We start from the raw sequence: 61154 nt of genomic DNA, 5'->3' as shown, positions 1-61154 counted from the left end.
CCAAATAAGTTTAGTTAGTTTAATATCCTCCTTTTTATACAAAGAGAGAACAAATTCTTTGAGAAGTCTCAGGGCTGACTGGAAATTCTCAAAGTTTTCTTTTTAATTCAAAAGAAAGACCTTAATTTTGGGGAAAGTACATCAAAAATACTAAAAAGTTTTAAAACATTTGGTCACATAGGAAACAATGCTTAGTTGTCCATTCAATCAAAGTGAAAACAGAAACAGTCAAAGAAAATGGAGAATTAAAACAGTCAAAAACCTTAATAGAGACACCTCAGTTTTTGAACATACGAAAATATTTTAACAAAACATAGACTTTCTGTATTTTAGGTAAACTTACTCAAAAAATAAAGAAAAACCTTTTATAACCACTTTATCAAGAGCAGACCAAAAGTTCAAGAGAATTATCTTCCTAAGAGAGAAAGCGAAATTACAATTTTTCACCAGCTTACCTTTGATATTGAAACTTACTTACTTAATTAAATACATTTCAATCTCATCCAACTTGACCATACACAAAACTCCTCAGGGTTTTACTCCCACAAATCTTCTGTCACATACTTTTTACATTCAGAATTTGACCCATGTCTTCTTTTCTTTTTTCTTTTCTAGTACTTTAGGATAAATTTATCTTTCTTAACAAAACAAACCAAAATGTCTCTAATTTTTATACTTTCTTTACTGAAAACATACATTTTAATTTCCTTGTTTACAGACTTTCTAGAAATATGTGCTTTCTTATAAAAATTTTTTCACTATGCACAAAACATGTTTATTAATAAACGGAAGCATCTTTTAGTTTCTCTAAGAAACCAAAGATAGACAAATTTATGCTCAACAAACAATTTCTAATATTTTATCTTGTGTGGAAATGACCTAGATACTCAACAAAGTTTTTCATTTAACTTAATTTAGCAAAACTCTAAAGTTTTAGGTTAACAAAAAAGATTTTGGAAGCTGTTTCTCAAGTGTATATACAATGAAACAAAATTATTGCACCCCAAACCTCTTACACATTTTTATCTAAATTATTTGTTCCCAATAATTATGTTTTGATTACTCACAAAAACTTCATGTGCCAGGGGCCATCCTGGTGGCATAGTGGTTAAGTTCACGCACTCTGCTTCAGTGGCCCTGGGTTCATGGGCTCAGATCCTGGGCATGGATCTAAACACTGCTCATCAAGCCATGCTGTGGTGGCAACCCATATACAAAAAATGGAGGAAGACTGGCACAGATGTTATCTCAGGGACAATCTTCCTCAAGCAAAAAGAGGAAGATTGGCAACAGATGTTAGTTCAGGGGCAATTTTCCTCATCAAAAAAAGAAACAAACAAAAAACTTGGTGTGACATTAAAGCAGTTATTGATCATCTTAAGTTGTTTTAAGCATATACAGCATAATATTATTGTTTAAAAGTTAACCCCCAAAACTTGTATTCTTTTCATATTTATTTAGTTTACTTGTTCCCAATAATTACATTTAGATTGCCTAGAAAACCCTCATGAGACATCAGACAAAATCAGCCATTATTCTAAGTTATTAGTTTTTGCTGAACAATTTTGTAAGAGATATGTTTGCATCATATCCAGTGTTGATAACTCTGAAAACATATTTATTTTTTACTTATTTAAAAATTTTATTGAGGTCATAAGAGTTTATAACATTGTGAACTTTACAGTTGTACATTATTGTTTGTCAGTCAACATATAAATGTGCCCCTTCACCACTTATGCTCACTCCCAACCCTCTTCCCCCTGGTAACCACTGAATTGTTCTATTTGTCCATGTGTTTGTTTATCTTTCATATATGAGTGAAATCATATGGTGTTTGTCTTTCTCTGTCTGGCTTATTTCACTTAACATAATACCCTCAAAGTCCATCCATGTTGTTGTGCATGGGACAATTTTGTCTTTTTTACAGCTGAGTAGTATTCCATTGTATATATATATATACATCACATCTTTTTATCCAGTCATTGGTTGATGGGCACTTAGGTTGCTTCCATGTCTTGCTATTGTGAATAAAGCTGCAATGAACATAGGGGTGAATAAGTCTTTTTGAATTGTTGATTTCAAGTTCTTTGGGTAAATACTCAGTAGTGGGATGGCTGAGTCATATGGTATTTCTATTTTTAATTTTTTGAGGAATCTCCATACTGTTTTCCATAGTGGCTGCACCAGTTTACATTCCCACCAACAGATTATGAGAGTTCCCTTTTCTCCACAACATGTCCAACATTTGTTATTTTTTGCCTTGGTGATTATAGCCATTCTAATGGGTGTAAGGTGATATCTTAGTGTAGGGGATTTTTTTTATTACTAAAGATTGGCACCTGAGCTAACAACTGTTGCCAATCCTCTTTTTTTTCCCCTGCTTTTCCTCCCCAAATCCCCCAAGTACATTATTATATATTTCAGTTGTGGATCCTTCTAGTTGTGGCATGTGGGATGTTGCCTCAACAGGGCCTTGTGAGCAGTGCCATGTCTGCACCAGGATCCAAACCAGCAAAACCCTGGGCAGCTGAAGCAGAGCACGTGAACTTAACCACTTGGCCAATGGGACCAGCCCCAGTGTAGTTTTGTTTTTCATTTCCCTGATGATTAGTGATGTTGATCATCTTTTCATGTGCCTGTTGGCCATCTGTATATCTTCTTTGAAAAATGTCTGATCATATCCTCTGCCCATTTTTTGATCAGGTTGTTTTTTTTTTTTTTTTGATATTGAGTTGTGTGAGTTCTTCATATATTATGGAGATTAATCCCTTGTTGGATATATGATTTGCAAATATTTTCTCCCAGTTAGTGGGTTGTCTTTTTGTTTTGGTCCTGCAGAGGCTCTTCAGTTTGATGAAGACCCACTTGCTTATTATTTCTTTTAGTTTCCCTTGTCCAAGTAGACGGTATTCAAAAAGATCCTTTCAAGCTTGATGTTAAAGGTTGTACTGCCTATGTTTTATTCTAGAAGTTTTATGGTTTCAGGTATTACCTTCAAGTCTTTAATCCATTTTGAGTTTATTTTTGTGTATGGCGAAAGGTAATGGCCTATTTTCATTCTTTAGCATGTGGCTGTCCAGTTTTCCCAACACCATTTATTGAAGAGACTTTCCTTTCTCCATTGTATGTTCTTAGCTCCTTTTTCAATGATTAGCTGTCCATAGATGTGTGGTTTTATTTCTGGGCTTTCAATTCTGTTCCATTGATCTGTGTCTGTTTTTGTAACAGTACCATGCTGTCTTTATTACTATAGTTTTGTAGTATATTTTGAAGTCTGGGATTGTGATGACTCCAGTTTTGTTCTTTTTTTCTCAGGATTTCTTTAGCCATTGGGGGTCTTTTGTTGCCCCATATGAATTTTAGGATTCTTTGTTCTATTTCCATAAAGAATATCATTGGGATTCTGATTGAGATTACATTGAATATGTAGATTGCTTTGGGTAGTATGGACATTTTAACTATGTTTATTCTTCCAATCCATGAGCATGGACTATCTTTCCATTTCTCTATGTCGTTATCGGTCTCTTTTAGTAATGTTTTATAGCTTTCATTGTATGGGTCTTTCACCTCCTTGGTTAAATTTATTCCTATATATTTCATTCTTTTTGTTGTGATTGTAAATTGTATTGTATTCCTGAGTTCTCTCTCTGTTAGTTCGTTATTAGAGTACAGAAGTGCAAATGATTTTTGTAAGTTGATTTTGTACCCTGAAACTTTGATGTAGTTGTTGATTATTTCTAATAGTTTTCTGATGTATTCTTTAGGGTTTTCTACATATAGAGTCATGTTGTCTGCAAACAGCAAGAGTTTCACTTCTTCACTGCCTATTTGGATTCCTTTTATTTCTTTTTCTTGCCTAATTGCTCCGGCCAAAACCTCAAACACCATGTTGAATAAGAGTGGTGAGAGTGGATACCCTTGTTTTGTTCCTGTTCTCAGATGGATGGCATTCAGTTTTTCCCCATTGAGTATGATCTTGGCTGTGGGTTTGTCATATATGGCCTTTATTATGCTGGGGTACTTTCCTTCTACACCCATTTTATTGAGAGTTTTTTAAATCATAAATGGCTGTTGGATCTTGCAAATGCTTTCTCTGTGTCTATTAAGATGATCATGTGGTTTTTATTCCTCATTTTGTTAATGTGGTGTTATCACAATGATTGATTTGCAGATGTTGAACCATCCCTATGTCTATGATATAAATCCTACTTGATCACGGTGTATGATATTTTTAATGTGTTGCTGTATTTTGTTGCCTATATTTTGTGGAGGATTTTTGCATCTGTGTTCATCAGCAATATTGGCCTGTGAGTTTCCTTCTTTGTGTTGTCCTTGTCTGGCTTTGGGATCAGGGTGATGTCAGTCTCGTGGACTGTGTTAAGAAGTGTTCCGTCTTCCTCAATTTTTTGGAATAGTTTGAGAAGGATAGGTATTAAATGTTTTTTGAATGTTTGGTACAATTCCCCAAAGAAGCCATCTGGGCTTGGACTTTTATTTTTGAGGAGGTTTTTGATTACTGCTTCAATCTCTTTACTTGTGATTAGTCTATTCAGATTCAATTTTTCTTCTTGATACAGTTTTGGGAGGTTGTATGAGTCTAACAGTTTATCCATTTCTTCTAGATTGTCCAATTTGTTGGCATATAGTTTTTCATAGTCTTCTCTTATAATCCTTTGTATTTCTGTGCTACCTATTGCAATTTTTCCTCTTTCATTTCTAATTTAAATTATTTGAGAGTTCTCTCTTTTTTCATTAGTGAGTCTGTCAGTTTTGTTTATTTTCTTGAAGAACCAGCTCTTTTTTTCATTGATCTTTTCTATTGCCTTTTTTGTTTCAAATTCATGTGTTTCAAGTTCATTTATTTCTGCTCTAATTTTTATTATTTTCCCCTTCTGCTGACTTTGGGCTTTGTTTGTTCTTCTTTTTCTAATTCTGTTAGGTGTAGTTTAAGATTGCTTATTTGAGATTTTTCTTGTTTATTAAGGTGGGCCTGTATTGCTATGAATTTTCCTCTTAGGATCACTTTTGCTGCGTCCCATATGAGATGGTATAGTGTATTTTCATTTTCATTTGTCTCCAAATATGTTTGTATTTCTCCATTAATTTCTTCAATGATCCATTGACCCATTGGTTGTGCAGTAGCATGTTGTTTAGTCTCCACATTTTTGTCACTTTCCCAGTTTTTCCCTTGTAGTTGATTTCTTGTTTCATAGTAGTATGGTTAGAAAAGATGCTGGATATGATTTCAATCTTCTTAAAATTTATTGAGGCTTTCCTTGTTTCCCAATATATGGTCTATCCTTGAGAATGGTCCATGTGCACTTGAGAAGAATGTATATTGTGCTGTTTTGGGATGGAGTGTTTATATATATATACATACATATATATATATATATAAATTATATAAAGTCCATCTGGTCTGGTTTTTCATTTAAATACACTATTTCCTTGTTGACCTTCTGTCTGGTTGATCTATCCATTGATGTAAGTGGGGTGTTAACATCTCCTACTATTATTGTATTGTTGTTAATATCTCCTTTTAGGTTTATTAATAGTTGCTTTATGTACTTTGATGCTCCTGTGTTGGATGTATACATATTTATGTGTTATGTCTTCTTGGTGGAGTGTCCCTTTTATCATTATATATTGCCCCTCTTTGTCTCTTATTACCTGTTTTATCTTGACATCTACTTTGTCTAATTATTCCAACACCTGCTTTCTTTTATTCACCATTAGCTTGGAGTATCATCTTCCATCCCTTCACTCTGAGCCTGTGTTTGTCTTTGGAGGTGAGATATGTTTCCTGGAGGCAGCATATTGTTAGGTGTTGTTCTTTAATCCATCCTGCCATTCTGTGTCTTTTGATTGGAGAATTCCGTCCATTTAGATTTAGGGTGATTATTGATATATGAGGGCTTAATGCTGTGATTTTATCACTTGTTTTCAAGTTCTGCTGCATTTCCTTTATTTCTCATCCTGTGTATTGTGGACTACCAATTCAGCTAGGTAGTTTTCTATGATGGTTTTCTTAGTCTTCTCTTTATTTATTATTTGTGTCTCTGTTCTGATCTTTTGCTTATTGATTACCATGAGGTTTATATAAAAAAATCTTGTAGATGAGATAGTCCATTTTCGGATAGCCTCTTATTTCCTTTGACTAAGCCAATTCCATCCCTTTCCTCTTCCCCTTCTAAGTTATTGTTGTCACAACTTGTTCCATCTCGTGTTGTGAGTTTGTGGTTAAAATGATGAGATTATATTTATTTTTGATGTTTTCCTTCCCTTTATCTTTAATGTTATAATTAATCGTTTGCTAACCTGTTCTGATAGAGAGGTGCAATTTTCTGATTTTGTCTACCTATTTATTTCCTTGCTCAAGACTTTGTAACCCCTTTCTCTTTTTCCAGGTATGAGGGCCTTCTTGAGCATTTCTTGTAGGGGGGTCTTGTGGTGATGAACTCCCTTAGCTTTTGTTCGTCTGGGAAAGTTTTTACTTCTCCATCATATCTGAGGGATATTTTTGCTGAATAGAGTATTCTTGGCTGAAAGTTTTTGTCTTTCAGAATTCTGAATATATCATTCCACTCTATCCTAGCCTTTAAGGTTTCTGCTGAGAAATTGCTGAAAGCCTGATAGGTGTTCCTTTGTAAGTTATTTTCTTCTGTGTTGCTGCCCTTATTCTTTTTTATTTGTCATTGAGTTTTGCCAACTTTACTACTATATGCCTTGGAGAAGATCTTTTTACATTTGTATAGCTAGTAGATCTATTACATTCTTTCACTTGTGTTTCCACTTCCTTGCCCAGGTTTAGGAAGTTCTTAGCTATTGTTTCATTGAACAAGCTTTCTACTCCATTTTCCTTCTCTTCTCCCTCTGGAATACCTATAATCCTTATGTTGTGTTTCCTAATTGAGTCTGATATTTCTTGGAGAATTTCTTCATTTCTTTTTAACATTATTTCTCTCTCCTCCTCCATCTGAAGTATTTCTATATTTCTGTCTTCCAGACTGCTGATTTGCTCCTCCATAATATCAACTCCATTATTCAGGGAGTCAGATTTTTCTTTGTCTCCTCCCTTGTGTTTTTCATCTCCAACATTTCTGATTGGTTCTTTATAGTTTCAATCTCTTTGTGAAGAAGTTCCTAATTTCATTGAATTGCCTTCTATATTTTCTTGTAACTTTTTAAGATTTTTTATGATAGCTATTTTGAATTCTCTGTCATTTAGATTATAAATTTCTGTGCCTTCAGGATTGATTTCTGGGTGCTTCTCATTTTCCTTCTGGTCTGGAGATTTAATACATTTTTTCACATTATTTGATGGTGTGGATTTGTGCCTCTGCTTAGTGATGGTATCTGGTTGCCGCTTCCACCTGCCGCCACTGGCTGTGAGTCAAGAACTCTGTATTCTGAGCCTGCCACAGTCCTCAGCTCACTTGCTCCAGCTGCTGCTTTTCTATCAGTGTGGGCACTCTGGCTGACCAGCTGAGTTGGAGTGCCAGAAGGGAGAGGGGCGCTTTCCTTCACCTGTGCAATCCCAAGAGTATTCTTGCTCTACCCTCACTATCTGCTCTCCTGTGGTGTAGCTTGATGAAGACACCCTGGCAATAGCTTAGTCACCTCTGTGTGGGGCTTTCCCTTGGGCTTTGAGGGAATTTGGAGAGTGAAGGTGTTCTCATGGAGGGCCATGCCACCTACCCAGAGCCACACTCTTAGGAGCTCAGGGTCACTCCCATTGGGGGAGACAGAGAAGGTTCCCCTTACATCCTTCCACTTCCTCAGGGGGCTCCATCACCTCCACCTTCAGGCATATGGCTGTGTCTTCAGGCATATGGCATATGTGTTCAGGCATACATCTTTTGTGTTGTGTGAATGTCCTCTGTTGGTATATGAATGTCATTTTCATTGTAAGTTAGGGGTAAGAGTCTAAGGGGAGAGCTCACTCCACCATGATGCTGCTGTCACTGTGAATTTATACTTATTTTAATCTAACCAACAAATTTAAATAAGCTTTTATTTACCAAAGATCATTTTATATCATGTTAAGTTGAAAGACATTTGTGTTAATTTCTATTACATTTAGAAACAATTTATGTAAGCACTTACTTTAAGCCAACTTGATAGAGATACTTTAGAAATTATATCATCTGGAGGCAGATAAATATATAGAGAGAGACCTACATACGGATAGACACAAACAGAAATCTTTAAAATTTTAGCCAAGTCTTAGGTACAAAACTCAGAAGAACAGTTGGATTCAAGTTGCTCCCCAGCAAATGGACCTGTTCAGATTGCCAAAGATTTTTACTAAAGATTCTTTTTTGTCATAAGCATTCTTTTTATTGCTGTTTTTGAAATCATTTTGTCTTTTAGAAGCTTCTGCACATTAATCAAGACTGCATCCCATTATGAGAGGTTTTGAATCCTTTCTTTTAAGGGTGACTCTTAAGGTGGACTTCAAACAGAGATTCTCCAGAATGGCTATTACAATTCCAAATTGTCTCAGAAGTTTACTTATTTCCACTTGCTCAATTTTAGATCAGGGATTTCAGGGGAGTTGAAGTGGGGAAGCTCAGCAAGAGTGGAGATTTGGTTTCTTTCACCAGCAAAATCTTATTGAAAGTTTTGTTGCAAAAAGCTGATAGAATATTAAGTTATAAATACTAATTAAAGGAAAATATTAGGCCATGACTTTACAGACACCCCTGTAATCTACTCTCTGAGTTAATGAGACTCAGATTTTCTGGGAAACTGCTACTTCAAAGATTACTGGAACTGCTCAATCCTGCCAGAGAGTTACTGTTTGTCCTGAAACCTGACAAGGTATTCAAAAGGATTTAGCAACTTAGGATCAGAAATTTGGCCAAACTGGAAGGTGATATTCAGAGCCCGACAGGAATTTTCTTTCCAGGCCTTCCCTAAGTTAAAATAAAACTAAGCACCCAGAGCAAAAACAGCAAATTAGGGTGATGCTGTTGGACAGGTAGAACAACTGTCTTCAATTTACAAGCCCTCGTAAGACTGGAAAAGTGGTTCCAGAGGCAGTTCAGATTCCATGCACTTCCTTTATCTCAAAAAAGATTATGGCCTTGCCTCTCTGAGAACTGTTATCTAGCTCATCACCAATTCCTAAAACTGAAGAAAAGAACAAGTGGAAAAGGCCAGAAAAAGGGCAATAAGAACAGCCTCACCCTAAATCTAGCATCTTGAGTGTCTTCTCCACAATATTAGTAAAAAAAAAAAAAAAAAAGCTTAAAACAAAATTTGGATTCATAACTAGGGAGCCTCATATTATGGTACTTGACTCATGGCAGTAATTTGAAGACAATAACTGTGGAGTCTCCATGTATGTGTGACTATATGTATGTTACATGTGTGTGATATTTTTACCTCCAGATGGCATAATTTCTAAAGAGCTCCATTCAATTGACTTAAAGTAACCACTTATAAAAATTTTTTCTAAATGCAGTTAATCCAAATGTCTTTCAAGTTAATGTAATATGAAATAATCTTTGGTAAATAAAAGCTTGTTTAAGTTTTTTGGTTTGATTAAAATACACTTGTCCTCAGAGTTATCTGCATTGGATGTGATACAGACATGCAGCCTTTAGTCTATGTTTTATTGTTCAAATAAGCTGATGTTATCTCTATTACAAAACCAGTTAACAAAAATAATAACTTAAAATTATGGCTACTCTTGTCTAATGTCTCATGAAGTCTTGTAGGCAATCTAAATAATTATTGGGAACAAGTAACTAAATAGATGTGAAAAAGGTGAGCGTTGAGTGAACTTTTAACAATAATTATGTGCTATTGTGTACATACTTAAAATAGCTTCCAAAATCTCTTTGGTAACTTGAAACTTTGAAGTTTTGCTAGGTTATTACCTGATAAAAACTCATTAAATATATAGATCATCCCTAAATAAGATAAAATATTAGACATCAATTACCAAATATAAGTTTATCTATGTTGGGCTTCTTATTACAGAATAACTAAAAGGTGTTTTGAGTCTATTGGTAAACATGTCTTGTGTTCTATTAAAAATTGTCCTATGAAGAAGCACACTTCTAGAAATTATTAAAAGTGTTTATAAACTTGCCAAGCCACAGACACTTTATAATTGCTTGCTTTTTAGTTTTCGCTAATGTCTGTAAGGGTTGAAAATTCTAATTAATATGTGTAGTTAAAGCTACTAAAAATTAATAAGAAAAATCTTTGTATTCAAGGAAAGTAAAATGTATGCTTTCAGTAAAGAAGGAATAAAGAATGGAACCATTTTTGTTTGTTTTGTTAAGAAAGATAAATTTGTCCTAAAGTACTAGAAGGGAAAAAAGAAAGCATGGGACAAATTCTGAATGTAAAAAAGAAAATGACAGAAGGTTGATGCAAGTAAAACCCTGAGGAGTTATGTACATGGTCAAGTTGGCTAAGATTGAAATGAATCTAATTAAGTAAATGAGTTTTAATATAAAAAGTAAGCTGGTACAAGAACTAGAACTTGGCTTTCTCTCTTAAAAGGGATAATTTTCTTAAAATCCAGTCTGCTCTTGATAAAGAGGTTATAAAAGGTTTTTCTTTATTTTTGAGTAAGTTTACCTAAAGGACAGAAGATTTGTGTTTGGTTAAAATTTCCTATGTTCAAAAAGACTGCGGTTTCTCTATCAAGATTTTTTTTTTTCCTGACTGTTTTAATGCTCTGTTTGCCCTTCACTGTTTTGGCTGTCACTTTGTTTGAATAGATACTTAAGCATGGTTTCACAGTGACAAGATCAGCAGACACTTGACCTTATTTGACCAAGTGTTTTTAAAGATTTTATTTTTTCTTCTTCTCCCCAAAGCCCCTGGTACATAGTTGTATATTTTCAGTTGTGAGTCCTTCTAGTTGTGGCATGTGGGATTCTGCCTCAGCATGGCTTGATGAGCAGTGCTAGGTCCATGCCCAGGGTCTGCATGGGAGAAACCCTGGACTGCCAAAGCAGAGCACGCGAACTTAACCACTCAGCCACAGGGGCATTCCTATGACCAAGTGTTTTAAAACCTTTTGATATTTTTGACAAGCTCCCCCAAATTCACATCCTAAATGAAGTCTTTATTTTGACCTTCTTTGAAAATTTTCAGAGGGCCCTTGGGACTTCTCAAAGAAATTTGTTCTCTCTTCTTATAAAAGTGGGAATACGAATTAGGCTTGTTTGGTATACTAAATTGCATGGGAAACATTGTCAAGTAAATGATGATAAACCTTAGATTATATTGCGTAGGTAAATATTATTCACTATTTTAACCCTGCTACCTTGCTCCCAACATCACAAGAGGAAAAGACATGACTGCATTCTATTATTTAATTGGTTTACAACTGGATCTTACTTAAACAATAAGCAAGGAAGTTATCAAGCTGGATATGCTGTCCAGCCTCAAGAATGCCCACTACCTTCTATTAACTCTGCTAACCAAGTGAAAGATTTCCTTCTACAGGCTCAAGAAATCACCACGGAAGAAGAGAAACCAATAAGGCAGTCAAAAGGGGGAATTTTTGACATGCCATCACAGGTGTGGTTCAGGCCCAATAAAAAACCCATAGTACCTATTGGAGCACAATTGCCGCTTTTCCAGCATATACACCAATTAACCCATTGGTCACCCAAAAAGATGATTTTATGGGGAAAACAATACTTTTGGAAACTTTCTCCCACAGTGGCTCACAAAGCCTATACTCGTTGTACTATATGCCCAAAATATAATCTAGGGAAACTATTTCAGGAATCACAAGGGCACTTTCCCTTCCCTAAGGGACCCTTTGAGGTACGGCAATTGGACTTTGTCCAAATGCCACCATCTCAAGGATAAATATATCTTTTAATGATCTGTATTTTCTCACATTAGGTTGAGACCTTTCCTTCAGAAGAGTGATGGCTTTAGCTAAATTATTATTGAAAAGGATAATTCCTGTTTGAGGAATTCCTTCTGAGTTACACAGTGACCAAAGAACTCATTTCACCAGACAAATAATTAAATCTATTCATAATATTTGGCCAATAACGCAGCATTTCCACTGCACTTACCACCCCCAGTCCTCAGGATTGGTGGAAAGAACTAACAACACAATCAAAACTCAATTGACAAAGCTTTCAGAAGCATTTACTCTCTCATGGCCAAAAGCTTTCCCACTAGTGCTCTTTAATCTCAGATCTACACCCTTTTGGTAAACACTGGCTGTTTCCTTTTGAAATAATAATATGATGACCTCTGTTATTAGATGAGGAAATATATGAACCAACTTTGCTTACAGGAGATATTACATTTTTTTCAGGGTCTCATTGAGATGTTTAACAGAAATGAAAGGTTGGTAGCTGATTCTTTTCACAGGAAGCTCCCAGACCTTAAATATTGTGGGCTATAACCTGGAGAATTTATTTATGCAAGAGGCATCAAATAAAAGACTCTTTGCAGCCCTGTTGAAAAGGACTGTACCAGGTGCTTTTAACTAATCCATGCACTGCAGAATCAAAAGGCATAGACTCTTGGATTCACATTTCTTGTTTAAAAAAAGGCCTCGCCACTTGAGTTGGTTTCAGTTCTTATTTGATACCCGACTTCAATATTCCAAAACAAATATCTCCAAACCAGAATGAGAAGAAGATGGCATCTGTTTTACACAGCTGTCCCAAGACTCTGGACCACGTCTGTATTTCCAAGCTTGTATCTGCTCATTTAAACCTTTGTGAGGCTTAAACTGTAAACTTATTTTATAATTGTTCCACTTGAGGTTTCAACATACTATCATAGTTAAAGAAAGTAACTGATTTGGAACAGACTGGTCTTGAAGGCCAGGTATTTGTTGGGTGGCTTCTAATGGAATTCAATAGTCATGTGGAACAAATCTCTGGCCTTGGGTACTGCCTATATGGCTAAAACACTGCACCCTGATTTTCCCTTGGATGCAGGGAAGGATTCAGACTGAACCAGCATCTGTTGCCATCTCCTTCTCTTTCAGGCCAGATGAGCTCATTCAGTGTTCCACTGGTATGCCCACAGAGCAACTAGCTATACTTTTTTCTTCTTTGGGGCTAGAGGATGTCATATCACGTACAGAAGCCCTTAACAGTAGTCAAGCAGGAATGGCCTTGTTAGATACTGAAATGTCTTTAGTGAGAAAGGATGTCCTTCAAAATACAATGGGCTTAGATATTCTTACAGCATCCCAATGTGGTATACATATATATATCATTCAAGCTGAATGCTGTGTTTTTATACCTTACACCTCCTCTAATGTATCATCTCTGCTAAAGCACATGAAAAAAGCAGGTGAATGCCTTAAGCGATCCTATACCTGGGCTTGATTTGTTTAGTTGGCTCCCTTCCGGTATTGGCTTCCATTTGTGACCAGGATTGCAATTCCTATTTCGATTATTCCTTGGAATTCTTGTATTAGTCCTAATATTCAAACCTAATTACTATTTTCTCAGTGTTGTAAGATTGGCACACAAGCTAGAGTAATGATTGCTCAGCAACTTGAGATGGTTGATCAATCATACAACCCTGGACAAATCCCCTTTTCTTATTAAGGCTATGCCTAAGAATTCATTTTTAAGCTAATCATTTCAAGTACTGGATTACTTGTTCTATAATTGTTATAAACAATGTAACTATAGGAAGTCATGTAAAAGCACAAGTGCAATGTTTGTGCAATAATTTTAAAATAACTGACAAATTGCATAACCTATGAAACACTTCACCTGTTAATATATACCTCTGTGCTTGTCCACTATATTTGACTATTTACCCTCAACATGGATACTGGACAAATCAATGAAATAAAGGCCTAGCACCAGGGGGCGTGATGGACCCAGGGCAGGCAGCAACCACCCTGGTACCAAGGGACAATTTTTTTTTTGAGGAAGATTAGCCCTGAGCTAACATCTGCCACCAATCCTCCTCTCTTTGCTGAGGAAGACTGGCCCTGAGCTAACATCCATGCCCATCTTCCTCTATTTTATGTGGGGTGCCTACCACAGCATGTCCTGACAAGTGGTGCCATGTCCGCACCTGGGATCTGAACCAGTGAACCCTGGGCTGCTGAAGCAGAATGTCCAAACTTAACCACTGTGCCAGTGGGCCAGCCCCTGAGGGACAATATTTTGACCAGAAATGCTTTCTATTGAAAGATTATTGATCAAAAGGGGAAATGACAAGAGATTTTCACATATTGAAGTATATGGGGTAACTATTCAGGTTCAAAACTGATTCAGCTTGAACTAAAAAGCCTGACTTACGGCCCATCAAACATACATTGTACATCTGCTTAAGCATTAAAGAATGCACTCTCTTAATATAAGAATGCATACTTCCCCTCCTACGCCCTATCGGTAATGCCTTATTGATAAGGCCTGGATTAGTCCCTTTCCTGATCAGGTCATTCTGACCTCCTAATTTGCAACTGAACACCTCTTTGAAATTTTGATGAAAATGTATCCTGGTTGTATTTAATGTATGTTCTTTATTCTAAAAAGATGTAAGACCATACTGAAAACCATGCTTCTCAAGAATGCTTTCTAAAGCCTTCCCGGGTTATAATCCTCACTCTGGCTCATGTAAACTCTTTTTTTCTCTCATCTATAGGATAGTTATTGGTTACTTTGCATCGACACTTTCATTAGGATTCCATTAAGTCTTGGTCTTATAATATTGTGTAGGGGAAGCATTCCCAGCCAGACATAACATCCATTTCCAAAAAAAAAAATCCAAAGTTGACATGACCTCTTCATATATTAGCTCAAACATTTTAATCTTTATAATATTATCAACCTTAGCAGTCTGTTGCCCCAAACAGTTGATGGTCAGGTTTCTCATTGTGATTTCCTGCCTTCTGGCTTAAAAAAAATTTTTTTTTCCAAACTGGGGTGAATAGAACGGGCCTATCTGAGGTCCCTTCATCTTGGGCGGCCAGTAGGGGGTCCTTTTAGCTCACCCAACCTTAGTCAGTGTTTTATTAAAACCTTTGTTTTAACTTCATTCATGTCCATTTTATTTATCCTATTTTTCTTTTTAATAACCAGCTAAAGATTTCCATCCTGCTGAGACGAGTCCTGTGACTCTTCCCTTTTCTGATTCGTCTTTGTTCTTCCCCCTTTTAATATTTGTCTTATTTACCCCACTGTCTTATTTACCTTTTTTTAAAAAAAACCTTTAAAAATTGTCACCTCGTTGAGAAGAGTCCCTTTATTTTTTTCTCAGCTGCTTTTTATTCTTTTGTTAACTTGTTTTCATTAACATCTGTAAGACCATGAGAGGAAGCTGAGACCCCAAATTTGATTGTTTTATCTCTTTATTTTTCATAGGTTTATAACTGAGTTATATCCCAGTTTTGCAATATGTAACCCAGAGGTCTGCCACTGAGAACCAAATCTGAGTTTCGCATTATGGCACCGCTCACACACACACATTAAAAACACTCACACATATCCACACAGGTATCAAAACACATGGAACCAAGAATTAGTCCTTTCAACAAATCAGGGTTCCACCTGAACAAACTCCAGTAACCTGGAATAAAACCCCTGAAACAGAGGCAAACATAGAAAGGAAAAACAGGACTTGTCAGTTTTAACAAGGAAACTCACCAAAAGGATGTCTGTTCCAAACCAGAAGCCAAAACAAACAAACAAACCTAGAGCCTGTTTCCTTGCCACAAGAAAAATGCACCTAGGGCCAGAGGTGCTGGGTCAGACAGACAGTACTGGGGACAGTCCCTAGGGCAAATCACCTAGGCAGCTGCTGGACTGCTTTCCAGGAAATCCCAGTCAGTCAGGGCTGCAGAGCCACAGGCAAAGAGCCTCCCGACTGACTCAACAGATTGTTGCCAAACCCAAACACAGGCTCCTTTACCCACCACACAGTAGGGTCAGTGAAGGAAAAACTGAAACACCAGGCTTGTGGCAGGGAAAGAGGTTTATTATCAAAAGGCAGCCAGACAAGGAGATGGGAGTTAGAACTCAGATCCACCTCCTTGAAGGGAAGAAGGTAAGGGGTTTCAGGTAGAGGAGGGAGAGCCTGTGCTGGGGTTTTAGGTAGGGGAGGGGGAGCATGTGGCCATGCTGCTTGGTGCCTTCCCACCAGCCTGCATTTTGACTTGAAGACTGAATTTCTTTTCCCTTGACTGTCTGGACTTTTCTGATTAGTTTTCATCTTCAGCCTGCGTTTGGCCTTGTGAGGCTGAATCTTCATGTCTGGACCTTGACTTCCTGGGAAAGACAGCTCACTCACATACTAAGGAGGGACAGAAAGACCTGGTTAGGCTTAAACAACAGTTGATTATGCTGAATATGCATGGCTGCAGTTAGCAAAGCTTATCTCAAATTTTTTTTCCTCTAAGGAAGATTTTTTAACTTCTTCATGCTCAGTTTCAGTGTTGTTATGAATATTCTTATACATGTCTTTTGATGTACATTTATGTGCATTTCTGTTGGCTATCTACCTAGAAAAGGGTCATAGAATAAGCATATGTTCAGCTTTATTAAATATTGCCACATATTTTTCTAAAGTAGTTGTACAAATTTATACTCCCACCAGCAATGTTAGAGGCTTTTAGTTTAGTTCAACTATCACCAATACTTGATATTAAGTTTTAGCTATTCTGGTGGGTGTAGTGGTGTCTCTGTGTGGTTGGTTTAATGCATTTTCCTGATGATTAGAGATGTTGAGCACGTTTTCATACATTTATTGGTCATTTAAATACTCTTTTTGGTAAAGGGTCTTGTGGCCCTTTTTCAATTGGGCTCTCTGTCTTTTTCCTATTGATTTTTAGGGGCCCTTTACATCTTCTGGATACAAGGCCCTTGCTAGATTTATATTACACATATCTTCTCCTAACCTGCTGCTCACGTTTTCATTCTTTTATGCATAGAAGGAAAACAACTCTAGGGAAATTGACTAAAATGTCAACAGGAGTTGTGTTTGGATGTTGAATTTTCCTTCTTTTTACTTCATATTTTCCAGTTAAGAAGCATGCAACGAAAAGAATAAAACACAATAAAAGGAACGAGTTGTTTAAGGAAAATGGCATATTTAAAACATGATGATGTAGGTGAAAAGTGACCCATTGGAAAAACCCAAGACAAGAACTTTGCCAGTTTGCCTTTAAGGTTACTTACATGGCTGCTCAAATCTGCTAGAGACACCTGGTGGAGAGTGTTGATAATTTTACAGTAAATGCTTGAATATGCTGAAATGTGCTTGAGGATGTAACAGCATAAAGAGCCAGCTTACTTCTTAGGTGAGAAATGTACACAAAGCACACTTTCGTTCTCTTATCATCTCAGTTCTCATATAACTTAGACCGTTCAATTCCCAGTTGGGGTAGACCTGGCTCACCAGTGGGTTGGGTTTGGGCTTGGGCAGCAAATACACAAAAATTCAGAAAGAACAAGTGAGCTCAGAGGTAGAAATGCGACCAGTTCAGGGCTGGCTATATAATTTGTGGGACCCAGGCAAAATGAAAATGTGGGGCTCCTTGCTCAGAAAGCAGGAGAAAAGCTTCTTTAAGATACTAAAGTAAAAAGATTTTTCCTTTCTTCCACCATTTCTCTCTCATTTTGTCATGGTACTATTTATTTGCTATTTAATGTCATTCTAGGTGAAGAAAAATTTAAAACTTAACTCATTTGCATGAATTTTCCACTCCTCTTTATATTGTGCAATGCCAGTTTTAAGGGTAGATATAAGGTGGACTATAGGTGGAATCACCAAAATTACACAATTCATTTTTCATAGCTCATTCACGAGTACATATTTTATTCTCACCAGAATTGTGGAAACAGTGTGTGAAACTAACTCAACTGTTTTTATTTCGCTTCTTGACATGAATACATTCTGCCAACCCTCTCTACCTTCAGCTTACTGGCAAGGAAGGACTGGAAAGAGAAGAAACTATGAGTGGCCCTATCTTTCCCTTTCCTTCCTGTCGTTTTCAGCCTACATGATTTGTTAATACAGGAAAATAACACAAATAAGAAAGGGTACGTTAAATTTCCTTGGTCGTCCATTGTCTTACAATGCCTTTGCTTTCTTTTTGCGTTGGAAGCAAGTTCTGGGCCTGCGGGCTGTCAGAGCCCCACTTCGTCATAAATGTAATAGACTTACTTGTTCTGGCTTTGAATCTCGTTGAACTCCATCCATCACGGGTCCAGCGGAATTCTGCGCTCGCTGGTCACGGTGACCGCCACGTGAATGGGGCTGCAGGGAAAGGGGGCGGACACACACTGTACGTCACGCCTCCGTTCATGCGCATGCTCCACTGTCCTTTCGACTTAATGGAGAAGTTCAAAGATAAAATTTTTAAGAATTTCAAGATGGCAAAAGCAGAAACAAGGACAGTGACCTTACGAATGAGGAGCCTCTGCAACTGTACAAGTCAGAAGCCCATGAAGCCAGCCCAGGAGTGGTTCTTTTTCTTTTCTTTTTTTTTTTTGTTAAAGATTTTATTTTTTCCTTTTTCTCCCCAAAGCCCCCCGGTACATAGTTGTATATTCTTCGTTGTGGGTTGTATATTCTTTGTTGTGGGTCCTTCTAGTTGTGGCATGTGGGACGCTGCCTCAGCGTGGTTTGATGAGCAGTGCCATGTCCGCGCCCAAGATTCGAACCCACGAAACACTGGGCCACTTGCAGTGGAGCACACGAACTTAACCACTCAGCCACGGGGCCAGCCCCCTTCTTTTCTTTTTTTAATGGGTAAAGGGAGAACGCTCTTAATCCTGCATGATCATGGCTCCTTTGAGATCAGGAGCATTGAAAATATAGCCTACAAAAGAAAAATCATATTTAAAATTATAGGCATTTTGTTACAGAGCCAGAATTTGTAGCCTGATTATCAGATAGAAATAATAAGCAAATGAAACTTTTTAAGAACAATGTCAGAGCTCAAAACAGCTACTTCCCCTGGAGCAGTTTCGAAGCTCTATTTGTGCACATACCAGGCTTAAGTGAGTTCCTGCCATTCTAAGGGGACATTGGCAGTTACGTAGGCTTGCTTTGTGAACATGTGTTTCAACCTAAGTACCAAGCCAGACACAATTAGAGGTGTCAACTACAGATGTGAAAGGTTACAACTTAGGGTTTCCGCTCTCTTTTTGAGTTTAGCACTTAGAGGAAAAAAATGAAAACAAAACTGGAGGAGAAGAAGGAAACTTTTGTTTGCTTTTTTTCCCCTTTGGGAAAGCAGCAGATGTGTGCATCTGTGTTTGACTTTTTCTGCCATGGAGTGGGCAGTGCTGTTTTGTGTGTAGCTGTGTTTAAGGCTGCTTACAGTAACATGCTCTGGGATAGGGATGCAGGACAAGGAGTTATGACCAGCTGCTGTGGACTGGGCTGAGCAGACGCCTAAGTGGAGGGGCCAGGCAAGGCCAGACTTCACACGAGCGTGTCTGCATGCTGAGCACTAACAGACAAAGGCAGAGGTGTGGTCTGATGAGAGCAGGCAGTAAGGCCTCTAGGTGAACGGGCAGAATCAAAAATCCCAGAGATTTTTCACAGGTCTCAGCAGAGGAGTAACTGTATTTATGTTTGTCTTATATTTTCGTCTGTGTTTTTGCTGTCAGGAAGTTCCCTTTCTTCATCATCTTGATGAATGTTTGTGTTTATGGCAGTTTTAATTCTTGGGAGGATGAGTGGATAAGTACATCATAAGTAGATAAGTGCCTGTGCTGGGGATTGGAGTAATTTGACTATAAAGGTCATGAGACCTTAGTAATAAGAGCAAGGAATATGTGATCAGAGGTCAGGCCCAGGCCAAAGCCTGGACAGCTCAGTTGGACCGAGGGTGATAGAGATTGCTAGTTGTCTTCCAGTACCTGTTTCCCATCTTCCAGGGGGATAAAATGCCTGATTTCTGGCTGAGTATATGGCTGCCCAAAATAGAGACTACATTTTCCAGCTTCCCTTATAAGTGTAGTCGAATGACTAGGTTCTGGTCAATGAGGTGAGAAATCACCTATCTGTTCATTTTTCTTTGTCTTTTCCTGTATCTTGCTGCCTGAAATGCAGATCCTATTGTCTTACACGGAGAAGAAGAGCCACAGTCTGGGGGTGGGGCAGCAGGGAGATGGAAGGAGCCTGAGTCCCTCAGGACTATAGGGTGGAGCTGCATTTCAGCTCTGGACCACTTACCAAATCACTTTTATCTTATTTAAGCCATTGTTATTTTGGCATTTCGCCACTCATGGTTAAACCTAATGCTTACTGATATAAAGTATTACTGTAGACTTATCTGGCTGGATTTCTTCCTGACAGAAGGGCTAGCTTAGGGACTTTACACAAAGGTGCAAAAGTCTGTTTTTTATACTCCTGTCATTATAACATAGTAGAGAGCCCTTTATAGAATACTCATGCATTGGCACTTGAAAAGCTCATATAGGGAGCCTATGACTAAGGGGTCAGAAGCCAGGGCAGAAGATTGGCAGCACACAAAGTGCATTAAAAGTGCATTGATCCTAAAGATCCTACTCAATGTGGGAGCCAATCCTTAAGAACAGTTGGGCTGAGTCGGAGGTGATGGCATAGAGAGCAACAGGTGAAGGGAATCTCTAGTAAATGTTTCACAAAGCAGATATTGAAAAGTTATTTTATTCATTAACCAATTTAGATTTTTTAAATGCAAGCCAAATATCTAGTCAGGAGGAAGAGACAATGTTATGCCATGGCAGCTGGGGATATACAAATTTTGCTCATTATTTTAAAGAAAATAATGCAAGTAAATGTCTAACACAGCACTTGGAGTGTAGTACTCAATATATGTTAGCTGGTTAATATAATATTGTATTACGTTATCATATTACAATAAAAGAATTAAGCCTATTAACAAATTGTCTGGATTACTAACTGAATAAAGTGAAGTCTCTCTTTTAACTTATTTTGTCATGTTTTTGCTTCCTGATAATTTTTATTTTGACTACATTATACATGGATAATAAAAGTATTAGCAGCTATGTTTTGTTGAGCATCTACCATGTCAGAGATGTTTTACACACATTACTTCATTTGCATCTTACAAAATTCCTGATAGATCACATAAATCATTTTACCAGATGAAGTAACTGGGATTCAAAAAGGTTTCGTGGCTCAACATCTAATTTAAGATCACATCACAGGTGCAGTGAATCCAGGTCTGTTTATTCCAAAATCCATGCTCTTTCCCTTACACCGTTCTTACTCTTTCCTTGGTAGCAAGCTATATGTCAAGTTTCATTTGTGGTTCACTGTGGACTATTGAACCAAAATGGGGGACAAAATTGTTCCCATTGTCATGTTGTTTTTAACAGATTTTTAAATCAGTGAAGATACAGTAGTATGTGCTTGCATGAAAGAAGGAATAAATCAGTAGTTATGAGAAATGTGAGAAACAAAACAACAAAATGTAAATGAGTAACTTACAGATGGGACCTGGGAAATAAAATGATTATTAAATATTACTAATTGCTTTTACTAGTGAACTTAGTGCCTTAGTGAACTATTACTTTGTTATAATATTCATAAAGTTGCAAGTTTAGGTATTTTATTCCAAAATTTAAAACTACTATCCCATTGCAAAAATTGTTATAGAGATGTATACAATGAATTATGAATATTTTACTTTTTTCATAAAATTCAGTATGTATTTCCATTTGCAGCACATCTAAATTCAGACTAGCCACATTTCAAGTGCCCAATAGCTAGTGGATAATGGATACCATTTGGGCAATGCAAGTCTAGATTCTCAGAATAATCTGGATAATTAGATCATAATCCTTAGAATTTATTTTTAAAAAAACCCATAGAACCAACCTGCCACATGCATGACCTAGTTTATGATATATTAGTATGATAAATTGATGAAAAATATTTGTCCTGGGGAAAAATAATATGAAAGCTACAAATGACCCGCTTAATGGCGCTCCTTCCTATGTTCTAAGGTTTGGAAGACATTAGTTCTCTGTGGCTTTTCACTATTTTGCCTACTTCTACACGCTAAGCCTAAATATGTCAATTTAACCTGGTAATAAGTTTGTCCCCACAGCAAGCTGTCCTAATACGCCACGGACGTGTTTGAAAGGATGAGGCTGGTAAGCCATCCCAACGGTAAAGAGCTCCATGCTTTTAGAAATACTCGCCCTAAGGTAGCTGCATCTACACAGCCTTGTATCTGATTCCCAAACCCAGTCGAAAGGGCTTAGATTTGCTGTAGGGAGAGGTGGCTAGTTTCCTTCCTATTCCAGCTGTTGCAAGCTCTCTCATTCCTGCCCTGCCATCAAAAGGACATTAGAATGGAGGAAAAGTGACTTAACCATTACTTTCTCCCTTAACTCTTAACAGGGCTGATATCCAGGACTTGAATATTAGCTTGGGAAATATTTCGATGTTTATTCTCTGACATAGGAATCCTAGGTTACTTCAAGCATTAAAGTGATTGTTTGAGAATTTAACCAACTATAGGACTAATTCTCAGCACTGCAGCAAAGTTTTCTGTAGTATTTTGGAAATAATTGATTTGGAAATAGTTGCTAATGCATATTAATTCTTGTCCAGTTTCTGAGCCCAATTCATTCATTAAGTCAACTCATTTACACTCATTCTGTGCCCAGGCACTTTTCTAAGCAATGGGGCTACCTGATACATGAACATCCCTGCCCATGTGAAGCTAGCATTCAAGAGCAAGGAGACAGACAAAACAAATTCTACCTTATATTAGAAGGCAACAGGTGCTATGGAGGAAAAAAGGGAAGTGGAGAGGAAGTGAGGGGTGGGCGAGGGGAACGTGGGTCGCAATAGAGTGAAAAGTACAAATCATACAGATATAGTGACATTTGAGCAAAGTTTTGGTGGAGGTGAGGAACCATGCCAGCATCTGGAGAAGAGCTTTCCAGTTAGAGAGAACAGCAAGTGCAAAGTCCTGAGGAGGACAGAGCGTGCTTGGCAAGTTCAGGGCACAGAAAGAAGGCAGTGTGGCTGGAACAGAGTGAGCAAGGGGGAGAGTAAGAGCAGGGGACTTCCTACTCCACGAGTGTGGTTTATGCAAGAAAAACAATGCAGACCTATCAGCAGATACTTGCTTAAGGAAGGGCGTTGGCTTTCCTGCAAAGATTGACAGTGAATGTATATAATTGATGTTCACAGAGTAGATTTGATTCCCTGTCCTATCCAGCTTTTTCCCCCAACTGACAAACTGCCTGTTCAGATCACATTGAAGATGACTTTTCACTGCATTTTATTGATAATTTACATACTTTATAAATGTTCATGTGTACAACAAATGGTTTTTCTTGAACTATGTTCTGTTTCTTCATTCTGATGCACATGGGGGAGCAAGACTAGCGTGTGGATTTTCGTTTTTAGTGTGTTTTGTAAAGAATGAATTCACTTTGACTTAAAATCCACCTTTAAGATTTGGGGGCCGGCTGGAGGCACAGCAGTTAAGTTCACGTTCTGCTTTGGCAGCCCGGGGCCAGCCCAGATCCCAGGTGCACACCGCTTATCAAGCCATGCTGTGGCAGGCGTCCCACATATAAAGTAGAGGAAGATGGGCATGGATGTTAGCTCAGGGCCAATCTTCTCCAGCAAAAAAAAGGAGGATTGGCAGTGGATGTTAGCTCAGGGCTAATCTTCCTCAAAAAAAAAAAATTAGACTGTAAGCAGTAAGGATACACAACTTGAGAGCCCAGAATCATAAAGCACAATGAATATTTTTAAAAACTATAACCCTATCCCTAAACAAATCGTTAATCTGCTGTATGCAACAAAATACTATTAAAAAGTTTATTTTCATTGTTTGTAGAAGAGGATGCTGCAGAAATACTCTTTGGCCCCCAGAGGGCGCAAGGCAGAAAGCAGTCCAAGCTGAGTTGATCCCTCCAGATGGCAGCACTACCTCCTTACCTGGGCTGCTGAAGAGAAAGGGAAAAGTGGTTGACGTCCACCTCAGAGGATATTCAATATGGCATTCCAGTAGCCAAGGACTGTATATATTTGACTCTACCTCTGGCTTTTGAAATGCAGTAAACACAAAAATTGCAGAAACCTCTTTACTCTATCCCCTTCTGCCTTACCTACAGAAATGGAGTGTGTATGTGAGAGCATGAGAGAGGATGAGAGAGAGTACTAGAATGCGTGTATGTGTGTGTGAGAATGTGTGCATATCTGAGTGTGAGCATGTGTGCGTGCATCTGAGAGCATATGAGAGAGAGAGGAGGAAGGAGCCCACAGTGCTCCAGGCTTTAATTCTTCTAAGAAACATAAGAACACTGTGGAAAGTACAGGAACTTGGCTAGACGATGCATCAAATTCACAGCTCTCAATGTTCTGCCAAAGGCTAAAGCTGCAGATCTTTCCTTCAAGACAGGAAACAAAACCCAGGCACAACCCCCTTTGTGCTCGCCCTAATATTTCAGTGACATTTTACTTATCACTTTGATGTTTAGAGGAATTTTACTACTTGAGCGGGATTTTTTCCTCTCGTCAATAGTTTATTGAAGTGTTTCAAAAGCAGCACTTATAGCACAATATCCACTATTAAGAATTTCTTATGCCTATTTAACTGCTGCATGACTGTCATTCCTTTATTGAAATTAACATTATGGACACATAATGGAAAAATGCTCCTCAAAAGAGGAAGTTGAATGCCGACCATCAATAGAACAAAGCTATCTTCAAAAGATAGAGATGTAGGAAATCGTTTCACAGTTTGGTTTACAAGAACATGAGGACAAAGTCCGTCTATGTATGTGTATCTGCCAGGTTTTGCATGAGGTGGCTCAGGAATGTCTCCAGCTGCTTCCTTGATCTGTATGCAATCAGTCCACCCCTGTTGGCCCACCGATCCACTCCAGTAGCACCTGCGTTTTCCACGTGGTACACCAACTGTAGTAAGTCAGGCCCCGTTTCTGGATTTCTTTCCAAGCATTCTTTCAAATCTACCATTCCCCCACCCATGGCCCTGAGTATGGCATGAGGAGCACAAGAGTCCCACTTGAAGGTGGTGTCTTCTGAGAAGATGTAAATGTCAACAAGGCCTTGGACAACACAGAGGCTCTTGTAACCAGCCCCAGCTGCTGGGAACACGCGCTCTCCACACACACGTGACAGTGCAGCTTTGATGGTCTCCTTTTCACTCGTACTGATGACAGCTGAAAACTGGTGGGAGAATTCCGCCTCAGAGCTGGTGTTTGTGGTCAGTTGGCTCCAGGTGTCACTGCTGTTTCTTTTAGAGATGGAAGGCTGAAGGGAATGGATTTTGGTCTCCATGTAAGAAAGCCCCCAGTAGCACTGTCCTTTCCACCTAGGGAAGAGAACTTTCACTTAGTGACGGTAGGTGATCACATTTGTTTTTTATTACTCGTGTTGCTTTCTAACTTAATGATATGAAAAAGATATAATGTAACGAGTCTCAATGTCCTTAAGCCTAGAAATGGATATCAACTAGCTAATTCATTTCTACAAGTTACTCCTGTGCATGAAGCTGCCTGTGTGGTTGCCCGTTAGGAATACTTTGAGTTCTACAGTGTTATCACATCGATCTAGGACGATGGGAAAATATGTGTGGGATTTCCGGCCTCTAGGGACACAGCAAATTTCATTGCCACTTTTGGTCTTTAAACTTTAATAGGGAAAAAGGTGAACAGATAAATAATTTCTCTTTTCAATCTGCAAATCTTTTACAATCCTTATAAGCTTTTCTTCATTTCATAACTCTTTTTCATTCTCTTATTCACTGGTTCCACCTTGACTTTAACACCAAGAAAGATGGACTTGTATTTTTAGCAACAACAATAATAGTATCTATCATTTCTCAATGTTTACCTTATCATATATGTTGGGTAATTGACTCTATTTCCACAGGAGGAAGCTGAGGCTTAGAGAATGTAAGAGTAAGAATTTAAGTCAGTGGCTGAATCTGCATTCAAACCCAGGAATTCTCACTCCAGAATCTGTTCCACTAACTACTTTATCACCCATTTCTAGGCCATGATTATCTCTGCATATAGTCCCTTAATGACCCTTTAAAGATAACAGAAACACATTTTCAGTTTGGAGGAAGGCAAGAGTAGAGGAAAAATGTCAAAATTTCAGAGGTGTAGTTTATGACTATTAAAAAGCAAACAATTACTAGTTGCTTGAAGCAACTCAAAGTTTAACAAAATTATTTAGTCCTATATAAATAGAAACATAGGACTTATTTCAATAAAAACTTGAAGCCACAGGAGAGAAGCTGCTTGCTTCCACAGACTCTGACATGCCCTGGAGTCAACCAAAGCATCAGGCCATGATCAGAGGCAGTTGGCAGCCTGACCACCTCTATGCTCCATACAGAAGTCCATAAGGGGGGAGGAGGGAGGAGGCAGAAAAGGAAGTGCTGCTGCCAGTATTTACAGAAGAGAACCCCATAGTCGGGTTCTGACCCTGGCCATTCCTATTCATCTTTTCATTGGATAATTTTCACATTTTGTTTTGAATTTTTTCTAAAATTATATAAATGTTCAACCGGCTATACAGTGATGACATCTATCTTGTTCCAAATGTATTAGGAGACAGTGTTACACTGTTCTATTAATCTGGTTTTGAGTGGATTCTAGAAAATGGGGAACAGGACTGCTCTATTCAAAATGCAAAGCTATGACTTCTCCAAGATAGTATATCTTTTAAAAGTTTCTACCAGCATGCACGTAGCCTCAAATAAAATTATGCCAAACCCAAGACTGAAAATAGAACTCTAATTCAACCATGCAGACTTTCAGTAGGAACACCCCAATGTACTGAGCCATGGGAATGCCACGTGGAGTGACAATCATGACGATATGCAAAGCTGAGGTTGTAAATTCTAAAAACCATAATATACCAAAAATGCTCATCTTTTACCTGAGGGTATGTAAGTCTTGTGCTACAAAAGGTTGGTTGATGACTCCCATCAGGGGCACCCCCGTCTGTATGTCATAGACACCAATTAAAATGGTGACACACTGAAGTCCACTGGGGAAGATTCCTTGGTTGGATTTAACGTCAGCAGAACCTTTTATATACTGATAAGTTGAATCTGAAAAATGAACCAAGTTTGTTTAGATTCAGGAAATGATTATTTAGAAGATAAGGATGAATATATCTATAAACTCTGCCCTATATCATTTCTGTCTTCTAGTAATTTGGTAACTGCTATGGTCTGAATGTTTGTGTCCCCCCAAAATCATAACCCCCACAAGTTGAAGGTATTAATAAGTGGGACCTGTGGGAGGTACTCAAGTCAGTAGGGTGGAACCCTCATGAATGGGATTAGTGCCTTATAAAAGAGGCTCAGAGAGATCCTTTGTCCCTCCCACTATGTGAGGACATGGTGAGAAGGTGCCAGCTATGAACCAGGAAGAGGGCCCTCACCTAACCATGCTGGCACCTTGATCTTGGACTTCTCAGCCTCCAGCACTATGAGAAATAAATTTCTGTTGTTTATAAACTACCTTTGCTGTTAGTGTTGTTGAGTTGATTCTGACTCCTAGTCGATTCCTAGCGACTCTGTGTACAGCAGAGCGGAACCCTGCCCAGTCTTTTGTGCACCATCCTCTCACCTTCCGGTGCTCTATCAGACAATGCTCTGCTGCTGCTGACAGGGTTTTCATGGCCAATTTTTTTGGAAGTGGATGGCCAGGTCCTTTTTCTTAGTCTGTCTAGTCTGGAAGCTCCACTGAACCCTGTCCACCATAGGTGACACTGCTGTTATTTGAAATACCAGTGGCGTAACTTTCCGCATCACAGCAACACGCAGCCACAACAATATGACAACAAACAGACAGGCGATGTGGATGCCTGAAATGGAAATGAATCTGGGCCAAGGCAGTGGGAGCACTGAATCTTAACCACTAGACCACCAGGGCTGGCTATAAGCTACCTAGTCTGTGGTATTTTGTTATAGTATCCTGAACAAAGATGGTGACCAATCAAGTTTTACCTTTGCGTGACACTTGTACTGAATTGTTATTTAACCTCTTGCACTTCACTGTTAAGCTGCTTGTGTTTCATTTTCCCAACTCTATGGGAACTCTTGAAGGAAGAGCACATGTCTACAGTTCCTATGGCATCTAGCATAACACCTTACATGTAATAAACACTCGAATATCCATCACATGTCAAAAAGCATTTAAAAGCTAATGTCTCAGGATAAGTAATGGGATTCTTTCGAGATCTTACTAATCAGAGCACAAGTCCAACGTGGATGGGAAAGCCTTCTTCCAGGAATCTGTCCTAGGTGGAATTACCTTTTTTTTGGTCCCTCAAATTGGAAGGAGGAAAGAAACAATGATGGTGGCACAAAAGGAAGAAACAGATGGTGCTCTTATGAAAAAGAAGTCAAGGAGCTACGTTTCTTCTTAAGAGATGTACCTGCCAGCAGCTGAGACTGCCAACAGCTAGTTGGATATTAACTAGAGTTAACTCCCAGTTAAGGATGTGCTGGACAAAAGATCCAGAGAGCTGGCTAACAGAATCAGTTCAGGATAGGACCAAGAAACAGGCAGTTCCTTTCCCTCAGAAACCTTAACTGATGCTGATTTACCCTTAAGTGATAAAAGATTTGGGGAAAGATTCTTAGTTTGCATATATAATCCATTGGCTGAATGTTCTATAATTCTCTGATGATTAAAGGCATTTCTATAATGTTGTATTAATGTACTTGTAGGATGGGGAGGCTGGGAGGAGTTTGCCTGCTCAGCATAATGAATGGTCCCAGTTGTGTTGGGTGGAATATGTCAGGCAAGTGGGAAAGAAAAAAAGAGCTTTCTGAAAATTAACATCTAGGGCATTGTATTAACAGCATCATTGAAATAGGTGTACCCTTTAAAACAATGAGCTATAGATAATGGTTCTACCACAATCATGACCCCCCAAAAAATGCGTAAGGTTTACAAAGGGCTCACAAACTGACTGCTAATGAGTCACACTCAGCTGTGTTCTGACCTGTATAGTGATTTTAATTGTTTAATTGAATTAGTGGCCAGTGGTTAAAAATTGGGTGATCTCACTTAAAAACCTGGATTTGGGTTTCTCTTTAAAGATTGAAGATCTGGACTGTACTCCCACATGGCAACAATCTGCTGGAGCTGAGTGTTCTTTAAATGGCAAGCGTGCTCAATTAGTTATAGCTGCGATCAATTCATTCCTCTCACACATTTGCCAGTCTGGCCCCTGAAGTCTTTCAAAGATGAGTTAATTCAGCTTTGTATATGTGCCTGTACGGGTGCGTGTGTACACATAAATCTGTAACACACATCATAACATACACTTCAACTCTTCATTTGTCATTGTAAAACTTGAAAATTTTAGAAACTTCTGGGAGAGTTAAACTACACTCTCAATTTTTATTTTTCCAACCCCCATCCCACCCCAAATAAGGATCACTAATAACAAAAAATGAACAAAAGTAAACACTCTCCTCTACTTACCTATGGGATCCACCCAAATTCCCAAAATGTCCTGTGGAATGTTGATCTCCACTGAATCCAGAGTTGGGTCAGTAAAGGTGACATCCTGGTGAACCACCTTGGCTAATGCTTCAGAAGCCAACTTATTACCATTAAGGACTTTGCTAAGAAGCTCTACTGTTTCTTTCTCTGTTGGACACAGTCTCAAGATAATCTTTTCCCCTAGAGTAAAGACAAACTAAAAGCCATTACTTTTCAAGAGTTTCGGGGGAGAGAAGGACCGCAGAGGGGTGGGAGGAGCAGAAGCTGTGCATTTAGAATAGGTGAGAGCAATGTACCCAGAGCATGGGGTCCTAACCTGGCTGACTGCCAGCAGCACCCGGGGGGCTTCAGAAAGTCACAGCTGCCCAGTGGTCACTCAGGCACCTAATGTGAATAGTGAGGGATGGAGTCCAGGTATCAAAGGACCTTCCCCCCAGACAAATGTCTACATGGGCACATGCACACAATTTTGTATCCAGTTTAAGGGGCCTCATGGACCAGTTAGGAACCCCTGAATCCTGAGTCCTTGATAATTAATCCTTTTTTTTGCCTTTTAGTATACATAGGTCACCCTGTTTGTGTTTGAATATGTTATTGAAAAGAGAGGTCTTATCAGCACAGGAAGTGCTTCTACCTCCCTCTATGATCTGCTTTTAACTACGAATCGTTTATGCTCAGTAAAGCAATATAAGATGAAGTATACTTAATCTTTAAATGTGGCGAAACTGTTTGACTCTAAATGGCATACATAGAAATAGCTCTCCTCTTTGGAACCCACTAGAAGTCAGGGTGTAGGCAAAGCTGCTTCTCCAAATGAAACCACAAATTGCCAAGTCCAGGTGCTTTCCCATCACTTTAAATATGCTTCTTAGACCCTTGGCTAATCTGGTTTCCTGCTCCCCAAAAAAGTGAGGAAAGAGGCTGGCTAAAATAGGCAAATGAATAGCAACAAAAAGTGACAGCAATGGAGAATATATAAACGTTTAAAAATTAAGAAAACATGGCACTTTGGGGCTTTTGAAGTCTATAGAGAAGTACTCCTGGCGCTCCTAGGCATCGCAAGGACCAGTGGCATCTGCACCACCCGAGAGCTTGTTAGAAAGCCAGGCCTGCAGGCCCCCTCCCAGACCTGCCGAGTTTTGACAAGATCCCCAGGTGATTCACACATCATTAAGGTTTGGGAAGCACAGTATAAATCTATTACAATGAGGACTCAATCAGCAGAAACATTCAATTAAGTTTAGTTAAATTCCAATAAATTAGACTGTTAAAGTTGGGGATAATGAGGCTCATCACTGCCACCGATGAAGCACCCACCCTGGGCTCAGCAAAAGTCATGGGATCATGCAAAGCAGCAAATCGTATCCCATCACTCCTTTGCTTCAAGTTCTCCAGTGAATTCCCAACACAGATGAAAATCCAAACTCCTTCCCACACATTCCCTTGATCTGTTCCTGCCTGCGCCCACCTCATCCACCAGTCCCTCCCCTTCTCTTGTCCACGTGTCTCTGCCCCTCCAACATGCTGACCCCACTCTCTCCTTCAGTTCTCAGGAAGATGGATGTGGAATGCCTTTTTGCCCCTATAATTCTAGAGAGATGAAATAAAATAACTTCATGAAGTGGTCAAACATAGGATTTTAAGGATAGGATTTCTTATGAGTTAATCACAGGTGAGATTTCTCTCCTTCCTACTCAGTGTCATAGAACTAATTGCATCTTAATACAGAGCTCATGGAGGAGATGAAAAATTTTCCCGAGTTAATCCAGAAATTAGTCTTTTCCTTTGTACATGTACCTCCAGATGTTTAACTATTTGTCACTTGATCAGTGTTTAAAGTTCACTGTTTTAATCTTCTACCATTAAACAAACCAAAAATCCCAAACTAAAAATAATTTATTTTTCTGAAAAGAATCAGATTTTAACATTTTTCTCTCTACCACAAGGCAACATGGAGGTCCATCAAAGGAGAATCTGGCCAACAGGAAACTTATTAAATCAGGCTTAAAACTTGGTACTAAAAAGAACCTTTTAGTTAGTCCAACTCCCTTTACAGAGGTTCTGAGACCAGAGGAGTGGTGAGGTGATTTACTCAGGAACACACAGCATTTCAGGGACAGGGCCCCCTGTGCATTCTCAGCCAAGGCCTTAGGCTCCCCAGGGCGTCCACGAATGGATTTAAACCTTGGACCTGAAATTGTCTGCACAACTGTGAAATGTGCATCTTTCTGGGGGCATCTATAACTTCCATTAGATTCTCACAAAGCCATGCAACTTTCCCAAAGGTTAAGTCATATATTATTTAAATGCTAAAGATTTATATCTAAAATAATACATGTGAACTTGCTAAATAATTCTAAGATACCACATCTCTCTAAATTAAATGGCATGATATTATGAGGCACTGAATGAAGCTTAACATTCAAATAGCACATTATTTTATTTAGATGAAAAGCTTCCAAACATCCATTTATTTCATGGTACAAGTTGAAAGTTAGAATATCATATGATAATTAATTTATAAAAATACATTAAGATTCTTATACTTACCCAAATCAGTAGTAAACTCATTGGATTCTTCTCCAAAAATTTTTTTTCCTAAGCCTGGAAACTGAATGATTCAGAGTATGACAAAAAACAAAAACCACCACCATAAAAACCCACAAAATGTTCAGTTATGAACAGATTTCCCTTTCACATTTCAAATTAAATTGCACAATTAGATCTGAAATTTAGAAATTCACGATTCCAGAAATCAATCCAAGTATGAAAAGTGAAGTCAGCTTAGTTCACTACTTAGTTTTTTAATATTTTCTGCTCCTTTGCCCCCTCTAGAAAGCCCAAATTGTAGTAGAAGTCTAGTTTCCTCATGTCCTGTTGAGTTTGCAGAAACAATTCTAGAAACTTCAGCCTCCTCAAGGGCCACAGAACTAGAATGTTTATAAAGGAGATATTTTAACTGTTGCTCTTAAATAGCACCCTAGTAGCTAATATGAGTTACTATTATTGACCACGTACCTAAATTATTACTTGGGACTGGACAGAAAGGATTAGAGGATAAGATTAGATTTTGTTTTCATCATCAGGTGTGTTTCCTGCACCTGTTGGAGGGATCACAAGCCTTCGGACTAGGAAGGTAATACAGCAAAAAAAGAAGGGAGATAATTGATTGATAGAAAAAACGGAGCTAAGAATCTTCTCTCATCTCCATATGACCAGGAAGCTTTCAGATACATTTTGCTTCTGATCCACTCTGTAGTAAAGATAATTTTTCTCAAAATATGTGCTAAATTATGATATATGTGATGTTCTCAGGGAACCAAAGCAAGGAAGCGTTTCAAATTTTTGAACTTAGTCAACTGCAGATGGCCAATAGCTCAAACAGTGCCCACAAACACGTGTTATTTTTTCCTCTTATGAAGAACAGTGCAAATCAACAGGGGCTGCAATGAGCCTACTCATTGGGGGCTGAAGCTACGTCTCCCAAGCCGGCTCAAAGGCCTGTTACTGAGGCTACAGGACATCATGGGCATGAAACCAAGACATTTTATATAGCCAAAAATTAATATCACTTATTTGTTCATCAGTCTGGCATATACCTCATGAATGAACAATTGCCTGAACTTGTGATAATGCTTTGGGGCAAATATTAGCCCATAAAAATTAATGTTGATACATTTCTAATCCAGTTGCTCAACCATCCCTTGCATCCAATTTTCTTGATCAGTAACAAAAATAAACTTGTTTCATTTAGTTTATTGGAGCCAGATATTACAGGGCATGAAGAAGCATAGTTTGTAGAGATTTCAAGGGGTCATTTATTCTCTCTTCCTACCTGTGGTCAAGAATTCACTTAAATGATTCCCAATATTTGAGAATGTCATGGAAACTATTCCAATATTTTGTAGTGCTTTCTGTCATAAAGTTCTATCCTTCCAAATCTAAAAAAATATGTAATTATTAGATCCTGTAAAAGGCAATATCGTATTGCAAAGAGCACAGACTCTGGAGCCAGTCGGCCTATGTTCAAAAACTGGCCCTGTTACTCACTTGTTGTGTGACCTTGGGCAAGTTACTTAACCTCTCTGCGCCTCCCTTTTCTCATCCATTACATTAGAACAATGGTTCTTACCTCCTAGAATTATCATAAAGTTAACTAAATTAATATATTTAATACCCTTAGAACAGTGCCTGGCACGCAGTAAGCACTTACAAATGCCTGCTAGTGCTAGTGTTTGTGATTGCTCCTTGTGAAGACAGTTTCTTTTCCTCAGTCAGCTTAAGAAAAACCTAGAATCACAATCATTGTTTATTATAAACAATGTTTTTCTACTAGAAAATAAAGGAGGACTTTAAGTCTCCAGGACTGTATGAGCCCGAAACAGAGGCAACCACTAGCTAAATGACTACGTCAAAAAGAAAAAAAAAAGTTATAAAACAGTATGTTCTCATTTCTGTTGAAATAAATTAAATGTGCCACACACACACATAGAAGGAAAACGTTCTAACAATATTTAGCAAAACATAGCTGTGCTTTTCTCTAGTGTTGGGATTAAGAGGATTCTTATGTTTGCTTATTTTCCAGAGAACATGTATTCTTTATTAAAAAGAAACTCACTAATAAATGAAAAATTCCATACCAAACAGTTTCTCTCTAGCTGTTAAAACTGTGATTTTTTATTTGCTTTTCTGTATTTTTAAAATTTTTCTGCAATGAACATTTAGTAAGCTTGCAGTCAAAACAAGGAGGGGAAACCCCAAGGTGTTTATTTGGATCCAAGGTGCTCATATTCTGAAGGAAGAAAGGAAGGAAAAGGCTTGCTATTCTATCAGGGGACAAAAACCACAGAGGACGAACATTTTGCAATTACCTTGGCTGTGACCTTTCTTACCTTGTTCTCCATATTCTGTTTTATAACTTCCTGTACCAGCACATCAGCCAGAGTCTTGAAATCAACTGCAAACTTCTTGTTCTTCTCTCCCTCTTTCTTTTCTTCTATCAGCAGCTGGAAGAGGGCTTCCTGCTGCCTGCACGCCCGGGCGATGTTGGCAGCTTTCTCCGAGACACAGAGCAGCTCCCGGAGGATAGCTGACATTTCTGAACCCTGCTTTTCAGTTGCAGCTGCTGGGAGAATTGGCACCCACCCTCTGGGCCGTCACCTGGGAAAGTACAAGAATGTGAAAGAGAAAGCAGTTCAGAGAGTGATGTCAGGATGCCCGCAGCACTGCTGACAACTCATCTGGCAGTCAACCTGGTCAGCACAGCTCAACAGCTAACACACATCGCAGTCACATCCTCGGGCTGGAAGACTAGTGTCATCGAAAATTTGAAACTTATCTTTTTAAATCTTAAAAAATTTATAGTCTCAAAAATCCATTATGCAAAGAGTTGAATTCTCAGTGAAAGGAAGTCTTTGAATGAGAATGTACATTTTATTTATAAATCCCTAGACAGGCAGGTAGGACACACAAGCATCATGTTAAAAGGAAAGCGGAATTCCTAACAACGGCCTTAGAATGACCACAAAGGCTTAGCGGCAGTGTTGAAGTACTGCTCTTTCTTTCACCCTATGGGGGAAGAAGGGAGAAGTGGGAGAGGATTTATCTTCTCAGTCCTGGTCCTTAGTACTTTCTGAAGTACTAAGTACCACACTAGCAAGCGCTGTTGTGTCCCGCAAGACTCTGAGGCCACTCTTGGGCTAGCAGCCCAAGCAAGCTCCCAGCCACCTTTTTTCCCCCTCTATTAGAAAAAAGTCCCACTCTCTGTGCTGCTCTTCTACCAAGTGTAAACAATCAAGTGAAGTAAGACATGCAACTTGTTGGGATTTGAAACGTTCTGGCTCTAAGAATGTTATGCAATCCTACCTCGGTATACCTATTGCATCTGTTTTGCAATTAGGAGAGAAAGATTTCTCATTTTTTCATAGTAGCTGCATTTTATTTATTATAAATTTATTATTATAAATTTATTAAATTTTATAAAAATTTAATAAATAAAAATTTATTTATTTATTAAAGGTTTAATAATTTCTATCTTATTATTTTGAGAATTATTGAGAGGATTATCAGTCCTGTTTTACAGTCAAGGAAACCGAAGCTTAGAGGTTAGGTAACTTCTTGAGTTACACAAGACTAAACGGCAGGGCTCAAAATGGGTCTTACACAGAAGCCCATGCTCTTTGTTATTATAATCAACAGTTTATTTCTTTTTTAAAAAGTTACCTTCATGGACTCTAGGAGGCTGAGAATTAGTACAACTGTGAAGATGTCAGTGCAATGGAGTTACTTGTGAATTGTCATCGCTGGTTTGTCTTAAACAAAGTTGCTGAAAAACTGCTGTCTTTTTAAGATGAGTCAACCACCATGAGAAAAAAAGTCCAACCTCAATAGTAATAAAAGGAAAGTGAATCAAAACAATGAGACATCCTCCTTCACTATTAGATAGACAGAGCTGTTTTTAAAGTTAACATTCATTCTTGGAGAAGCTGTGATGAAAGTGCTCTGTATGAAGCTGTGGGAAATTACTCTGCTAGTGGGCATGCAAACAAGCGTGTTTCCGGAGGGCAATTTGAGAAAAATATATCAAGATACCTAGTATTGTCACTACCTTTTAGCCAGTAACTCCAATCTTACCTTAATTTGTGTTAAGCAAGGCTGAGTTCAGTTAAAACATTTCTGCACAAGAAGGATTAATATTTACAGTAGCAAAAAGTTGAAAATAATTTTAAATACTGGTAAGATATAAGATAGACTACTATGTGGTCATTAAAATGTTTGCAAAGAATATTTAATAAAACGGAAATATGTTCTTGCTGTAATGATAAGGTAAAAAACGACCTATGACCATATATATATATATAGTATGATAGTATGTTACCAATTTGTGTTTATATGCACATATACACTCTATATATACATAGAGAGAGAGATTGAAAGACTAGTAGGTCATGTTTTAACGGTAAGCAGATGTTTAACAGTATTTATCACTGTGTACTGAAATTGTGGATAGATTTTTTTCATTATGCTTTTCTATAATTTTCAAATATTCTACAATAAATATATACTGCTTTTATAATGGGAAATGACAAATTAACTCGCGATAATTAGGCATGAAGGACAAGAATTTCCTCAATTCCTGGAGACAACTGACCAGTGTTACTATGGTAATAACACAAAAAGCCGCCAGGTGGTAGAGAGTACAGAGTTAAAGACTAAATAAAAACAAGTGCTTACCTAAATGCCTTTTTTTTTTTTTTTTAGGAATGAATACGTTCAAAGATTCACTTTGGTTGACCTGAACCTAAACACTAAAGAAAACAATTATATTAATAAAACTGAGGCACAGTGACTTAGAAATAATTTATGGCAACTGTATGCTATAAGTTACATATAATATATACATACACAGATGCATGTGTATCTTAGCAGAATACACAAGCCCCAAAAGTATAAATTCAATAACCATAATTTTGATTTCTTAGTAAACGCTCTGGGGTTGTAAGTGAAGGGAAAAGAATCAATGAACCAACAGTAGCTAAATAGCTTTTTATCTTAAAAGTAGCATGAAGATTTTAAGGAGTCCAAATTGAAAGCTTTCTAGGTAAACAATATCAGAGTTGTCATTTTTCACTCAACCTTGTTAAAACCAATTAAAATTTTTTCCTAAAATAAACACTGGACCACTACCCTGTTGGTTAATGAAGGAACTCTCCCTATGATGCCATCAGAACGCTCAGGTGAGCTGCTCACCTAGGCTCCAAGCTCCGGAACCAGCCCCAGCTCTTCCCTCACAGGGGAAGCTCACCGCCCCAGCCCTGATCGGTTTCCACACAGCTGCCCCAGGAATCTGGAGTTTCTGCCCTTTGGACCTGACTTACTTCCTCAATAATGACCATTCTCACCTCACTTGAGTACAGCACCTTGACCACTAGGAAAGAAATACCAGCTATAAACCACAGTCCTGTAATTAACAGGTGTTTAGACTTTAGGAATTTGTTGTAACACAGTAATCAGGTTTTCCACGTCCAAAGTGATCTCAGAGTGCAACCTTAATCATTCTTCATTCTGACCCTAGGGAACACTATTGTTCTTTGTCAAGCTCCGGGTTGAATGCCCAGTTTCAGTTTGGGACTAAGCTTTCTCCAGCCATCCTATAGAACCCAGCTCTTCTTTAGCTATTTACCTATCTCCAGGGTCCCAGCTCCCTAAAAACATCTCTCTCACAGCTATCTCATCTACATGTAAGACTTTCGAATTAATTTGCATGGCTAGCCTGCTACTTTCTGACTGAATGGACCATTTCCTCCAAATGAGTCAAACCACCATTCTCTGTGCTGCTCTGTAAGCTGCTTCCATCTCTCTCTCTGTCCTCAACTCAGTTCACTCAAGCAGGTCACAACCCTGAGGGGAGGACGGGCCAATGCATCCTGACCTTGAGTGACTCAACTTGAGATAAATTGTCTACAGGGAAACTGAGGGCTACCTCCAATGCAGCATTTCTTCAGTGTTATCAATAGCTCTTAACACTTGGGGAAATTATCCTTCAGATGATTTTTTTTTTAATAAGATTGGCACCTGAGCTAACATCTGTTGCCAATTTTTCCCCCCCCACTTCTCCCCAAAGTCCCCCAGGACATAGTTGTGCATTCTAGCTGTGGCTACCTATGGTTCTGTATGTGGGACGCCGCCTCAGCATGGCTTGACCAGCGGTGTCATATCCGCGCCCAGGATCTAAACCAGCGAAACCCTGGGCCACTGAAGCGGAGCGTGTGGACTTAACCACTCGGCCATGGGGCCGGCCTCTCAGATGATTTTTAAAATTTAAAAAAGTTTGCAAACTCATTATTGACTTAAGTCAGCTTTATTTAAACATTTTAAATACTTTAAATGAAAATTATTATAAACTCCCAATTGGTAAGTTATGCATTTATCATAGCCTTGAATATAGAAGAAATTCCTTTTGATTAGTTTTCTTAATGTGCATTCCGAGAACCACCCGTATCAGAATTACCGAAGATGGCTACTCAGAAGACAGATTCCTGGGCTCCACCCCAACTTAGTGGATCAGAAGCTCTGGGACAGGGCCCAGGAATCTGTATTTTAGTCAGCTTCCTGGTGATGCTAAACACTGAGATTTAATAGCTCCTGTTCTTCAGGCTGCTTATTCTTCTTTAACACTATGCTGGCAATTTCGGGGGGGCTGGCACCTGGTGGCAGATTATCTTGGTGGAACCATGCAGGTGCAATGGTTCTGCCGTCAGTTATCCATGTGCAGAGATAGGCCCAAGTTAAATAGTAATAGCTAACATTTATTAGGTGCTTACTGTATGCCACATATCCTTCTAAGCACTTTACATATATTAACTCATTTAATTCTCACAGAACCCTATGAAGAAGGTACTATTATCTCCATTTTACAGATAAAGAAACTGAGTCACAGGAGGTTAAGTAATTTGCCACAAATCACACAGCTAGGAAGTGGCTGGGACAAGATTCAAGCCCAGGCATGCTGGCAGAAGCCCACACTGTCAGCCAGTACTCTAGCCAATAAAATTGTCTCCTAAGTTGTTAGCTGTTAATAAGGGAAGAAATGAGTAATTATTGGATTAATAATTATAAGCATATTATTATTATGAGGTATATCATATAGCAAAAAGTAGAGAAGTACATACCTAGCTGGAAGCTGTTACTAGTTTGACTATTATAAATCACTATTGAATTGACACCTGACTTCCCTTCTACTCTCAGAAAAACCGTTCCCCTGGTTGGTCCTCAGTCTCACCATAAACCATCTCTGCTGGATGGTAAAAGCTCACCCATCATGTTCTGCTGACGTCTCTCTTAACTGGCTCTCACAGCACTGGTGCAGGGGGCTTAGCTCATGCCAAGTATCTAATTCCTCTTGTATTAGTGTGCTAGGGCTGCCATAACAAAAACCACAGACTGCGTGGCTTGAATAAAAGAAGTTTATTTTCTCACAGTTCTGGAAGTTGGAAGTCCAAGACCAAGGCATCGGCAGGCTTGGTTTCTCCTGAAGCCCCTCTCCTTGGCTCACAGACGCCTGCCTTCTCTCGTGTCCTCACACGGCCTCTCCTCTGCCTGCGCATCCCCAGTCTCTCCCTCCTCTTTTTAAGACACCACTCAGGTTGGATTGGGTCCGCCCAGCCCATGTGACCTCAGTTAACCTTAATTACTTCTTTAAAGGTCCTATTTCCAAATACAGTCACATTATGAGGGGCTGGGGGTTAGGGCTTCCATGTACAAATTTTGGGGGGATACAATTCAGCTCACAATGCTTCTCCGGCAAGAGAGACCTTGATAATCTTAGCAAATGCCAACACGACCTATTTCTTTGTCTTTTGTTTTCTCACCAAATAGTAAAAATGGGGTAGGGTTCTCTTCCTCATTTCTGTGGTCCCTTTAACAGCCAAACCATTGATGATGCAGTGAGCACTGAAATAACCTCTCATAAGCCTTGCTTTGTGACAATCTATTTCGAGTTACATTTGAGCAGAACAGGTTTGAAGAAGTTACAGTCCTCACCATCTCAGACCAAATGGATACTGTATTTTAACATGAGATTGTACCACAATGTCAGATAGAAATAGTCTCATTAGCTTTGGGGGATATTCATATCCAGCTAAAGAAAGACTGAATAAATTGAGGTAGGTCAGAAAAAAAAAAAAACGCTCTTAAGACTTTCCCTGGAAGCCTAAATCTCTCTACAAAGACAGAGGTCAATTTTAATTTCTGACCATTCTATTATCTCATCAGAATGAACACCAGAAGTCTCAAAATCATATCCAAATAATTCACACGTATTTCAGATGTAATGAACAGTGTAGTGGGAAAGACACAGGTTTTGGAATCAGATAGACCTGGGTTCAAAACCAGGCTCTGCCATTAACTAGCTGTGTGGCATCAGGTAATTTACTTACCCTCTCTGAGCCTCCCCTCTCATGTGTAATATGAAGATAATACTTACCTTGCAGGAACACTGTGACGATCAAATGAGATATTTCTGGAAAAGTACCCGGTATGGAGCCTTGCATATAGCAGATAACAAATGACAGCTATGACCATTAAATACAGCTTCACAGAAACCACAGTCACATGTTCTTACTTGAGAAAATGAGGGTGGCAACTTTATATGGGTCACTGAAGTCTTTTTTGAAAATTTACCAGTCCATTAAATCCAAGAGGCTGGGAACTACTTGTAATTCTCTGAATGACCCAGAATAAAGTTCCTTTATGCAGGCCAGTTCTGACTGCTTCAGTTTCTGGTCATCTGGGTGGAAATTTTGGCTCCTGGAGGCTGGAAGACTACTCTGGCTTCGTGGTAGACCATTTATAGATGGGCTTGGGAGGGTCACTATTCTGCCAAGGAGGGTATTTTGTCAGGATATTTTGTGGACATTCTACTGCCCAGGGTGTCCATTCTTGTGTGAAGAGCCTGGTTGTACCAGAAGCTGGCCATGCCCTTTTGTTGTTCATAGTGACAGAAGTGTGACGACACAGATAAGGGCCTTCAGCAAAACAGAACTGCTCTTTAATGAATAGGCAACTGGGTCAAAGCACTTCCGTTGAGGTTCCCTTCCTTCCTGCAGATAGTCCACTACTTCCACAGAGCGCACATTTTTGCCCGTTACACAATGACTCCACCCCACTCCCTCCATTCATATCCTGAATTCAATCTTTCACTCATCCTCTAAGGATTGGCAGTTTGAAGCTATTGTTATTGTGTGGCGGCCCTGCCTGACAGCTATTGCTGTTGTGGGTCAAGGTCAGACTTCTATGAAATACCTGGGTGTTTTACAGGAAGGTGTTTGTGGTGACTTCTCAAGGGAGTGGAGCTGTTCAGGAGTCCCTCTAGGTGGGCACATGCTGAGGGGCTGGCCAAGGCTCTATTTAGCTCACACTGCTCTCGTAGGGGAAACTCAGACCTCCTTCCCCTTCTTTTTTGCTCCCAACTTAGGGGTGCTTTAAGGAGTAGTTTAAAGAACGGAGGCTGCCTGGGCAGAAGGGCCAGAGGAACCTAAGTGAGCCCACAGAAAGTATGTCGGGGGGTTCAATTTGCTCAACTTCTGGAGCAGCCAGGGATGGCTGAGGTGCAGCTTGCTAACAGTAGCCTCCCCTGATATCCGTCTGAGATGCCGACCTGCCCACTTGGCTACCTAAGCCGGAGGGAAACCACCACAAGCATTACCAGGGATTTACAAATACTATCTTTTAGCTCACGGGAAATGAAAATGTCCTTCCAGTGTATAAGCCTTGTTCAACTTTCAGATATTTGACTGTCAAAAATTTCTCAGAATCCATTAAGTAGTGCAGTATGGGACCGCCTGTACGTTTTTGGGTTATTTTACTTTGATCTGTGTGATATTGCTGTCATCACTTCATAGGCTCTGATGAAGTTTAACATTTTACTAGCTGATTTCCCACTATCTGTCCATTTACTCCCGTGCTCTGGGTAGACCATTAATTTGCACATGCTGTTCCATCTGGTTGACATGCCCTTCCTCCTGCTTTCCATGCCTAATGTGTCTACTCACTTTCTCAGAATTAGTTCCACGGCAAGAAACTTGAACAGATACTTCACGAAAGGGATTTTTCAAATGGCCAATAAATATATGGAAAGAGACTCTACCTCATTAGTAACCAGGAAAATGCAACTAAAAATCACAACAGGATACCACTGCATACCCACTGGAATAGCTAAAATCAAAGAGTGAACATTTCAAGTGTGGTGAGGATATGGAGCAATGAGACTAATACACTGCTGGTGTGAATGAAATTGGTACAACCATGTTGGAAAACTATTTGTAATTTGTTGAATATGAGCACAACTTATGATCCAGCAATTTTCCTTGTAGACACATACCCAACAGAAACTCAAGCATGTATACATTAAAAGACATGTACAAGAATATTCAGGAGCAGCATAATTTGCAATAACCTAACACTAGAAATAACCCAAATGACCATCAATAATAAAAGGGAACAAACTGTGACATAGTCACATAAGAAAATACTATACAGCAGTGAGAATGAATGAATTACTGCTGTAGGCACCAACGTGGATGCATCTCACAAAAACATACTGTTGAGTGAAAGAAGTCAGACACAAAAATTAAATGCTGTGCAATTTAATTTATTTGAGGTTAAAAAACAGGCAAAACTAACTTATGGCGTTAGAAGTCACAATGGTGGTTCTTGATGGGGGGTGGGTATGCAGGGGGCTTTCAGGCACTGGCAGTGTTCTGCATCTGAGTGGTAGTTACATGGGCGGGTTGACTTTGTGTAAATTCATCAAGCTACACTTAGGACTTGCATACTTTTCTGTATGTATTTCTAATTAAAAAAAAAAGTTTTTTAAAAGGTATGTGTGTGTCTGTGTGTCTTTGTAGAAGAGAGTCAGTTCAACAGTTGGCTCTTCCCCAGGCCGTGGGAGAACAGAGCAGGCCAAATCTCCATCCCAGCTCTCCAACACATTGTCCATTGGTTGGTTTATCTATGCTCTGTCTGGCAGGAGATTTAAACGTGTGTGGTTTCTTATGACTTGTATGCATACTTCAGAGGTGTTCAGTAATGTTGGCTGACGAATTTCCTTTTAGTTTTGTAAATACAGAATTCATCCTTGTCAGATTGTTTATTGTACTTGGATATTATGAGCATTACCCAGGTGCCGTTAGGCACATAGGCCCATATTTATTTACATAAAAAAATCTACATATACTGTGTATTCATTTACAAAAACAAACCAGAGCGGTATCTGGATGGCTAGCACTGAACTACATTTTTTTTTGAGGAAGATTAGCCCTGAACTAACATCTGTCGCCAAACCTCTTTTTGCTGAGGAAGACTGGCCCTGAGATAACATCCGCGCCCATCTTCCTCTGTTTTATATGTGGGACACCTGCCACAGCATGGCTTTCTGAGCAGTGCCATGTCCACACCCGGGATCCGAACCGGCGAACCCTGGGCCGCTGAAGCAGAACATGCAAACTTAACCACTGCACCACTGGGCCAGCACCTGAACTACATCTTTTGAGCACCAAATCAGAATCTGAATCCTAGCTACTAGACCACCAGGGAAATGTTCAGAATCTGAAATTATACTCTGTCATCTAGAGGTGAATTATCTTGACAAGATTAACCTAGTTGATTAAATAACCAAAAATAGTAAGTTTAATTTGGTTTTATAAGAAAAGACATTAAATGTGGGATATGTAAATCCATCTATTTAACCTTAACGTTTCTCCCTCCTCCTTCCTAACCTTCAAATAGTGTTGACATACATGCCATTTCTAAGCTGATCAGTCTACCTCACCCTAGCTTCATAAAAGGTGAGTCTGCACAGAAATCCCACTGGTTTTTAATACGCAGATTGTATGTTTATATACAGAGATTTGGGTGTGGGGGGAGGGGTTAATGAACATTAGAAGGAGGGCCTAAACCCCCAACCCAAGCCAGCTCTTAGGGCACGGCAATTCTCTCTCTAATAAGCTGTAAGTTCCTTGAGAGCAGGATAGACCTTTTTTCCATCTCCTCATGACACACAGTGGGAGTTCTGTAAGTTCACTTACTGATTTTCATTCCATTAGAGATAAACATGTTTAAAAGGATTTTCTTGTAACAAAATTAATCTGTCAGGGATTATTCATTATGTAAATTTTAGGATTATAACAGAAAATGTGTTCTTTACAGAGGTTTTCAGAAGGTGGTTATTTATTTCTGCAATAACAAATTACATGATCTAAAATATATTCTCTGAATATTATAATAAGAAAGCAAAGGTCATAGATCATATTATGTATCATTTTGGCAGACTGGGTTTAGCAGCATATCTCTTATCACTCTACTTCCACTTTGTAGAGGCAAATGTTTATTTTTGACTGATATTTACAAATGTTGAATACAGCAATACAGAATACTGAAAGTAACACTTGCCTTTAAAGGAACACAAACTGATAAAAGAATATTTATAGGACCTTCTACTTGAAAAGGTCAAAGTGCTAAAAAGATATAAATGGCCCTTAAAGCCACACCAGTATGTAAATATACCAAATGCTCTTGCATTCTTACTGATCTTGCAACCATAGAAAAATGTCTAAGCTGGTTAATATTTGTCTTCTTGATCTGATTATTTATTTCTATTTCCCCCATTCTTTGCTATTCATGAAGTTTACAATCAACCATATTTTTAAAACAGACCTTTCATTATTCCCAGATCAAACTGCGATTATACATGATTCTCGCAAATTCCCAAGAATTAACTAGGGGGGTTTTCTAGAACTTGGAAGATCAGATCCTGGATAAAAAGCTACTGCTAATGAAAAATTATGGCATCGATTTAACTCAATTAGAGTTTCCTTAGCAATATTAAAACAACAGTTTCCTTTGGTCACTTGAATTTAACTCCTTTGCTACTAATCCTAACTCTCATTAGCACTGAGGGAAACCTACCATGATCACTCAGGAAAGAAAAGAAGAAATTTAAGTATCCACTGAGGGGCTGGCCAGCAGTGTAGCGGTTAAGTTTGCACATTCTGCTTCAGCCGCCGGGGGTTTGCTGGTTAGGATCCTGGGTGCAGACCTATGCACCGCTGGGCAAGCCATGCTGTGGCAGGCGTCCCACATATAAAGTAGAGGAAGATGGGCATGGATGTTGGCTCAGGGCCAGTCTTCCTCAGCAAAAAGAGGAGGATTGGCAGCAGATGTTAGCTCAGGGCTAATCTTCCTCAAAAAAAAAAAAAGTATCTATTGATAAAGTCGGCAAATATTTACATTAATTTAGGAGATTTTAAATATTTAGTTGATTAAAAATAGAAACAAGCAACCAAGCAACCCCCGTCCACCCCTCAAAAAAAAGGAAAAGGAATGAAGAGAGAAGGAAAGGAAAGGAAACTGTCACTTTCCATGTAGCAATTCATCCTAATGAATTACTTCATTGATGTTTAATACTCTTTTGTTAATTTGCTTTTATACATAATTGACATGTTTTATGCCCAAGTAAAGTTTTTTTTTTCTTTTTAGGAATGGGTTGGGTCATTTTAATAAAAGCTATAAATAAGTTATTAAAATTTGCATGCTTGTCTTCCCTAATTAGGAACACAAAAGAGGTAACAAGTCAGGTACAATATTTTGCTGTGGATTACTAGTCACAGTAATCTGCATCAAAACTTCATTAATACAATGCTCTTGTAACATTAAAGGATTTGAATTAACATTGCATACCACATAAAAGAGATGAAACATGAAAAAATGTTCAATCACCAGAAGGTTTGACTACAAAAGGAATAAATGGTTTCCTAAATGGGTGACGTCATCATATTAGTAAAACCATCACTTCCATTTAAGAACATTTTATGTACAGGACTACTAACGGGTTACGTCAGCTATTCATTCCAGCAACAGTTCTCACCTGTGTTTCCCAATCTTGCCTTTTTTGTTTGTTTTGGTTTGCCCTTTTAAAATTTTCTCATTTAGACCTATTTTAAATATCTTCTTTCCCTTAGAAATTCTGATTCATGAAGTCCCAAGTTGCAACCTGGAAATCTTTTTAAATAACTATTACCCCCTACACACTTGGCCACCACTCTAGGTGATTTTTAAAATTAGACCAGTTTGGGAAACACTATTCTACATCAATCAGGAGAGATGAGAAGCAAAGTGCTGTCAATTCTGCTTTTATTTCTAAACTCCAAACCAGACAAAAACATCAACATAGAGGATTTTATTAGCTTCATTACATGATTCAAAATATTTTAACAAGGACATTTATTAAGGACACACATCCAGAAAAAGTTCTCATATACACCATCCTCATCTTTAATAAATGAAGAAGACACTTGTTTTCATTAATCACTTTATATAACATAATTATCTTTTAGGCAATTTATCTACAAGATGAAACAGAATAAGACATTTTCAAATTGTTGTCAGAGACAGAAATAAAAGGGGAAGTATATATATATATATTGAATAACTATAACTTTTGTTTCACAAGCCTTATATGTCAAATAAGACATACTTTCACTTTTTTCAGGACCACAAGTATAGCTATAACTTAAATCTGTAATAAGATATTTCACATTAAATGGCATGAGTCTAAGCTGCAATTTCCAAGCAAGCGGTGGTTTAGTCCAAAAGCTTGAAAAGAAATGGTAGCTTATTCTATGCAAAAAGTGAACTGTAACTTTATGCATCTTACATAATTCTCTTCATGACTAAGAACTAACTTCAAGAGTAGTATAAAAATCCATAAAAGCTTAAAAATAAAGTAGGTTCTAAATAAGAATGCAAACAAATATCCGTGTTGATAAACTGAACTCTTCCATTGCCTTCATTTTTTCCCTTATATTCCCTGTTTTAAAAGGTAAAAATAAGGTGCTTAGCTAGTTCATCAGTCGATAGCAGTTTCAGTGGATTATTTTCATCATTAGACTATTATCAGGCTGAGCAAGGCTGGTCCTTATCAATTTCTTTGGTTTCAAAGCCAGGAATCACAGGGAAAAAGCCAAAAAAATGTTTTATTCAACACGTGAGGTGCACTTGAGTGGTCTGTCCACACAGCCTTAACCCTTGTTCTCTTAAAGTGAACACCATTCACACAGTGGGCAAACTTCTGCTTCTCCAACGCCTTAAAATTAGCTTTAAAACTGGAAAACTCCAAAATACACACCTTAATCGTTTATGTATTCTCTATGGATGGACTAAATAATCTAGGGGTTTTCTTTCATGCTCTTTACGTCTAACAGCAGACAAGATTCGGCCAAATCCAGGTGAAGTATTTTTCCCATCTACTACTCTGGCCACACCAACTAACTATGCAGATCTCACCAGACCGCCTTTCAAAATGCAGAGAACTACAAGTAAGGAGCTAGACTTTTCTAAATATAGTCCCGTCATGTTTATTTCACGCTCATCCAGTAGGTCACTAGCGGCAACAGGCAGCTATGGACACTTAGAAGCATCTCTCAAAGCAAAATCAAGAGGCGTTTGACAGCTACGTCATCTACCTGTTGAACCTGGGCCATTGCTCCCGACAACTGTCAGATCCCAGCTTCTACGACCTAGAAAGGCTAATGATCGAATTTTTTTTTAAAAGTTGTTTGCTAATCTTTCTTCCTACTCTATTTCTTTCGGGTCACTTCTGCAGAGCCGAGGGAGCTGCCAGAGCCGCTGGAGCCGCGAGCTCCTCCGCCTGGCTGGTTGCAGCAGCGATGCGGGGCGGGCCGGGCCGGGTGGCAGCCTCGCTGCAGCGGACAGAGGTCATCACAGGCCGGGCGGAGAGGCAACGAGCCCTTCCGGCCCAGATTTACTCACCTACGGTCAGCAGAGGCGATGGGGTGCAGGCTGTTCGCCCAGCCCGGGGACCCAGATCCGAGGAGGAGGGGGGCAGTGGCGCCGGGGCGAGAGGGGCGTTAAGGAGGAAAACGTATTACCTAAGCCAGGGATGTGGAGCCGAGAAAGAGGGTGCAGCCTTTCCCTCCAGAAACGGAAGAGGCGGGGGAGGAGGAGGAGGAAAGCGCGGAGGAGGAGGTGGCGGGGCGAGGGCGGCTAGCAGAGGGGCGCCAGGCGTCTGGCCGCGGGCTCAGCCGAGGGCGAGGGCGGGGAGCGCGGCGGAGGTCAGCGGAGGGGAAGGCGAAGCCGGGTGGCGCGCTGCCTCGCTCCGCCCTGGATCGAGACCTCAGCATCCGCCAGGCCGCCGCCCCCTCTTTTCCCCGGGGACCGCCGCGTGCGGACGCGCGGTGACGCCTCGAGGCTCCCGGGTTGGGTGAGGGCATCCCACGCCTGCCGGAGCCGGGCGTCTGCGACGTCACAATTGGAGCGTGATGATTCAGAGGGGACTGCCAGGAAGAAAAGGGCTCCAGGGTCACCTAATCCACTGTTTTTGTTCTTTTCTGGTATCCGCCCACAAATTCGATTTTAGAACCTTCCTCCTCCGATCTTCCGTACTCTTTTTTGGGGATTACGGGTTTGACAGACGCGTTGGCACCTGTGAAGATGGACTTCCTGCTGGTGGCAATCGGGTTCCATTGTTCTAATAGAAATGTCAAGTGGGCTGGTTGTTCTTCAGACCGTAGCGGTGTCTCCCGGGCGCTTGCCTTACAAGGTTTGGGCCGCCTTGGCAGGAAGCACATCACCGGTAGAGAGCTCCTCTCTTCAACCCTTTAAGCTGTGCTACTCGGTGTGGTTTTGAAAGGTGGGTGGGGATAGGAATGGGTGATGATAGGAGAGGGGTTGAAATTAAAAAAGGGCAATATGAAGTTTTGCGTGGAGAGGCCTGGCAGCTGGCCCTGCAGGCTGAATGTTGTTTGCAAGTGCATCGGGCCTTCTAAAGCAGCACTTCAGTCCCCTCTCACTTCATGGCACGCCTAGGAAATGATAATGTCTGCAAGGCCCCAAATGGGGAAAACAGAAGAGGCTGCTCATGCCCTTCCACTGTGCCCTTCCACCTGGAGGGCGGAGGAGACTAATATCTACATACCTGTAACTCATTCCACCATAGGAAATTGGGAAGCTCTGTTTAAAGTTCCAGCTGGCAGGCTTTCTTATCTACATTTTCCCAAACCACCCAAGACTGCCTCCTAAGTAGTCAACACTTCAGTCCTCAGAGCGGTGCGGAACCGCCAAGACAGAAGCCTGGGGCTATACTCGACCTGTCACACTCTAGGAAACGGTGCTTAAAACTTTACAGCTCCCAAACTGAACTCATCTTTCTGCTCCCAGCCTGCTTCTGTGGTTTCTAACTTGAGACAGCTCTAGCCCAGACCTCATCCCATGCCCTTGCTTTCACTCACTAGCAAGTCTGCTTGACGCTAGCTTCTCTCCCAGATTCATTTCTAGGTCCATCCCCTTAGGGCTTCTTAGGTCCATGCCATTGCTACTGTTGATTAATTAGTCTCATAATTGTATCTATAATGGCTAAATCAAGAAATAGTTTAAACATGATATTTAGAAGTAAAGAGGCAAATACCAGAAGAAATAGTTAGAAGGTGGAAGAATTTGCCTCTAGGGAGCAGGAATCTGGGGAGGGGAGGTCTGGAGCAGGGGACTGCCGTTTTTGTGAAGTTTGTACTATGATATGAACCTGGTCCATTTCCCGCTTTGCTACCACAGAAGTAGTCCTCCAGCACACATCTCAGTAGATTTCTTGCTTGTTTAAATGCCTTCATTGGCTGCCAATCTCTGATAAGATCAAGAGCAAGCTCCTGGGCATGGCGTTTAAGGCCGGTCTCCCCTCCCATCTGTCAACCATGCCCTTCACACTTGACACCCCATTTTACCACACCATGTCTAGTTTCCTAAATGCACAAACTTGTTTCATACCTTTGTACCTTTATACAGGTCATTTCTTTTGCCTGGAGTGTTCTCTTGCTGCTATAATAATAGCTAGTGGCTCTATGCTAAGTGCTTTTTGGGTTTTATGGCTGTTCATTCTTACATCAGCCCTATGGTAGGTATTACTGTTATCTCCATTTAATAAAGAATAAAACTGTGACTTAGAGAGGTTAAGTAATTTACTCAAATATGTACTATGTGGTGAGGCCAAATCTGAATCCAGCAATATGACTCGTATTATATTACCTATTCATGCTTTAAAAACCTTTCTCAGACACTAAATTGGAGCAGGATTAAAAGATTTAAATTTTTTAAGTCTTCAAAGTGCAAGGAGAAAATATAAGTGAATTGCTTTTAATCTCAAAGTAAGCTTGGAACAAAGGGCAAAATTACAAAGAAAAAGTGACAGAGTTGACTACAGAATTTTTAACTTCTTTTATCAAAAAGACCCACAGAATAAAATTAAAAGACACGTAAAAATTATTTAAAAATTGGCAATATATACGAAAGATGAGAGTAAAATCCTTATTTAATAAAGAGGTCGTACAAAGAAAATATAAATATCCTGTTAAAAAAAAATGGGCAAGAATGTAAATTAGCTAAGTCATGAAAGAAAAATGTAAATGGCCAAACATATTTTTAAGGGAAGTGAAAACTTAAAACAATAATGCACCATCAAGTTGACTGAGAATAAAAGAATACTCAGAGGTAGTGATTTGGGCCAGCCACCCTTGAGACAGGATGCATGGCGAATGACCAGACTCAGTACCAAGAAGGGCATAAATTGCTTCAATGTTTCTGGAGGGCAGTTTGGCAGAATGCAGTAAAAGCCTCAAAAATGTTCACACCCGTTGACTCAAAAGTTACATTTCTGGGAATTCATAATACAGGGATTGACAAATGTTTTCTATAAAAGCCCAGATGGTAAACACTTTAGGCTTTGCAGGCCTCATGTCTCTGTTGCTTTTCTTCTTTGTATGTGTGATTTTTTTAACCCTTAAAAAATATGAAAGCTCCATCATAACATTAATTAAAAAAAAAAAAGACAGTTTGACCTTCATAAAAAAAAAAAAAAATATGAAAGCTATTAACTTGAGGGCTGTTGAAAAACAGGTTGTGGCCTGAAATTGGCCTGAGGGCAGTAATGTGGGTAAAGAGTAGACTACGAGAAAGTTCATCACAGTGCATTTGGTAATAGCTAAAAGAGAAAGCAAACTAAATGTCTGAGGATAGAAATTAATTACAACCAAATATGAGGAAACAAGTTTGTAAAAAATTTTTAAAAGTTGCAGAATATTTATTGCATGAGACAGTATTCATGATTTATTAAGTGGAAAAATACAGTTTACAAAAAGATGTCTATGTTATCCCCAATACAACGTAATCATGTGTATATCTGCTTAGAAAAAGATCTGGAAAGATATAACACTCTAAGATGTTGATAGTGGTCTTGGGGTGGGGGTGTGATTGTAGATACTTGGTTTTTTGTTGTGTGTGTGTGTTTCCGATAGTGAATATGTATTGTTTCTGTAATAAGCAAAAATACAAGAAACTTCCTGCGCAACAACAAAGCACCTTAGTTGTCAATGTGAGAAAATCTTCTGGGAATCCACTCCCCTGATGGAGTTGGTGGCTCTCTCTTCTGTGCTCCCTGAATACATAATGGTCTTTTGAATACCATTATTTACTTAATTGGAGAATGGTTGATACCATCATTTAGTTAAGGATTTTTCTATTATTGGACATCTGGGTTCCCAGTATTTCACTATTATAAGTATGCTGGTTATTTTCTACTTGCTCTCTGCCAGATCCATTTTCCACCCTTCCCTAGTAAACTCTGTGTTTCAGAAGGCAAAACTTTCCTAGACTATTCCCTCTGGGCTCTCTTGCCATCTGGCTTCCAGGTAGGATTGACCAATGGGTGACACCAACAATAGGTTGGACAGTGGAAAAGAAAAAGGTTGGGGTATTTCTTCCCACCTCTTTTCCTGATTTAGACCTCCTGATTTCGGCTCCTGCAAGGCAGCTTCCCCCCCCCCACTGCTCTGCTAACTTCATCTCCTCCCTGTATCCTTTCAGTCCTAGCGGTGGTAACAACTTCGTACTTTTGCAAGAGACTGGGTACCTCCATGTCTCTTGTCATCTCCATGTCATGTTGTTTCCCGTCACCCGATGCAAAACCTAACCCCAAACTTCTGTAAATAGTCCCTTCAATAAAATCTCTTTTGTTGAAACATCTGTGGAAGTTAGTTCCTGCTAGGACACACTGATATATTAAAGAATGCTGGTGAACATCATAGAACACGAGTCTTTTATTTCTTATGCAACAGGCCCTGGGTATTCTCAGATTTTACATCGGAGCTTTTGACTATTCGCAAGATAATTATAGAATGATTTACAAGTTTCCTGAAGTGGGAATTTGAATTAATAACTGTGAGGCTAGTTTTTGGGAATGTAATACTCATTACTGTTCTCCAGTAGTTTTTGAGAAGTAACACTCCATTGCATTTTATTGAAGAAATCATACACTACAGTATGGTAGTGTTCAAATATTGATGTTTTCAGTGGAATCTTTAAGAAAATATTCTTATATCAAGTCGACATATAAATGAGGTAAACATCACATGCAGAGTTAGGGGAAACTTCTTCCTCATCTTTGAGGCAGACTTTGGGACACCCTGCAGAATTCCAAGGCTCCTTGGAACACAGTTTGAAAACACAGATTAGGAGAGTCCAAGAGTCAAGAAGATATATCCTTCATAAATATCAGGGGTCTATTGTATTTCTTTAGGCTAGATTGCTAGAATTACACGGTCAATAATGTAACTTTGCCAAAACACTCTTCACTGTGAATGACGTTGCCTATCTTATTACCACATCTATTATCAAATACACACAAATAAAAAACCTCTCCTAATTTCTCATCAAAGTTTTAGCTGCATTTTTATTATTAACGGGAGAATTTTTTTCCATGTCTATTCGCCATTTATATTTCCTTTTCCCCTCTTCCTTCCCCCCTTTTTAGCCTCCTTTTCACGTTTGACCATTTCTCTATTCATTCAATACCTATTAATTCCCTGTATTGCATCTGGGCATTATGCTAACGGATATAAAAGGTAAACAATACAGTTATGCCTCTGCCCTCACGGAGCTCACAGACTAGCAATATTGTAGTCTTATTATTTATCTTATTTAATTCAATTAACAATATAGTAAGTATGGCGACACTTTGTCACATTTATTATGGATAATTTTCTTAGTTTATCTTTTAATTTTATTGAAGGGTTTTTATTATCTACAAAATTTAAAAATTTTTATGTTGTTAAATCTATGGATCTTTGTTTCTATGTCTAGAAAATTCTTTTTAAAGCAAAGGTCAGATCAATATTCACTTATATATCTCCTAATATTTTTACTATCTGATTCTTAAGGTTTAAGTCTTCAATAATCTGGAAGTTATTTTGAGAAGCTCTAACTTGATTTCCTCCCCAAATATCTAGCCAATTTTTCTGACATCATTACTGAACAAACATCCTTTTCCCACTAATCTGTGATGACCCATGTATCATGCGTTAAGTTCGTTTATACACTAAGGCCATATTTCTGGGTCCTCTATTTTCTTTCATTTATCCTCCTTTGGATTACTGTGCCAATGTCATAGCTTTTTAATAGCAATAGGGTAACTCTCCATCAAAATTCACTTTTTCAAAATGTTCTTAATATTTATGCTTTCAGATAAAATTTATTGACTATGTTTAATGGACTTTTTCCTGGTTATAAAAGTAATGCTCTATGAAGAAAAGTTTGTGGAAACTTTGAAAAGATGGGAAAAATATAAAGAAGGAAGCAAAACCCACCCCAATACTATAACTGTTAACGTTTTGGAGTATAACTTCCATCTTCTCTGTGTGAAAGTGTGTGTTATTTTTACAAATATTACTAAACATATTGTTTTGTAAACTGTCGTTTAATCATCATATATGAGTATTTTACCATGCTATTAAATATTCCTTTGAAATATTATTTTTAATGACACATTAGCTAAGGCCTCTAGAGTAAGGATCAATAGTAGCAGTGTCAGCAGGCAGCTCTCACAGTCTTTCTAGACTGAGTCATTTCCTTTACTCGGTCGCATCAAAACCAGCACTGATGTCACCAATTGTTGTTACATAGATCAACATTTCACAGCTGCTGCTGCCGTAACTCATAACTTGAAATCAGCTGCTAGAAACTTAAAATTGGTTTTAACTGTAGTTCACTGGGTTACAATGAGTTTTGCAGCATTTGCCACCTACATCTCTTCTGTTAGGGATATATAATAAATGATTTGACTGTAGGCTATTAGACAGTTAACAAATACAGAAAAATGTGGGTTACCCAAACAAGGACAACATTTGAATTGATTTAGTTATAACTTATTCCCAGCACCACATTGCCCAATCTTATATTTGTGTTCCTTTAAATCATTAACTTAATATAAATCATTTATACTTGCCTTAGAAAAGACTGAATAGCTCTCATGAAAACTAAGCATAGCTCTGATTTCTTAAAAGGATTTGAGGAAGGAATCCTTAACATTTATGATAAAATATTTAAAACTCTGAGTTTTTCTTAAGTTACCAGTACAAGTTTACTAAACTATATAAACTAAGGGGAGTTGAATGTAGTAGTGAGGACTACAAGTAGCTGAGATATCAAAAGCAAAGGGTACGTTTCTAGAACAAGTCATGCAGGTATATTTATAGTCACTTCTCGATGTACGGGAATATAGGCTTTTCTCTAAGAAGGTTTCAGTGGGTCTGAGTATTTATCTTTATTCTATCACACACACACACACACACACACACACACGCGCAGTGTATATACGTTAAACTTCATAAAATGGGAATTATCTTTTTCTCACTTACCTTTCCACAGAAGTGTTGCTTACTGAATTCCCAGATGTAAAATATAGTAAATGCCAAAGGCTTGAAGTGTATGGATTCTTAGGATCTGAGTTCCCCTCTGTCTGAAGGGAATTAAAGGCTGGAAATTGGAGAGCAAAAAGTTCAGAGGGGGGACGCTGGATTGCTTTTCCCTGCACTTCATCTGAACATTCCTTAGTAAACGGCCCAGCCCAGCCTCTGCTGATTAGGTGTCGAGTTCTTTGCTGTGCAGTACAAAGGTTATCCTCTGGAGCACACATATTATCAATGACTCATTTCCTTCAATTCTTAAACTTTCCTGAATATTTTCTTGTTTACTTTGGCTATCCATGGAAGACCCTAAATTCAACTAATTGTTGAATCCTCCCTGATACTCTAGTTTGTAAGAACATTTTATGGTATACTTTGTTTTCTTGAATATTTACGTCATGATTGTTTATTCTTTTTGTGTATTTGGCTTTGGAATAAGTTTGCCTAGTTTTATTTTTAGAACTGTTAACAATTTCTATATTCTACTTTTGGGATCTTATTTGGCAAATATGAACATGAAATTAATTTCGTAGGGTATAGTGTATTAAAAATCTTTTAATTTCTTACGCATTCAAAAATAGAACTTTACAAGGCTTCTTTGAAATGTCCAATACACGGAATCAAATTCTTTTCCTAAACCACACCCATTGTATTGCCTCCACACCTCATATTACCAAATCATTCTGGCAAAAACTTAAGCCAACAAGAGACTGGGAAGGCAAGAGGAGACAAGAAGTAGATCTCGCTTGTGCTGATTATACTGTGTTTTTAATTTGTTAAGTAATTTCCTTTGTGATATATAAAGTGCCTCATCATTTAGGTAATATTTGGAGACATATTAAATGTATTTAAGCATATGGGACTGTACTATTACTCCTAATACCTTACAACAAAAAAATAATTTTAGCTTTCAAAATGCCTTTACACATAATGAATCTTTGATCCTAAATGCTTTTCACATGTTTTTTAATAAGATATTCTGACACTGAAATGTTTGCTTATTGTGATTAGTCTCAAGTTTCCCCAAATGAAATGTTATAAATGGAAAGAAAACAATGGAAAATTAGAACATACACGTGTCTCCTGGTTTGTTTGGGGTTTTTTTTGTACTTACTTCACATAGTTTCTTTCTTCAGCTCATTTTTTCCCCTCTTTTTCCACAAGAAAAATTAAATATATTACCTGGCGTATACAGTTAAATTTTATCTTGGAAATAGCAGCAAATGCGGTTCAGCAGATGCTTCTGTGAGGACCAAGGAGTTAAATGAAAGGTGCAGACCACAGCTTGATGTCAAGATGAGGAAAAGAAAGGAAATTCCCAGTCACCATTCACTTCTCCAGTGCCATTTTTGGTCTCCGCTCTCCATCCCTTTAGATAATCTTGTTTTCTGGGTGAGTATGGAGGTTTTGACCTTAACATACTCCAGAGTCTAGGAGGAGATCAGTGTAAAGAAGCAGCTATCTCTAATTTGTTGTTGTTGTTGCTGTTGAAGTCAAAACTTAAAACTTGAAAAAAAGAAATCTTTGACATACCGTTTACCATAAATCTCTCATCAGCTGCAATTTATTTCCTACCTCATCCACTTTGAATTTTAAAAAGATATACCAAACATTGCCTTCCTCTATCTTTTTGCTCTAAGTGACTCTGGTGCTCCTAAAAATAGGCAGAAATTATACAAGTTTCAATTGATTTTACCTCTAATAATATGACATGAAAATTTTCTCTTTCCTTAGTTCTTTCTTTATCTTCCATTGGGACAGTGAATATGACATGAATAGTAGAAGGTCTCACCAACCACACACCAGAACAATATAAAAGTGACTCTGGAAAGAACTCAAAGTTTTCCCATAAGAGTGAAAACACATACTATCTTGACACTCATTTGATTTTATTTCTTTTCTCCAAAAGAAATATCAAATACTAGGGAATCTAATGTTCATCAGGGGAAAGTATATGCATACTTTAAAACAAATTTTAATCTAATTACATATTATCATTGCTATGTGTGCATACATAAGAACAATTGTAGGGAAACCCAGAAGAGTTTAACGGCCATAATTATTACAAAAGATCTTCCTGATTACAGTTCCCTGTGGGACTTGCTAACATCACAGAATTTGTAATTCAACTCACCAAATTTGGTAGGACAGGTCAATCTACTCATTTGGGGATGTTTTAGTGGCAATTTTAAATACTTATTGCTAAACTGAGATCCTCAAGACTGTATTTACATAATATGCATATTTTAAAATAATGAAGATAATTTGACATTGCATATCAGAAATATTCCAATTGTTAGAAATACACAAATAGATATTGCACTATTACTATGTACCAAGGTTTATGTTCTTTGAAAATAGAGTGCAAAGTTTTTATAATATCAGTGTTATTTCTTATGTTGTGTCTGTGTTATGTATGTATTTTTAATTATTAGGGATACAATTTGGCATGCAATATCAAAATTAAGCAATGTATTAAAGCTTTTTTCTAAGAAATCTGGTTTGGAGAGACTACCTTAGGGAAAAACATAAGCCTTTCAATCTTCTTTGATGCAATATATGCACCACCTGGTGACAACTCAATGTACTAAAGAAAAAACTTGTGCAAAACAGTTGGTTTTGTTTAATGTTTTGTATTTCCTTAAAAATCACTTTTATTTTTGTTAGAAGACAACTATCTGTTCTCAAGATAAGCAATAGAAAATATAAATAATTATAGAGAAGTAGCGAATCACCCTTATTTCCACCACCATCCAAGGAAAACCACGATTAATATTTTCAGTAGGTATTCTTCTAGAATGTTTCTGTGCATATATACAAACTTTTTTTTCTATCAGAAACCATCTTTATTTTTAAAATTTCCTATTTTATTAATGCTACTATCTATATCAGCTGCTATTTGAATCAATACCCTGGGCATGGATACTGGTTGATGATCTGAGAAATAAGCCATCATTGCCTGCCAAACCCACATAATCCTGGAACCCATAAACGTCTTCAGTATCCAAACAGATGATTAAACCCCATGGCCTCTTGATTCAAGGTGACGCATTCATAGATCGAAAAAGTTAAATTAGGCTAATCAGATTGCTGTGCTGAGTTCAGAAAATAAGAAACAGATTGGCTTGTTGGCAAGTGTTATAAAAGCAAAATGAATAAGTAAATAAATAACTATTTAAAAGTCATATTGTGAGATGATATCATGAGGTAGACTTGGGATCAGACAAGCCAAGGCAAGTCAAAATCTCTTAAAAGTGAAGTTAGTATGAAGGCACAAAAAAGATACAGGAAAGGGTATGGGAAGCCAGATGTGTTTTCTCTGATCCACTGGCCATGCTTCAGAGTGATACTGATAGAATTTTAAAAATCTGATTATGTCATATTTCTGCTTAAATACCCTTAAAGGTGGCTTCACAGGCCCTTTGTTTCCTGATTCCACCCTATGTTTCCAGTGCTACTATCAGAATGCTGGAGTCCCATGTTTTGTTCCATCTGTGCAGAGTTTTTCTATATCTAAAACAGTCGCTTCCTCTGAGAAGACTTCTCTGGTTCCTAGACTATGACAGGTGGTCCTAATATTTGCTTCTGTAGCATCATGTAACCTCCAAGGCTGCAGGGCCCAACACCTAACACAGCACCTGGATCATAATAGGCCCTCAATGACTTGACAAAGCACCAAGAGAAAAGCAGACATCCCGCAAGTCTGCATGAGATTCCATGTAGCCAAAGAGAGAGGGAGATAGCAAAGAAAGGGCACTCAGATGTGGCTCAACCTCTAAGATTTTTCAGATCCAACTTTGGTCTATGTGATCCTTTCAGTAACTCTGCTATAACGAAGAAGGTCCAGTCCTGTTCGCTGAGTTGCACACAATGATTAGCAGAAGCATACAAAAGGGTAAGGGTAAAACTCAAAATATTGAACAGCTGTGGTACACCACAGTGCTGTGAGGGCAACTCTAGGCATGCCAGCCTGCAGCAGGCAGTCCCAGCCAAGGGAGGAGCAGCCTGATAGCCACCAGGCAGATGCCTTCTCGTATGCAATCTCTATTGCCAGAGGTACTATTTTCCTAAAAAGGACATGGCCCACTGTGAACACATGGGGATAAGGTCTAGTGTAGACAGCTGTGGCCAGCTGGCTGGCAGGCACTGGGTTGATTTCCCCAAGAGCGCCCACCTGGGGCTCCTTGGGGCAAGGGTGACTGGGTTGGCTGACAGTGCACAGTGGGTATTTACTAATTGAGTTTTCAATATCTTAACAATCATACAGCCATACTGTGGCGACTCACTTGTGGAAGGCTTATTTAACTTGCTTTGTGTATTGAGCATGAGGGAAGGGAAAGGATTCAGATTTCATTACTCAATCTGGGGCATCTCCAAAACCTTGGGGTCCATAAGGCCACTTGTCTGTGCCTATAATACAAGGGCAAAAATGGTAAATGCCTTAAGAGAAGTGCTGTTGAGTCATAGGCCCCATAGTATCTGATACTGCCCACCTTGTTCCATATAAGAAAGGGTGTTGATACCCTTTTGGAATCCATAAGTTGAGATTAACATTATCTTCTGGAGTCATTGGATCAAGGTCTTTTTTCTGCACTTCTTGTTAGTAATAGTCAAATGATGCCTTTTGTCTTGGCCTCCAGTTGTATGACCCAGTTTCTTTTGTTTGGGAAGACGCCTGGAACTTTGTGTAGGTGGTCTAAGTTCTGTGCATCCTGCATTTAGCTCTGGCCAGAGGGATACACTGAGACCACCACATTCACAGCCTTGAGGTGGAGACCAATGAGATCATTGTAGGCCAGGATCTTGCAGTGGGGCTTTGGTAAAGAAGAACATTGACGTCAGAATGCTCTTCCCACTTCACAAAATTTTAGTCAACTCAGGTGTGAACAGAAGGTGAAATGAGCCAGTTTCAGCACCCTACCAAGATGTGTGAAAGAAAGGAGAGGAGGGTTGAGACTTAAGACTTCCAACTCAACCCATGAGCAAGGAAGCAGGGTAGAGCTGACCAGGTAGCACAGCCCCAGGCCAGTTAAAGTTAAGAAAAGGCACAACTCCAGAAGTTCTTCCAAAAGTGGGCTACTGGGACAGTCGGAGTAAGCTTCTTGTTCCTAGCATTGGCAGAGATCCCTGATTCGTCGCGGAACCTGGGGAAAAGGGGGTGGGGAAGTTGGGTGCAATGAGGGGCCTCAACCTGACAGTGGTGACATTTTGGCAGACTCTCCGGAGCCCTTCATTGATTACAAATCATTGATTTCCAAGAAGGGAAAGTAGGAGGGGGTCACTTCCCTGCCATTCAGCCCTTTGTGGACCTCTGGATAATCTTTCACACGTTGTGTATGCATAATCCAGGGAGCATCTGTATTTTGAGAAATAAATTTTGCAATCTTATTTTTCCATACTAATGCCAAGTTCACACTGATTAAAATACACAGGGTTATTTGTATGCAAAATCTCTTTCTTAATTAATTAACTAGTATATCAAATTTGTATGCCGGCTTATCGTGTTCCCAGCCCTAGGTTTCTGAAAGATTCGGACAACATATATGACGCAGTTCCTAGCCTCAAGGAATGTACAGCTTGTTTGAGAGAGAAAACTAGAATTCAACAAACAATTAAGCAAAAAGTGAGTGATGAACTATGATACTGATTAGAAGTATTATTTAAATTCAGGAAAGGAGAGCCAAGTACAGGTTAGAGTAAGAGACTATTGCAGGAAGAGAAGACCTAAGGTAGGCCTTCGGGAAGGAGAAATTTTAGAAGAGGGTGAAAGAACGGCTTTTCCGGTATGAGGAATCCAGTGAGCCAAGGCACAGAGGCAGAAAATCAACATTATGTGCTCAGGGACATCTAGGTGAGATGTGTGACAGTAATGAGAGCAGATAATGAGAAATACGGTTGGGCAGCTAAGGTGGTATCCTGTTTCTTTTGCCTCAAAAGTCACTCAGATGAACTCAGTGTTATAGACCACTACTGTTCAATAATAATGACACCTATGTAATTTAAAATTTTCTATAGTCACATTGAAAAAAAAAAAGAAACAGACGAAGTTAATTGCAATAATATATTTTCCCTAACCCAATATAGCCAAAATATTATCATTTTAACACATGCTCAATATATAAATTATTTTACATTGCTTCAGTTGTTAAATTTAAATAAAAAAAAAAATCAGTTCCTCAGTTGCACTAGCCGCATTTCAAGGCCTCAATAACCACATGTGTCTAATATTGGACAACACAGCTATGGACAATTGTGAGATTATTTAGCAGCTGAATAATAAGTCAAAAGTGGTATTTTAGGAAGATTTGTTGTCAGTAAAATGCAGAGTGAAATGGAGAGTGTGATGATTGTGGGAGAAGAGAGAAGTTAGATCTGGAATGGCTTACAT

The 61154-nt window shown here is 38.8% G+C and overlaps 1 protein-coding gene across 9 annotated transcripts; it reads right to left on the bottom strand.

Annotated features, from left to right (window-relative positions):
* Window positions 1-20600: 20600 nt before the first annotated feature.
* INPP1 (inositol polyphosphate-1-phosphatase) lies at window positions 20601-54950 on the bottom strand. Of its 9 annotated transcripts, none has more exons than XM_070508247.1 (7): window positions 54719-54818; window positions 36699-36772; window positions 34358-34625; window positions 32016-32076; window positions 29445-29645; window positions 26878-27052; window positions 21524-25300 (listed from the first exon to the last, which is right to left on the bottom strand). In XM_070508247.1, exons 3-7 carry the CDS (start codon window positions 34559-34561, stop codon window positions 24739-24741), a joined length of 1203 nt encoding a protein of 400 aa, XP_070364348.1. In that variant the 5' UTR covers window positions 34562-34625; window positions 36699-36772; window positions 54719-54818; the 3' UTR covers window positions 21524-24738. The 9 variants fall into 9 exon arrangements, with proteins under 9 accessions (XP_014693051.2, XP_070364348.1, XP_014693049.2 ...); XM_014837563.3 differs by lacking the exon at window positions 54719-54818 and adding an exon at window positions 47793-48335; XM_070508248.1 differs by lacking the exon at window positions 54719-54818 and adding an exon at window positions 40450-40598.
* Window positions 54951-61154: the final 6204 nt, after the last annotated feature.

This window comes from Equus asinus, chromosome 4 (assembly GCF_041296235.1).
Source record: "Equus asinus isolate D_3611 breed Donkey chromosome 4, EquAss-T2T_v2, whole genome shotgun sequence".
Taxonomy (NCBI): Eukaryota; Metazoa; Chordata; class Mammalia; order Perissodactyla; family Equidae; genus Equus; species Equus asinus.
This window is presented reverse-complemented; position numbering and strand designations above follow the sequence as displayed.

Excerpts from the sequence above, each read along its gene's own strand:
- INPP1 (XM_070508246.1), bottom strand. The coding sequence starts at position 34,561 with ATGTCAGCTATCCTCCGGGAGCTGCTCTGTGTCTCGGAGAAAGCTGCC. Across the intron at positions 32,077-34,357 it reads AACAGAATATGGAGAACAAG|TTTCCAGGCTTAGGAAAAAA; the intron begins GTAAGAAAGGTC and ends TGAATCATTCAG. Across the intron at positions 29,646-32,015 it reads TGAGTTTACTACTGATTTGG|GGGAAAAGATTATCTTGAGA; the intron begins GTAAGTATAAGA and ends TCTTTACTCTAG.